The 71,936-nt window shown below is 43.3% G+C and overlaps 3 protein-coding genes and 1 long non-coding RNA gene across 6 annotated transcripts in view; 3 read left to right on the top strand and 1 right to left on the bottom strand.

Annotated features, from left to right (window-relative positions):
• LOC124216703 (uncharacterized) overlaps positions 1 to 2,714 on the top strand; it is a 15,781-nt gene extending 13,067 nt beyond the window's left edge. The window contains exon 8 of the mRNA XM_069135009.1: positions 1 to 2,714. This exon is cut by the window's left edge and continues 1,683 nt beyond it. Coding sequence (XP_068991110.1) covers positions 1 to 2,421 — 2,421 coding nt within the window. The 3' untranslated portion in view covers positions 2,422 to 2,714.
• An 803-nt stretch (positions 2,715 to 3,517) lies between these two features.
• Positions 3,518 to 8,906, top strand: LOC124216672 (L-threonine ammonia-lyase-like). Of its 2 annotated transcripts, none has more exons than XM_046621477.2 (6): positions 3,518 to 3,614; positions 6,107 to 6,226; positions 6,332 to 6,690; positions 6,770 to 6,932; positions 7,254 to 7,546; positions 8,094 to 8,906. In XM_046621477.2, the coding sequence occupies exons 1-6, from the start codon at positions 3,579 to 3,581 to the stop codon at positions 8,458 to 8,460; spliced, it is 1,338 nt and encodes a 445-aa protein (XP_046477433.1). In that variant the 5' UTR covers positions 3,518 to 3,578; the 3' UTR covers positions 8,461 to 8,906. The 2 variants fall into 2 exon arrangements, with proteins under 2 accessions (XP_046477433.1, XP_046477432.1); XM_046621476.2 differs by lacking the exon at positions 3,518 to 3,614 and adding an exon at positions 4,027 to 4,401.
• Positions 8,907 to 14,408: 5,502 nt separating this feature from the next.
• On the bottom strand, positions 14,409 to 67,739 carry LOC124216702 (uncharacterized). Of its 2 annotated transcripts, XM_046621548.1 has the most exons (7): positions 67,664 to 67,739; positions 50,128 to 50,288; positions 17,292 to 18,232; positions 16,841 to 17,043; positions 15,829 to 16,106; positions 15,431 to 15,494; positions 14,409 to 15,342 (listed from the first exon to the last, which is right to left on the bottom strand). In XM_046621548.1, exons 3-7 carry the CDS (start codon positions 18,176 to 18,178, stop codon positions 14,975 to 14,977), a joined length of 1,800 nt encoding a protein of 599 aa, XP_046477504.1. In that variant the 5' UTR covers positions 18,179 to 18,232; positions 50,128 to 50,288; positions 67,664 to 67,739; the 3' UTR covers positions 14,409 to 14,974. The 2 variants fall into 2 exon arrangements, with proteins under 2 accessions (XP_046477504.1, XP_046477502.1); XM_046621546.1 differs by lacking the exons at positions 50,128 to 50,288; positions 67,664 to 67,739 and adding an exon at positions 18,797 to 18,884.
• On the top strand, positions 28,774 to 29,878 carry LOC138190762 (uncharacterized). The gene is made up of 2 exons (XR_011176845.1): positions 28,774 to 29,075; positions 29,545 to 29,878. It is a non-coding gene; the product is annotated as an uncharacterized lncRNA (long non-coding RNA).
• Positions 67,740 to 71,936: the final 4,197 nt, after the last annotated feature.

Here is a 71,936-nt window from a genome sequence, read left to right as displayed (position 1 = left end):
TCGAAAAAGTCCGCTCATTGTCACAAAGAATGCGACAGTTCTCACGGTCTGCAAGAATGCTGTCACCAAGTCGCTTCAAATCCAATTCCCTGCGGCGTGGAGCGCAGCGTGATTTGTATCACCTTACCGGATATGCTGAGCATCACTATAGAGTCACCGAATTCAATCGACTCTAAAATCGCAGTTACGGAAGCGAATGCTTCTTCGACGGCCGAGGAAAGGGTTTCAGCGAGGGTCAGAGACGAAGAAACACAGACCAAGGGTCAGAGCAAGTCTCCGCGCGTGGCAGCCGAGGATCTAAAAATGGACCACATTCTGCCTGCTGAATCGTCACCGACTGTCGCGACGCGGTCGGCGTCTTGCCAGAGCGATGGAAGGACTTTCAGGATCGAGAATATCTTCGAAGATCCGAAGAGCTGCGTCAAGGTGAATGACCATGGCGTGGCAGCTGAACTGATGCCGGATTTGACCGAGCACGTTACTCCGAAGACATCGCTGAAGCTGACGAATTCCGTCGGAACATCTTTCGGTCCCGAAACAAGCGAGAGGAGCACCGAAGTCGAGGGTGTCAATTTCTTCGACGCAAAAATTGCTCGGCAGTCGAGGCGAGACACTTGTTGGCGAAAGCTCAGGGCTGAAGACCTCAAGTTCTTTGATACCACGTCGAGGAGGCCACCTTTACATTCTGTCTTGACACCGGTCAGTGACACCAAGTACAATTTCCTCAAACCCAGCGCAAAGCTCGAAGCTGAAGAGCTGAAGTCGCCACTCCTAGTCGCTAAAATGATTGCGAATAGCGGTATCGACGTCGATTCAAGCTTCTCTGACGATAGTCTAGACCCGGAAGAAACGAGCGGAAAGGGCACGTTGAGAATGGACGAAACTCTCTGCCCTCCGGACGTTGTAGCCCATACGAAAAAGGAGCCGTACGAGTCTCGTATCGAGGAAGACTTCGCTGAAGAGGTGATAGAGTTACCAAGGTCAATGGTATCGGTGGGCAACACGTCTCGGGTTCACGATTACGAGGCCCTTGTCTTGGGCAGAAACTGCTTCATCCCGATTGTCGAAGACTCGGGTGACACGAGTCGGATCGACACTCCGGAGAGCGAAGAGGGCTGCAGAGGTAACCTGAAGAAGAGGGTCTCGTTTTCGAACTCGAAACCGTCCGGTCGGCCCCGTGGGAGTGACATACGCAGGCCGAAACCGATAATAAAGAACGCACTTTCGTCGGACAGTGATGGCCTGACGGACAAGAAACCGAATGCCTCGACGCCGCAGGACTGCAGCGCGAGCGAGGCCAGCTTCAGGGACGACATATCCTCGATTTCCGAAAGTTCGGAGACGGTCAGGTCCGCGCCACTCTATAACTCGGACCAAGAATCCGACGCTTTGCAGGCGAAGAGCCTTGACTTGGATATGAAGAGGGTCAGGTTCACGCCACTGGTGTTCGGCGAGCGTGGGGAGTCCGGGACCAGCGATTCGGATGGGTGCGAAAACGCGATGCTTAGTGACGAGGAGAGTCCCTGCTGCGACGCGCGGATGGAAGTGTTCGCTTCGTACCTCGACGAGGCCACCGCCTTCGTCCACAACATGAACACCATGAATGAGTTTTTCGGTGCGAACATGACGTTACACGACGATCGAGACGAGGACTTTATCGAGTACCAGGGCCGGCGGGTCAGTCTAAAGGACGACACGGACGAGTACCTGAAGCAGGAGGAATTCGACGTCCCGATAGATTCGTACAGAAACTGTCTAAGGGGTATTGAGAAACTGGAAAACTGTATAGAAAACGCGGTCCAGCACGACAAGTTCCTATTCGGCAAGTGTGGCCTCAGTTTGGAGTCTGCCGCTACTAGCTTCAATCTAGTAGACCCAGGCCAGGCTCCGTTCCACCATCCGGAAAACCTCAGCTCCAGCTTCGAAGAGCTTGCCTGTGTCACCGACGAAGAGGCGCCCGCTTCCAGTCCGAAAAAGCTCTCGAGTGACGTCGAGACCAGGATATTTCAGCAGCTGATGGAGGCGACGAGTCCCCGTCGCCTCGCCAGGTCGGCGAAGCCCTACTTTCGGCGATCCACGCGGGTCTCCGATCTCAGGGTGAAGAGTCCGAGGCCACGAAGAAGGCACCACGACCCAGAGGAACCAAAGGTCCTGCGGCGGCCCGGCGACCTTGAGGTTCCAAGGTGTTTTCTCACGGTTCCAGAAGCAGGGAGAGACTCTTCCGGTAGGGAATATCGCAGCGATGGTGGGACCAGCTCCAGCGATCCACTTGGTGCCAGTTCTGAATCCATCGACACCGTGGCCAGCGTTAGGAACGGGTTCAGGTACCCGGGAAGCCCGAGAGCGAAGCTGATGCAGCTGGTCAGTGAACGCCGACAGATTGTTCATCGTAGCAGAAGCGAGGCACCGAGTCCACGCTAAGATGCTTCGAGATCATTCCCTGCAAAGGCACAGAAAATGAGCCGGGGTTGTGAATTACGTTGTTTATTCAACGAAGAAAAGATTTGAGTGTGGCTCGCTCAAAACACGTTTCCTGCACAATCTGCGTTCCGGCGATAGGCGAGAATTTGTACAGAATAATGAGATTATCTGTTGCTGAGTTCAAATACTGCTCGATGTATAATCTATCTGCTATTCACAAATTTGTGCCTTACTTTTAGATTATCATATTATCTTATGTTTGTGTGTTTCTGACGAATAAAAATTATCTCTGTATGCTGCAATTTTGTCGAAAACTTTCCAATGTGATGATATTATATTTTAGGTTTCCTCAGATTATGAATTTATAGTACGCTACATTTGTACGAAATTAGTGTCACTCAATTTATCGGAGACATTGTTTTTCTTAGAGATAATTTACGATAATATCACAGTGGGGTCAGTAGTTCAATTTTTAACCACAAATTCAAACACTTCAAGACAACGATCATACACGGTTGTTGTGTAAGGTCCAGAGAAGTTATTTTGCTATAAAATGTGATAAATTCTATTTTTACCAAGCAATCTGTTTAAGATTAAATTAACAAACATGAACACAGTCAAGTTTGAGTCTTCAATGTAGCGCAACTCCGATTGTTACTACCGACCATATTTTGTTTAAGGAAATTTACCGAGTATTATGATTCACACAATGATGCAGCAATGATTATAGTCAAATTCGATCCAGAATGTGCATTCTGGCAATGAAATTTATTCACCCTCTTGAAAACCAGCAAATCTTTACGGTATTACAGATTTGTCGCTGTAAAATGTCAGCACGAAACAATTAGTAGGTGAATATTCGATGATCAAGTAAGAGCCACTTGAGCTTATATTTAAGATAGATTTAAGATCTACACATTTGGATGGGGTCAAAGCTGGATCACCTATACATGTGCGATGACCGAATTTCAACTAATCATTACAGCGAGACTTACAGAATAGTGCAATGTGGTTTCTTTCCAGTTTTTTCTGGCTAGATATCAGAGAGCGAGGTCATTGATTCGTAGTCGTTGGTTGGATTGCGTTTTTTTATTGAGTCACTGACTGAGGTCCGGCGAGAGTGACTGTTTCAATTTTACTCTGACCACTGTATAAGAATGGAGCACAGAAAAATTTGGCGCCAGGCTAATGCGGTAAGTGGACTTGACCCTTATAATCAGACGATTTCTAACGGTTTGCAAACAGCGTTTAGTGTAATAGAAATTTTCCGTGCTCGCTTATTATTCCACAAATAATTCTTCTCAGCGAATTTATCTCCATCCACGTGTTTGCAGTTGCTTACATATTCACGATCAATCGTTATTATAATTACTGGCAATCTCGTCTCCGTTCGATCAAGTCGCGACTTTTCACTGTAGTTGAAAAAAAACACGCGTTGAGCCCGAGAATTTTATGGCGGATTTTCGAAAAAAATGCTGCCACAGTAAACCGTGTTGCGAAATAATGGTTGATAAGGTCAAAGTCGATGCTGCGGTGGCGAGGCGTGTCGAGGCTATGTATACGTATATATATAATGAAAATGTTCCGTCCGAGAAACAGCCGACGACGATAAGTGACCGCCACGTGACGCAGCACGTGCTGTTGCCGAGTGGAGCAAGTAACCCGCCCCCATCCGTAAGTGCAGCAGTAGTAAAGTTTCTCGACAAGAGAAGACTCGAGCTTAAGGTCACAAGGTTCGCGATTATATTCGTCGGAGGCAATTTTCCATAAAACACGTATCCCGCGCAGTATCTCGTCTGAAGTTCAGGTTATTAGTTGTTCAATAACGTAATTAAAGTTTACCTACGAAGATTGAAAACAAGGTGCGAGATGAGGGATTTGAATAAGCTTCCAAGTCAGCCTCTTAACTTGTTTGCTTCAAATGGAGTTAACAAGAGTTACTCGAGCACTAGCAACATTTCCGTCTCCTCGATTTCTACGGTAAGTTATCTAATTCCCTTATAATCTTCATCAAACTCTACTGTAGGGCGAGGGTGTTACACGGGATAATTTAGGATTGAATTTTATGTTCAAGTTCCGTACCTTGTGAAAAATTGAAGTAAATAATTTCATCCATCACACACTCGTTTTGAACAATGCACTTTGATCGGTTGTCACATCTTCGAACGCGAATCAACATTACCAATAATGGGTTTTCGATTTATCGGTTTCACCAAAGTTTAACACAGTTAAAAAGTATAACACTGAGATTCATATTTCACAAAGTATGGTAAACAAAAAAAAAAATGAAATTACATTGAATAATAACGACAGTCCTGTGACAGTTTCAATGACTAACGTTCAGGCATTCGATACTTTTTGTGATTCACATCTATATTCCAAGGTTGACAACATTAACCGATTCTGCGAATTTATCATAGCAACATTAATCACAGAGTTGATCTTGAAGACCAACAACGTGAATCGTAGACTTTAAGGGGGGAAACCGGTTTATGAGGTCGAAATTTTGCTGTTTTTCATGATTTTTTTTAACCAGAAAGGAATAATCACAAAATGTTTAAACTTAGAGGATATTTTATTTATGTTTTCAAGTACACTTTGAAATTTTTTCAAATGATTTCCGCCGGAAATAGTGGAGTTACCGCGTGCAGTCCATGGGCGATTGCCATCCGAGCATTTGGCTTGCGTACATCCCTGACGTCGCAATTTTTACCTGTGATCGTCAGGATTTTTTTTTTCATTAAAAACATATTTTCTAAGAATATGAACCTAATTTTGATCAAACAAATTTAAAATTGCATGTTTTTGAGGTGTTTGAACACAATGTCATGTTTTTATACTATATTTTTTCATCTTGCACAAAAACATATATTTTTAATAACAATATAATCCCCGAATTAGGTTCATATCACGTGGAATTGAATAAAGAATATCTACACCAAATTTCAGAACGATTGATCAATAACTTTTTGAGCTAGAATGTACGCAAGTCGAAAAAAAGTCGTTTCGAGAAAAACGCGTTTGAAATAAAATGTAGCGAAAACAAGAAATTCAAGGCAATAATTAATTATAAAAAATGCTCATCGGTTAATCAGCTATTCCAGCATCATATAGCAATCCCTCTTCTTGCTCATATGCGTCATTCTATTATTCAATAGTACAGCGGTATTGAGGCAGGTAGCTGGAAAAGAAGGGTCTGGGCGACCGCTCCGTTATAATTACCGTGCGCTTCCTCACAGAACCGACGGGCGGTCACTTAAGTGCTCATTGCATTCGAACTAATGGGAATTTTGCTTTGAAATTTTGACCACATATTCTTGAATAGTTATACTAATGATTCATGCAATAAAAAAAGACGATTTTTCGATCGGTCTAAGCTGGGTTCCCCCCTTAAGCAAAGAGAGACGGGTGTAAGTACCGATTAACGGTTTTTTGACTCAGCATGAACCTTTGACCCAATATACGTGCGTTATCAGTAATGAGCGTTGAGTCATTGAGTCAATATGTGCGGTGACAAAAGTCTATCGACGTTCCATATTCTATCATAATAGGGAGATATGGCACAGCAGGAGTATTTATGTAAAATCAAGGAACTGAAGAATTACTACCTGAATATTGCTTGGACTTATCGCAGTAGTTCAATGGTTTTACGCCCGCATATACGTACAACGATTTGATTTTACAGGGAGATGAGTCAGTCTTTGACCCTTACTGCGTTGAAGGAAATCCGCAAAAAATCACCTTCGAAGACGTGACCTCAGCCGCGTTCAAAATCAAGTCGGGGATAATCAACACACCATGTGCGGTATGTAAATATCACTGTATATCGAGCAATCGGAAGTCTTCGATTCGCTTCCAATTGCACAAACATCATTTCTCATGACACTCACCCGAAACCTCCGTCGAACAGAGATCCCGGCTGTCGGACTCCATGGGCATGGAGCTGTACCTGAAGAAGGACTTCCTGCAAACCACGGGAAGCTTCAAGGAGCGAGGCGCTCGCTACGCTTTGCTGATGCTCTCCGACGAGCAGAAACATAACGGAGTGATATCGGCCTCCCTGGGCAACCATGCCTTGGCACTTTGCTACCATGGGGCAAAACTTGGAATACCGGTGACAGTCGTGATGCCGGCTGTGGCGCCGATCATGAAAATCGCGGCGTGCAAACAGCACGGCGCAACGGTCGTCGTCCAGGGTTCGGATATGGGTGAGGCCAAGCAGAACGCCATGCAGATCGGCAAGGAAAAGGGCCTCGTCTACATCAACGGGTAGGAACAATATTCCCGACTCAGTTTGGCGTCTATGTCCACTGTTACAAGTGTGATATGCGGTCTTTCCCTCCTCCAGCTACGACCATCCGCACATCATGGCCGGTCAAGGAACATTGGGATTGGAGGTCGTGGAGCAGGTTCCAGATATCGATGCCGTTGTCGTTCCCGTCGGAGGAGGAGGTCTCATCGCCGGTGTTGCACTGGCGATAAAAACCCTGCATCCGCATGTGAAAGTTATAGTAAGAATCGGAAGAATCAGAAGAATTAATTCCAACGTATCCTAAAATACTGTATAACAGAGTAGTTCCTTATTTGACATTTTTTTTTTTTTTATAACGAGCCACTCGAAATATATGTGATAAATACTAAAAGAAACTGGTGGAAGTAGGAAAATATTGTGACTTCTAAATATTTTCCTACTTTCTCTGGGTTTTACGGCAAATTTTTCGAGTGACACGTTAAAAAGAGAAAAAAAGTTAAAAAGTAATGAAACTGTATAATTCTTTCTCTCCAAAAGGCCTCTCAGAACCGTTTTTTCACTTTTCACCGATTTTTCCCAGGGCGTCGAGTCCCACAGGTGCGCAAGTTTCACGGCAGCCCGGGCAGCCGGACGTCCAACTTACACGCCAATCGAATCGACTCTAGCCGATGGTCTGGCCGTTCCTATGGTTGGCTACAACGCCTTCGTTACTGCCGATCCGCTGATTGACAAGCTAGTCGTCGTCAAGGAGGAGTGGATCGCCATAGCGATCTTGAAGTTGGTCGAAAATGAGAAGTGCATAGTCGAGGGTGCCGGAGCTACGGGATTGGCCGCCATTCTCGCAGGACAGCTCGACGAACTGAAAGGAAAAAGGTGAGGTGACACCATTTGAGTTCGCAACCAAAGATTCCAACATCTCTCAGGCAGCTCATTAGGAAAGTAACGGCTCAGTTCCTCCAACGAAGAGCTGAACGATGTTCCGATCGCCATCGTTTCAAATGCCACACCAACTTAGTAGTTTCGTAACTCATAAAACAATTTTGTACAATTTTACGAGCTCTTGGAATGTGATTTCTGGTAGTTCGAATGCATAATGTTCCTCACAGTACCTGTAAGACCGTTGTTCCTGGGACCCCGGTTTTCCCGTTTTCTGATACTCGATCCCGCAGGAAGATGGTAGGTATACGGCAAGGAGTAGCGATCCTTGAGAAACAACGAAGCATGGGGGTGGTGGTTCTTCGTCAGTCGTTCCATCCAGAGTTCGCGCGTCATTCCGTCGTCGTTTCCGGGCGTCGTTACGTAACGACCCGAAACGAAGTATAATCGTAAAAGTTAATTAACCGTTAAACGGGCCATCCCTTAGCCCGCACCTCTTCGAGGGCGTTGCCGCCTCACCTACATCGGTTAAAATCTGTTTTAGAGTGGTCCTCCCCCTCTGCGGTGGCAACATAGATACGACGATCCTGGGTAGGTGCCTGGAGCGTGGACTTGCCGCCGAGGGTCGCCTCCTCAAGTTCACAGTAACGGTGTCCGACCGTCCAGGAGGGATCTCCGAGCTCTGCAAGATGGTCGCCGACATCGGGGTGTCCATAAAAGACATCATGCACGAGCGGGCCTGGATCATGTCGGACATATTCAGCGTCGAGGTCAAGGTCGTATGCGAGACCAGGGACGCCCATCACGCCCGACAGCTACAGGAAATGCTCTACAAGAACTACAGGAGGGTTGTTTTTGGCAACAGTTCCGAATTTTCAAACGGTGACGATCAATCCTTCACAGGGTGCTAGATTGTAAACCAGTTATGACGCTACCGCATTAGATTAAATGCGTTCAATCCGCGTTCAAACCGAAATCAAGATTAACCGTCGATAGTTTTTGAATCGCCTTAGACTGAAACGACATTGAGGAGGTGTATTTTCGAAAAATGACTTAGCGATGCGGCTGAATTATTTCTCTCAACGTTGACTCTAGATGATATTTTCAACGCTTACTTTAACTAATCGTGGATAAAAGAAGGCAACTCGTTCAGTTGTGTGAACATTGTAATGTGTAACTTTTATTTATTCCTATTTCTGATCTTGTGGTTATGGGCCAAACGTTTCTGTATATATTATACACCTACCTATAGTTCGCATAGCTGTAACGAAAGATAAAATTGTTAAACAATAATTCTGGGTATTATACATGGGGTATCTGGGTAAAAGTTTTGTTAATAAAGAATGTTTGATTAGTATTGCGGTTTTATACTTAAAAATTGATAGCCTATACTCCCTGAGAATGTGAAAAGGGGGTTTCTTTCTGTGGTAAAAAACCTCGGCAGGGGGCCTGAGTTTAATCCTAGATCCAAGAAAATGGTGGCTGGAGAAAATTTCTCCGATAAAAATCCCCGCAGGATAAAATCACCTATGACAGAAAAAAAAAATAAAAAAATAAAAAAACAGATTAAATTAAATTGACGAGGAAAATATAAAATTCTGCAGTAAGAATTTTTCAGGGGAGATTTTTAAAGAGGATATTGTGGATGGTAAGCAAGAAAATTAATGCTGGCTAGCATCCAACCTTGGATCGTTTAATAAGTCGAAGACGATGATCGGGGTCCCCGAGTAAGGCGGGGGAGAATTGGCTGAGTCGTAATAAATGTCATGGCGACTTTTGGTCGGGACATTGAATTAAACGAGTTTCAGCTACCGGTTACATTTCCTGAGGGGCAACCTGCGGAGCGGGGAAACCAGAACCTTGGTGATTTCGGTCACGTCGAGCCTTCTGGGTGCTGCGCAGCCAGCGCTCGTCGCTCCGACTTGGAACAACCCGCACATCCTCTGACACGCTACATTTAACGTCGAACGAACTTCGTATCATAATTGGATGTATTAAATCCTGATGCCCGTGACAAGCTGGGATTAGTGCTTGCTCGATTGTGCCCCGACACCGCTGCCGACAAACTCGTCGCGTATCTCGCCAGCTTAATTCGTCGTTATACCAAACCCCAGCATAGCGGAACAACTGGCAGTCAAGCTCTGAATTTTTTACTTCCGTTTACTTCCTACGTTAACAAGGATCCCAGGTCAATCCCTCTATATCGTTTTTTTTTTTTTCTTTTGTCACATGTTATGGTCGACTAAAAACTGAGCGACCAAGAATAAATCAGGACATCAAAAGTGTGAAGAAAAAAGCTGAGGGTGTGCAAATAATTTGAAATCACAAATCGAATAGTGATACTTTTTTTAGCAATATCTTATGAATATGTAATTTAATTCGGTTGTTCACAATAATCAACATCGATCGAATCACCGCGTTCATCAAACTCTCACTGTCGGCCCAAGGAGCAAAAGCAGCGACTATTTTCTAGGTTGAGCTAGGACTTACGGGGGGAACCCAGTTTAGACCGATCGAAAAATCGTCTTTTTTTTTATTGCATGAATCGTTAGTATAACTATTCAAGAATATGTGGTCAAAATTTCAAAGCAAAATTCCCATTAGTTCGAATACAATGAGCACTTAAGTGACCGCCCGTCGGTTCTGTGAAGAAGCGCACGGTAATTATAACGGAGCGGTCGCCCAGACCCTTCTTTTCCAGCTACCTGCCTCAATACCGCTGTACTATTGAATAATAGAATGACGCATATGAGCAAGAAGAGGGATTGCTATATGATGCTGGAATAGCTGATTAACCGGTGAGCATTTTTTATAATTAATTATTGCCTTGAATTTCTCGTTTTCGCTACATTTTATTTCAAACGCGTTTTTCTCGAAACGACTTTTTTTCGACTTGCGTACATTCTAGCTCAAAAAGTTATTGATCAATCGTTCTGAAATTTGGTGTAGATATTCTTTATTCAATTCCACGTGATATGAACCTAATTCGGGGATTATATTGTTGTTAAAAATATATGTTTTTGTGCAAGATGAAAAAATATAGTATAAAAACATGACATTGTGTTCAAACACCTCAAAAACATGCAATTTTAAATTTGTTTGATCAAAATTAGGTTCATATTCTTAGAAAATATGTTTTTAATGAAAAAAAAAATCCTGACGATCACAGGTAAAAATTGCGACGTCAGGGATGTACGCAAGCCAAATGCTCGGATGGCAATCGCCCATGGACTGCACGCGGTAACTCCACTATTTCCGGCGGAAATCATTTGAAAAAATTTCAAAGTGTACTTGAAAACATAAATAAAATATCCTCTAAGTTTAAACATTTTGTGATTATTCCTTTCTGGTTAAAAAAAATCATGAAAAACAGCAAAATTTCGACCTCATAAACCGGTTTCCCCCCTTAAGCCTGAAAACGTGCCTCAATGTCAAGCACTTTTGTTGATACAAGGCTAGTATAAGCGTGCTTCCGGTTTCTTCCTGGGGATACACAGTTCCGTTAAACAAAGTCGATTGATAGATTTCCGGCTGCAATTACATCTTCGGATTACATGGCGTCCGAATTAATTGCGCAAAATTTTCTCCAGCTGATTTCAATTAATTATTTATAATAGTTGGAAAGAATCCAAAGTAAATGAAAATATTAAAAATAGTAATTAAGCTACTTCCACGTAAAAGCTGCCCCGAGAGTTGCATAAAGCTTATTGCAACTGCAGACGTCGTTGTTGTCGTCGCTCAATAAGTATAGCGAATAAGCTCCGCGCAGCATTAAGTTGGTGCTTAAATTCCACCCCCCGCCTTAACAGTTTTCCAAGCTGAAGATGTAAATCACGGGGATAATAAACCGGCGTTATACGATCCGATCAGCGTTGTCGCCTCGGTGTAATTAGGGCAGTAAAACCGTTCGAGCTTTACGGCGGAATTTTATGCAACAATCCAATCATGCGTCTACGTGCAGAGCGCCAGGATCGCCGTTCCATCCCTGCAACGTATAGTATAAATACACAAGAGTTCAGCGCTAACGGTCTGCAGTTTAGGTAAAAAAAAAAAAGGGGGGAGGTGAAGCCGAGATCAAAGAAGAAAAAAGAAAAAAAATGAATAAATAAATAAATAAAACTGATAATGAAAACAGGCATTGTGTATCCGTTTCGAAAAAACAAAAAAAAAAAAAAAATTAAACAAACACTCAAGCCATGCAACGAGGTTCTCTCCTCTCACGCGGATTGCCAGCGAAGCTGGGCCATGAATTTACAGCGTTTAATATCAGCGAAATGAAGCACGACTTGCTCTGGGGGTGCGGCTGCCGCCATTTTGCGGCATCGATAAATCGCTTTTATTGCCGGCGAGCAGAGAGCGTAGGCTGCTGGTAGGTTTTCGGGTTCGTCTGGAAGCTCGTCGGGTTAAATCCAGCTCCTGCGGAGAAGAGCCGTATAGCATGTATTGCAAAAAAAAAAGGGGCGAAACAAGTTTTTCGGCAAATTAAATCCCCGCGTATATGTTAATGTAAGCGTTAATATGAATATCGTCGGCTGCAAATCGTCGATCGATGCGGAAATGGCACGTGAAATGATATAAACAAAAAAAGAAGGAGAGGAAACCCGCGCGATAACGTTCCGCGAGTTTCTCATCCACTCCTGCAACCCCCCGTCGAAAGCTCCGTACATCGCAAGCTCGATTAAAGATTTACCGGAGCAACAAGTATCGCCGATCGGAGCGATACTTTATTATCCGTTCACGTCACGATTTCCAGACGCAGTTACACGTCACGGCAGCCAGTCGGATAGAGACGAGAACGAAATCTCCTTGGGGGGCTCCTCAGTCTCCCGGCTACTTCACCCACTGTCTAACCCTTCCGAATGAACGATTGCTTGCCAGTTTCTTATTCGCCTCGGACGAGAGACTCTAATTTATACCGATTCAGGGGAAAATATTTATCACCGAGAATTCGATCGAACGATTCCCTGGTGAAAATTTCTCTTCTCCTATTATTCTTCTTCTTCTTTTTCTTCCACTACTCAAATGGTCTACAGATTTTCGAACGAACCGGAACACTTCGATGTCAACTATTTTAGCCGTGCTCTTGTGCATTTCGCTGGGCCAATTTTTTGGAGTATAACGAAGTTTATAGAGAGTTACAGCATCGGTCCAAGCACCGAATAAATGGGTGTCCTAAATCGAAACAGCGTCTATTTTGTCTCGTTTCGGTGCAGAAAAGAGGCTGCCGCTCATTCTGACCTATCGGACGTCGCACAGGGCTGAAGTTCCGAATTTGAAAAGTTCCGAAAACGTCTAATTCCAAATTATTTGGTGGCGAAACTTGAAGTGAAGAAATCAAACTTTGAAGAAACACAAAGTTTCGAATGGCCGGAAAGCCGACGCGACGGGTCAAAGTTCCGAAATGCAAGATTCCGAAAAGTAAAGTTCCGGTACAGAATAATTCTGAAAAATAAAGTTTCGATAGAACAAGATTCCGAAAATTAAAATATACTCATGCAACATAGCTTACTCAAGGAGCGGGTGTAAAAGATGAGAAAAACCGAAAGTTAGAATGACCAGGATTCCGAACGTAAAATGTCTAAAATCCAAAACACAGAAAGATCAAAGCTGTGAAATTCCACTAAGCCAGAAATTCACAGAACTGAAAATCTTCGATCATTCGGAATTTCGATATTAAACTTTGACTTGTCGGTGTTACGCTCTTTCGGCTTTTTGTCCTTTCGGAATTTCGCCCTTTCAGAACTTTGATGGTTCGTCAAAATTAGACTTTTTTACTTCAAGTTTCACCACCAAGAAATTCGGAATTTGGCGATTTTGGAACTGTTCAAATTCGGAATTTCAACCCCGCCCCTTGGACGAGACGTGAGACGGGGGGTGTAGCTAAAAAGCTGTATAACTGCCGACCCGCAAGCTGTTTATAAATTTGAAACGTCGTCGGAGGGATGGTGAAAAGGGGGTCGGAGGGTGAGGACAGGAGTCTGAATTAATGACAGAAAAACGCAGCGGGAAAAGCCTAAGCCATAAAGACGTACGCGTTGCGCGGTGTTTTGCCGCATAGCATCAGCGACGAGGCGGAAAAGTTCGGTTAAGATATCCAGGGCGGCATGTCGTCAGTTTCTTGTTACAACATTTTGTAGAGAAAAAGCTGCAGCTAAGCGAGTGTAAGGTAGATGTATACATGTATACACGGTTAAAGTACGAATGGCTTCTGCATGGGGAAGGAGGAAGGGAAGAGGGATGCCTAACGGAAGTAACGGAAGAAGGGGATAAATCCGCGGGAGACGTTTTATGAAGACAATAAAGTCAAGAGAAGCAAGCAACCAAGCAACCAACCAGCCAACCGTCCGACCGAGGCTGGGGTCGATTTTAAGCCGTTGTAAATTGTTTTAGGAGAACGACGACGACGCGAAGGAGTGGGAAACGAAAGGTAAAGGAATTAGCGATATAAAGACGGAAGACGTATAAATGCCGGGGAAGAAAAATAACCAAAGAACGAACCTTCCCCGACAGCCCAAGCTTCTTCTTCTTCTTCTTCTTCTTTCTGCGGCCGAAGCAATTTTACGCCAACTTTTATTTCCAACCTACTTCCGCTCTTTCTATATACAAACGCGAGTCCCGGGCACGTGGGCGCCTTAAACCCTCCGTCAAATATGCGGGAATGTATTTTTTATTTATTTATTTTTTTTATCTAATTTTTTCGATTCATTCTTCTTCCTCTTCTCCCTTCTTCCATTCAATGCCAATGTCAAATACGCCTGATATACGTTGCTCGTAAAGTCGTAACGGCGGGTGAACGCGGTTACTTCCGGTCACCGGTCGGCTAAAAACGTGCACAACGAACCGTGAAAAGAGAAGCAAATTGGGATCAGCGTTTATTATAAAATGAAAAGGAAAAATACCAGAAAACACGATTATACATTCTTTTTCTAATTGATGTAGATATGTTGTTTTTTTCTTTTTTCTTCTCCGCACAGATTTCTCGGTTCAATTTCCGGCGTCAACGAGACCGGAAATGGTCGATATATAACGAACCCCTGGCGATCCGCATGAATCGTACAACGTCGGTGTAAGATCATCGGGGAGATGAAGAATGATGCATCGAGAAAAATTTATAGCTGTGGTTCTTTTCGTTTATCCTCGTTCGTAAAATTATATTTTTTGCAATCGTGGTTATTGATATGATTTTAATGCCTCATGTGACTTAAGCCCGTGGCAAACGAAACGAAAAAATTCAATGTCCCGACATCTTTTTTCATTTAAATGATCGTTATTATAAAATTTTTTAGTGCAAATTTAAAAAACGAAAAAACCTAAATTTTTCTCAATGCGTTAAAGACTGGAATTAATCAAGAGCAAATTCGTCAGATCACGAATCCCAGTCTCGACGATGATTTTTGGCTAATTATGTGTATTCACTAAACGGTTTCATTTGGAATTAATCGTGGCAAAAGGTGGCTGCGTTTCTTCTCTGGCTTGGCTTTCGCTCTTGGGTTCAGATTTCCCCCCGTCTGCGTTCCGCGCCGCTTTATCCTTTTCCTCGAGCCTTTTCAGCTCCACGGCTTCTTCCAGCATCCCCAAAGAGGTGGTCAGCTGATCCTCCGATCGCTTGATGGCCTGAGCCTCCTTCCCCACCTGGTGAAGCTGGGCCAACGGATCGAACCCAGATTCTTCTGGCAGCGTTTTCAGATCTTCGGGTTTCCTCTTCTCGACGGAGTTTCCGAAAGTCGTGTCGCCGCGTCCTGGTTGCGAAACTGACAGGCTATCCTCGAAGTTGTTCCGATCGTCTTCCTGACCTGAAAATTCATTAATCGTAAGATAAATTCCAGGTCCCTCAGGATTTTTGAGGTCAGGTTGACCCTCGGCCGTAACGGATTCGCTCACCCTTTTTCACAACTGGGTTACATTCGGCAGTTCCGTCCGGGCATTCTTCGGTTATAACTTGACCCTGGGGAAAAGTGATGTGGATGATCGGTTAATCGATGATAATTATGAAAGAGATGGGGCAGGGTTGAAGTTCTGAATTAGAAAAGTTCCGAAAGCGCCCAATTCCAAATTATTTGGTGGAGAAACTTGAAGTCAAGAAGTCAATCTTGAAAAAAATTCGGAATTTGGCGCTCCCGGAATTTTAACCCCGCCCCGGAAGAGATTACGATTAATCGATTCCCAAGTTCCTCTGAGAAATGACGACAAGTCGGAAGTAAATGTGTGATGATTGTACGGTAATCACTTTTGCTGAAAAGCTTTTCGGTGAATTACACTTTCGGCAAGGTTTAAATTACCTCCGGTGTTTCGCAGTCTTCGCACTCATCCGCGTAATCGGAGTCCTCGCCGAGGTTCCAGGACCCCGTTTGCGAAGGATACAGCATCGATGTTGGCTGTTCGTAAATTGGCCCTGAGACCGGGGCATAAATTGGCATCGGTGCCGGTGCGTAGACTGGATAATACTGAGCAGCTCCAACAACCGGATAGTACGTCGGGGTCGGAGGGTAAAAACCGGTGGCTGGATACACTGGGTAAGTTGGTACGTAGGGAGCGGGATGATAGCTGACGCAGTTTTCTGTGGAATGCGAAAAATCAAACTTAAGGGCAAGAAGTGTAGAATTAAAAGAGGCAATTGGGACGTACGACAGGATAAGGGTTCAAAAAGTGAAACTGACAAAGCTGAACAGGACAAACATGGATAAAAAGATCCCTGTGAACAAAAAAAAAGTCAAATTTTGCGTAATGAATTTCATTCATAAAACACCTAATTACTGTATTATCACTATCAGCGAAATCAGATAGTTCCTTCGATTATGATGAAAAATACATTTCTCTACAAATTATTGTCCAAAGACAGAATTTTAATCAAGCTTCTATTAAGTTGGTGAAAGAAATACGTTTTGTAAAATCCTTATAAATAACTGATGATAAACTTATTCAGCAGGATATATCCAAAATTAAACTCCAACCACTTGTGAAGTATTCAATTCACGGATAAAATTAGCCTTTTTGTATAATTATGAGGACATAGGTATATAATTATGAATATTTCCGCAAAGAAAGAAAATAAAATAGCGTCATTTCTCGGATGCTAGTTGATATAACGAGGTGATGCAGTTAAGTTCAATATTGTAATCTTCTTATTATATATATATATAATATATTATTGTAACTCGTAGATTGACTTCGGTAAAAATGTTGAATTTCTAATTTCAGTGTAATTTTCGTCCAAGATTTTTTTGACCTACAAAATGATCCTTAAGCTCTGTCTCCGGTAGTTTTGAAAAAAATTACGAATTACACACTCACCAGTAGCATTCCTGACGCACTCCGGCCGCACCTGACTATGAACGACTTGTTTACCATAGCAATGCGATCCGCAAGTCCGATGCTTCTTCTGTCCGCAGACGACGTATGGAGGCTGCCAAATGGTGCGACACGTCTTAGGCCGCACGACCACACAGCAGTGTGACTTGGTTTCGGTTGCAGAATTTCCAGTGGTACCCTGGAGCCTAGAGTTCATCGTGAGGTCATAATTAACGTTAATCTTTGTTGAAGCACTGTCAGTAAGACCATCACTCATACAATATCACAATACATTCTACGTAGACGCTGACTTTGCGATCGATGAATTGAGCATTGTCATTTGCTGGATGATTAGTACTTGATACACTCCAGACTCGATAGTTGAGCTGGCCAAAATGACAACGACTAGAACCTTAGGTGTCAATGACTTAGTGAACGTGATGAATACACTCACTGTGATGGGTTGGAGTTGAAGCCAGGAACGGTTTTGTCGGGCTCGTTTCGCTCCCGATGATAATTATCACCGTTCTTCGAAAGTTGGGGAGGCACGTTAATGACGTTCGTGTTGTTTACGTAATTGCTGATGTCGATACTGGTGGTCAAGTTGTGCGCCAATATCGGTTCGTCGAATTCCCTATCCCTGTCCCTCTCCCGCTCCTCGTTACCAGACAGTATAAGCGTCGTCGCCTTTTCGGTGATCTCGATCAGCCTGTCGTTCTGCTCCTTAACGGACCTCAGTTGATCTCTAATTTCCGCAATCTCCTTGCGGAGAGCAGTCACGTCAGCGTTCTCCGGTTGTACATTTGGAACCTCTGCACTGTCATTCAAAAGTTCGTAATTCTGTCCCACGGGTCTGTTATTAGTTGCAGGCTGGTTCCCGTCGTTTTCCGCGCCTTCTTTGACCTGACTAGGAGTACCGATCTGGACAATCTGAGGAGGAGTGCAGCCGATTCCGTAGCAGGTTTCACCGATCTGGATGCACCCGTTTCCTTGGCACTTGTGCCCGAAGAAGACGCAGCCAAATCCTGAGCAGGTTGGCTGTCCGTTTTGCGCGCATCCTGTTCCCGGACAGTTTGACTGCTGTTGCTGATTATTCGGCATGCAACTGCTCCCATAACACGTCTGATAACCTCCGCACAACGTCGGACCGCACTGTCGTTTTTTCCGCTTTGTCTCCTGCAGAAGGCACTCTATGTAAGCTCGATAGTCCGGCTGCGGTTCGCACTTCATTCTGATCTCATTATCGATCTTTAATCTCCCCTCGTTCACTTTCATAGCGTTCTCCACCGCTGGTAACGTCTTCGCGGATACTGAGGTAAGGTTTAAGGCATGATCATCCATCTTAGAGGACCCTGACACTCTAGAGATCAGGACCACCAGGACCAGCAGCAACTTCTGTGAAGCATGAATCTCGTTAAGTGTTCTCCTGTTTTAGAAAGTTCGCGACTTCATATGGTACGAAGTGATGTCAAATTATCCTTATAACATTCCGGCAGAAACTTGCAAACTTACTACGGATAAATTTCTGTACGTAGCCTGAGCTTGACGAAATATCCGATTCAAACCTACAACCGAACTATTCCCGTTCGAACAATGAGCGATAAATAATTCGTTTCAGCTCACGTAGTTTCTCGGGTTATCTTTGAACAGGTACAACGAACCTTACGTAATATTCATGCGATAATTGGGCAGTTTGTACTAGCCTGACAAGCATCACGTAATTCCGAAACGAACCTGGACAACTGTTGAATTATTTGCCGGATCGAAACTTTCCGCTGACTAATTTTACATAGTCAGACGAGAAAAAAAAAAAAAAAAAAATTCCCACGAAACCGTTCAACAAGCAGTTATAAAAATTTCTTCGAATTTGGATTGTCCGGATAAATTGGACGACTTCTATTCGTCTGCGCAGACTTTTCTCGGAGGATTTTTCGCGAAATTTTTTCATTCAACACCTACCTGCATCCTGGCAAATATTCCGCGCCTTTAATCTCTCTGGGCCGCTTGACACTCTCGGTGAAAACTACAATCAGTACTGGCAACTACCGAACCGGCCCCTCCCAATTCTCGATTAGATACCAGAACCGGGTTAAGGACGGTATCTTCGGTGATAATGAACGCGTCAAGACACTCTGGGAATCCATGTTTTCATCGAATCAGTCAGGATCTTTGATTCCGGCAGAGAGTGAGCCGGAGTTTCGATCGTAGGATTTCTTTTTCAACCCTTGATCGTCACTCCGCACTTGGACGATACGATCCAGTTCAAAGATTGACGAATTGGTTTATTGAGACACTGAAAAAGCAGCGAGCGTGGCTCGATAATTCAGAAAACGTCGGATCTTTGAAAATTTATCACGGATCTATGACGGTCAAACGTGACTTCCATGCCACTTTAAACTCCCGGCAAGTTCGTACATGGAATTTTTATCACCCTCGGCGAGATGCGATTCAAAATTATTGCTTTCGCTCACAGCGATCGGAATTGGTAGTCGGGAAGCGGGATTGAGCCGAATACCTATCTCGTCATACGAGAATGAATAAATAATTAATGAATAAATAAATTAATGAATAAACAAACAACTTCGAAAAGTGAATTCGATGAAATGACAGATTTCAAAATGATCCCTTTGAGGTTCAAAGTCGCAGATACAAGACGAATAATTAACTGCTATTATTAAAAATATCTGAATCCTGAAATAATTTGAAATATATTAACGAACTCTGAAGAAAGTTTTCACTGAACAATTTCATTTGAAAAACTGTTTACTTGGGCATAAAAATAGAAAAACTCTTTTTAAAAAGTGTAATGTTTCAAACATTTTGATTGAGACGTACGATTTTTTTCAACGGGAAAGAGGCTTGGTCGTTAAAGGTTTAAAATTAATAATATAATATCCAAGAATATCGACACGCCTTCGAGTAAGTGATACGGAAATATCAATCGCCTTTGTTTTGCTACGACTTGAAACTTACATTATATGTACTCAACGGAGTTCTGGTATTTGAAACTGGGGCAAAAATAAATGCTGAAATGGCAAATGGAAGTTATGGAGGAGCAGAGTATCGGAAATATCAAGACGTATGATATCCTTGCAAAAACTGCAGCAACTCGCTCGCTTCGGGAGTATAAATTAATCTCTGAATAGACCGTATTTGTCCAATAATAAAAATTACGTTGAAACGTTGAAACTCTTCAACAACCGCACAGCTAAGATACCTTTCGCTAAAAAAGTACAAACATATCGCTAGTATGTATCACCGGGTAAACAGGAATTGAAATTTCCGTGGGGGAATTTGAAAAATAAAACAGTAAAACCTTTCACGCCTCAGTTCCTCGATTCTATTCAACTAAAAAAATGGATCTAAATACGAGCAAATTAACTCTCTTTTCGTTACAGCTGGGCTAAAAGTATCGGAACGATGAAACAACGAATCAGGGGCGAGTATCGAGTCTTACGCAACGGTAGTAACATTATTGTACGTTATTATAATCCGATGGAGCGAGTTCCGAGAGAAATGTACATCGTACACAAACCTACCTCGGGATTATTAGTTGCGAATCAACGAGCGAACGAAACTGGAAAAGTTTCCCGCTCCGCGTGTAGCGTTGTAAATATACTAGAATGCACGGTGTGGCGGTGTGTCGTTGTAAGCGCCGCGGGAATAAAATAGTAAACTCTTTGGACTGTGTAGTAAGTTTTCGAGATTACGTTCAAGCCGGGAAACCCGCCACCAACCATTCGCTAAATTTATTTCCCAAAAGTTTCCTCGTTAAAAACATACTTCGCGCAAAACAATGCCGCAACCATCCGCTCGGCTGCGATTTTCCACCGCGAAAACTACGGCAAATCATTTTTCCCCCCTCCTCTCTCCCTCTCTCTCTCTCTCTCTAGCCTCTTTCGCTCCTTAAATTCCGTCTCTGAACTTGTCTCAATCCAACCGACGTCTTTTTTCTCACTTGGAGAAAATTTGCCTCGATTTTATCTAATTTTCATGGTGAAAAATTGGAATCACTCTAGTTTCCCGAATTTGAAAAAAATATTTTTTCGCAACACGGATTATTGAAAGGTGTGAAAAAGATAGAGAAATAAAGGGCGATAGTATGCACAGTTGAAATTCACGCTCTGAATTTACTATAACGTCTGAGCGTGCATTGTTTCTAATTGTAAGCCCGAGGAGTTGAGTTTCATGAGAGAACGCGGTATAATTTTGGTACCCGTAAATGCATTGACGTCGAGTAAACGGATTGTAACAGTTTCTCACTTACTTGGTGAAAACTTTCACCCGATGACGAGATGGACGCGAAGGAGAAAGAATCGATTGAATTTGGCATCGATTTTAATCAGCGAATTTTTCAAGCGAGACGATATAAACGAAAAACAGATTAGAAAAAAAAAAAAAATAAATAAATAAAAATAAAAACCGATGAAAATCTTCTTTAGAAGGAACGAAATTTGAAAGGATTGATGAATTTCTACGTTGTTTACAAAGTTCGACGATCAGGAGACTAGACTGGATAAATTGAGATATAGGAAAGCGGTAGGGTGATTAGATTTTTCCATTATCGTAAATATCTTCAACTGCCAATTTGCATTTACATGCGATATTATTTATTATTCGACCGTTGGCACGGATAGACGCTGCCTGCATTCCTTGGTTAGCTGCGTATCGAACGGTGCTAGAGCTTTCCTTCTCGAAGTGGATTGCCGCCCGTCTTATATCGTGTAGCTATGTTTGCGTAACCTAGAAAAGGAAGCTTGCGGAAAGTGCAGTTCGATCCGGATTCCGGCGGCCTTTATTCCTTCGGCGATAATAAAATTCTCCCACGACACGCCGGTTGAAAACTATTATTTCAAAGGCGTTTCGCGTATTCTCGCCTCTGATCTACAGGTGTTTTCATCCCCCCCGCCCTCTTTGCGTATTTCGTCTGGTTGGAAAAAAAGCCTGAAAATAAATTGCGAAACTTCCGTCCGCAGACTCTATTGGCCGGTTAGCAATTTGCGCCAGAAGGAAAATCCGGTCACGGCTGAATTTCTAAAATTACGCAAAAACTCGGCGCATGTTAAATTCATTTCACCGGGAGGAAATTATGTAAGCCGTCCGGGGATGATAACCACCACGACCCGCGACCTCGTAAAACTAGGAGATTACCCAAGTTCGGTAGTTTCGCCGAAACTGTAAACGCGAATGTTATATCCTTATATATATATATATAATATACATACCCATATACGTATTATATACATATATGCAGCTACAAGGTAAAAAAAAAAAAATTCCACACAAGTACATACGAGAGAAAAGAGGCTGGGAAATTTCTTAAAAAATTACTCACATCACGTTACGACGCTCCTGTTACACCGCTTATGGGGCACATTCCATGACGTCACGATCTAGATTCTACGTCGATGTCTCGGATCGGCTTTTTAATATTTCATATGAAAGTAGATGGCGAAAAACGCGATTGCAATTTTTTTCAGAATTTTTCGACTCAGCGTATCTGAAGTGTAATATAAAAAATTACAAAAAAAAACCTACTTTCTAAAATCTGTAGAAATTTAAAAAAAAATCTTACAAAATATAACAGCTTCATAAGTTCGAAAGATAAATTGAAGGGGAAAAAAAAATTATTATTGGATTGCATTTTCGACATAAGAGTGAACGAAAAAACTATAAATTATAATACGGGCCGAAAAATATCTATTCAGAGAGATATCATAATCAGCATTTATGTTCATTTTTACGTCAAAGATGCAACCCAATAATAATAATATATTTTTTGAAATTATTTTTTTACTCATCTTTCGAAGTTAGGAAACCTCCATCTTCTAATGGGTGTCAAAAAATTTCGTTTCATTTTATAAGATTTTTTTTAAGTTTTTTCCAATCTTAGAAAGTGGGCTTTTTTTCAAGTTTTTAAATCATACTTCTGTTACCGCCGGGGCGAAAAATTCTGAAAAAAATTCCGGTTGCGTTTTTCGTCATGTGCTTCCATACAAAAAATTATAAAGTCAATCTGAGGCAACGACGTAGAATCTTGATCGAGGTGTCATGGAATGCTCCATATATATATATATATATATATGCATAAAACGCTGACGACGTATAAATTTCTTTTTTCCTTCCTACTCACGCAACATATTTTCTCCGCCGAAAGTTACGCCGCGACGTACGTTCTTTGCCAAGAGTTTTCTTGATATTCATTTTTTTTAAACACCATTTTATTATTATTATTATTATTATTTGTTTTGTATCAAAGAGATTTTCCTCCATTCGCGTTTTAGCGCGAGATATGCTTTTTTTTATTATTACCTTCTCTTTCTTTTTAGTTTATTGTCTTGCTTTCCTCTCATCTTTCTCTTTCTTGTTTCTTTCTGTCTAATTTCTCTCGTTCCGTTTTCCCCGTATTTAAGAAATACCAGATACGCAATCTTCTACCTGCGTAACTTCGTTTTTATAAGATTAGGAAAAGTTTTAACCGCACCGCGTGTATATCTGTATGTGTATAGGTGTACATAGAACCCGGAACTTGTACGGGGAATTCCATGCAAAACCATCCAGCGTCTGACCCTCACCATTTTTTGATTTTGTTGAAAATTTTTTCCGCAATTTTCCTAACTCTGAAACATTATCCCGAATATTTCCAGATTTTTTATTCAACTAGTTAATTATTTAGAAATATTGAAAGCGATTTCGAAAAGGTTTTTTTGCAAAATTCTCAAAAACTCTCATCTTCTTTTCAAATATGTCAAGATCAGGTGCATGATGGACCAAATTCTTGTTTCTATATTTTTTTTTAGCACGTTTAAACAATGTCTTCGTTGATCAAAAAAATTAGTGCGATAAAAAAAAAAAAAAAAAAAATAAACATAGAAAAATAGATCGGTTCATCATGGGCCAGCTCTTGAAATGTTCGGAAATGAAAGTACAGTTCTTGAGAATTTTCTGGCAATTATAAAAAGGGTCCTTTTACAAAATCACTCTCAATATACATAAATAATTAACGAGTGAAATAAAAAAAAAGCGATAAAACTCATGTTTCTGTTTCAGAGCTGGGAGAATTGCAGAAAAAAATTTTCAACGAAATCAAAAATTGTGAGGGTCAGACGCAGGTTGGGTTCGGATGGAACTCCCCATACATACATAGAGGGCTCGTGCGGCTTTTTCAAGGAAAAAATGGGATCGTGCGTGAGTCGTTTGCTCCACCTGGTTCTGTCCGACACGCTTAAGGCACATCCGCTTGTGTATATATACGCATACACCTCGACGTGACAACGGAATGCTAACGTTCGCATTAATACAAACACCCTTGTAATTAGCGCCAGCTTGTAGCCCACCCCGTTCATATTACGGCGCTCGTTCATTGTCCGTTTCGCTGTTTTACTTTCTTTTTTTTTTCTCACCACCTTCCCTCTCCTTCTTTTGTACGTCCGGCATTTTTTTTTTTTTTTCTCACTTATCCCCGCCAACGACAGGGAACAATTTTCTTTTATCCCTCCGAATGATCTATATATATATAATACATAGAACATATACATATAAGTGAGGATCGCTTTTGGTTTCTTTTTTTTTTTTTTTTCTAATTCTCATTCGCATTTCATCGGCTGTATTAATTTTCATTTTTTCAATTCGAAAATGCTCAGGTTTGACAGGTTTCGAATTTATTCGCGCAACGTGGAGTTTTACTTTTCGTATATTGATTTGTGACGATTGAAAGGTTTTCACGATCGCGTCAAACTGTATCTCGTTACACGGTTGAAAACCTATTTTCGCAAGTATATTACAAAATTTTTACGATCTCGTGATTATTGTTCGTTGTGACGAAACTATGCCAGAGAAAAAAAAAAGTACAACACCAAGGTAAAGAAAGAAAGAAAGAAAGAAAGGAAGGAAGGAAGAAAGAAAAGAAACGAATACTCAGGACTATACATTTTGGTTGCGGAATATGCGGATTGCGGGATAATCCGTGGACTGGGATATGTCGTCACTCCGGATGAATACCTTTTCGAGAGATTTACTCTCGCGTACGAGGAAACGAGGGAGGAGCGAGCATAGAGGAAAAGGAATAAGAATACAGAGAAAGATAGTGAAAGAAGAAACGAGAGAAGAACAAGAGAAGAAGAAAAAATAAAAAATGATAATAAAGAAAAAATAAATATAAAGTAAAAAAAATCCACCCCGAGAAGAAAAGATGAAAAGTGGAACCAAGAAGCGAGCCAGGAACGTGACGCACTTTCTGCCACGGGTGGAGAGTGAACTGCGAGGTGGTGGTGGTGGTGGTGGTGGTGGTTGGTGGTGGTCGGGGTGACATGCGTGGAGGGTAGTTTCGTATACATGAGGGCGTAGTGAACACAAGATATCACCCACCCGTCCTGCATCCTCCAGCCTAGCCGAGACTTTGACTAAGGATTGCAGCGTGGAGGGGTGAAAAAAAGAAGAAAAAAAAAACGAAAAACAAAAAAAAAAAAACCAAAAAAAAAAGGAATGAAAATTCCCTCTCCCGAATAAGAAGGAAAAAAGGAAAGAGAAAAATCTAAGGAAATACACACGCCCGCCGGTTGTGTTGAAAATTTTCTCACGTACTTCCGAACCGGCGACGGCGGGTACCTACAACCCGAAAGTGGGAACACTGGATCTTTGCAGCGCATCGAAACACCCGCTTCTGGTTTAACGAGGTTTTAGCCCCTTTGCGAAAAAGAAAAGGAAGAAAATAAGAATAGGAATAAGGAAAAAGAAAAATTACATGGTGAAAAATGGTCGCTGTTAAAATTGCTCGCATTCTTTTTTTTTTTACCGTGCGGATTATTGTATAGTATAATTTTAAAAAATGTTGTATTTTTTTTTACATAGATCACAACTTATTTTACAAGGCGATACACGGTAGAGATTTCAACGAATACTTTACTTTTTTCGCATACAATTCTGACAAAAATTCGTGAGTTATCCCGACCAACCAACGCGAGGATACGTGTTTTTCCGAAAACCAGTTTTCAACGGCTGAATTTTCAAAATTTTTGGATCAACGTTTCATAAAATACCGTTCAAATATTGTTCTTTCATATGCTGAAAGCTTTCATAAAACGATTCTTTTATGATATGAAAAACAAAATTTGAGAATATGGTTTTTTTTTTTATTGAGACCGACGCGTCGATGAGAAACCATCACCACATGCTATAAGTCAGCGTGCATATTACCGGCTTTGAATGGATTGCGGTTCACCGATTGCACGGTATATATACATAAGCCATAATTGTTCCGGCGGCCCCGGAGAAGCATGGCTGGAGGGCCTACGGCAGGTCGGTCTGGCAAAGTGATCGATGCGCGAAAAGGGAGTTGGATGGATCCGGGGAACAATGCGCAAAATACGTTAATGCACCGGGACGAGAAGGCGCAGGCCATCAACCTGCAGAGGCATAAACCGACGGGGATGATCGATGCGATGGAAAATTGAGGCTCGCATGGCTCTCGCGCTCCGGATTCCAGACTCCGATCTGGATGGTGGACCTTTTTACGTTGTGGATACCACGAGTTTGACCAACCGTCCGGGAAACTTGACGCTAATGAACCTACGCGGTGCGAAGGCTGCGAAAATTGACTACAGACTTGGGGCAATCCTTGGTTTCCGATTAGCCGCGAGTCTGATCTCGCCAGATTTCTATTGAACGATCTAAGCTCGCCTGCGGCGTGAAATCGGCCGGAAGTTGGGTCGGTTCGGGACTACACTGACAATGAGAGAACTTTTTAGTTCCGGTTACCGCTCCTTAACTATTTTCATTTTTTATCACAAATGAAAAATATGGTTCTCGGTATAAAGTGAAAAGTAGTTTTGTATCTGTTACCAGAAAGTCTAGTATCCGTTACTGTTCTTTCTCATTACGATCACTGTTGCTATATTTTCTCGCAACTGTTGCGAAAATTCAATGCTCGCGCAAGAATAAATTGACGTTAAAGCCTTGTTTAACTAACAAAGTAGAGTAAACCTCAGAAACTGATTTTGCGTTGCAATAACCAAAGAAGGATCGACGATAGCGCAAAATGGTTAGGCTTAGCTCGTTTTTCGTAATCCCAACAGTATTCAAACAGTTCTTTTTAACGATATAACAAATGAAATTTTTCTCATTGTACGGGATCCCGGTATCGCCGCACAAACAAGGGGCTGCGATATATTGATTCACGAGTGTACACAACGATTTTTCTCGCCCGAAACTCTCGACCCCTAGACGTCATACCAGCGGGCTCCATAGATCTCTAGTATCGCGAGAGGCGGGAACTGTAACTCAGTGAGTCAAAATTATTAGTTTAATCGACGGGATTGACGACGGGACGAATCGAAACAGACACAAACGCATTCGTCAATCTGTAGATCCTGGCGCAAAGTTCGTCGATTGAACGATGGTGATAAAAGTGACGAAGAAAGGATGAAGAAGACCTACCCGCAAGTTTGTCAAATCCGTCGCAATTTATACAGGTTGCAGTTGATCGGGGTATGGTTGAAGTTCCAAATTTGAAAAGTTCCGAAAGGGCTCCGAAAGTTGAAGTTAAAGAAATGAAACTTTGACGAAAGATCAAAGTTTCAAATTATAACTTGAATTTACGAAATCTTGGTTTTCGGAACTTTGAGCGTCGGGTTTCGGACCATTCGAAACTTTGATGTTTCGTCAAAGTTTTATTGCTGTACTTCAAATTTCGCCACCAAAAAATCCAGAATTTTGCACTTTCGGAACATTTCAACCCTGCTCCAATTGATCGGATCCCAAGATCGCCTGCATCTGGTCCATCAAAGTAGTATCAAAGTCAACCACTCGAGATTCGAAAGGGTGATTTAGAGGATTGAGACGTCATGTTGAAACTGGTGTCAAATTACCCCGAATCCTCTTCGAGTCACGGACGAACGGATGCTGGCCGAGGCTTGCATCGCGTTAAGGAATAAGAAGAAGAAGAAGAAGAAGAAGAAGAAGAAGAAGAAGAAGAAGAAGAAGAAGAAGAAGAAGAAGAGGTCTCGGCGACAGGAACTTAACCACTGCTAAGTACCCTGTTCCAGTGGTGCATAAAGCCCGATCCAGGAATAAAAACGGGGACTTTGAAGGGACCTTCGGCGTTACCGGATGCCGGTGTCACCGCATTGCCAATGCGTCATCTTCATCCTGGGCCCCGCAGCCGTTAATATTAATTCCGTGTTTTGCCACTGATGTATTTTCGTTGACGTTGAAATATACCGACTCGAATCCCTCCCCCGGTATTGATTGCGGCAGCTCGACGCGACGCACTAAATCCCTTCAAGCTTCAGGTTCGTTAGCTCATTACTTTTTCCACATAATACACATCGGGCCAGATTAGTCGTGCACTTTCCTGTCGCCACCAAAGTTATCTCGTTCCGGTTACCAGTGCCCTGAATTTCCTTTCCACTGCAACAAAGTCTCGCGATCGTCCACGAACGGTGTTGCAAGAAAACATAACGCTGGTCATCCATTGTTTGCAGACCTTGTAAACAGACATCGGCACGACACGACACTCCTCGATCGAAAGATAGATATCGATTTATTACCACCTAGAAAACTGTTTACACATTTGTATTATCATTTCCGCCGATGTAGCAGAGAAATTTAGTAAAAACGAGTCGATATTTTATTTGTAATAGATGACGGAAGTTCGGTAAAAAAAAAAAAATTAATTGCAAAATGAAGAAACAAACGATAAACAAACACCTTGACGAATTTCATTCCGGGAACAAACGTCATACGTTTGCGGCACAATGGAAGTTAACAAAGCTAGTCGAGGTGTTTGCCATTTGAAAAACGTTGAAGGGCAGGATGTGCGAAGTTGTATTGAATACTGCAGGCAAAAGTTGGTGAATGTGTTGTGGGTATCGGCTTGAAACGATCGTCGGTTTGCACGAAGAGCGGATTGTTTGATGAGTGCTTATCGCGAGTTAATAACAGTTCCCACATCCGGTCAGGAAGGTATACAGGTACACAGGAACATATAGACATAATAGAAAATAGGATAGATAAATAGAATCGCGGTTCGACATCAACGCTCAGTCGTTACCCAGCTCTCGTTTTTGCAAGACAATTTTCATCCGTGCTACAATTGTTGCGCTTTGGACCTTTTCACACACGCCTGACTTCATCGATCTACTGTGTAGTTCGTTTATCATACCTTTCTTGTTCCGACACCTGAGGCGTCATGAAATTGTCCCTGATCGTGGTTTGCCTGGCCGCGTGTTTCCTACTTGAGGTAAGATGCGTGAAAAGAAACTAAAAACGTTTGAATTTTGATGAAGATTGGTACTCGTCGGTTTGTTGGATGGCTGATCGCCGATCTGAAGTCGGCAGAAAAAAAAATCTAAAAATATTCCGATTGTTGTAGAAATTAGTAGGCGAAGGTTTTTCGAGTCACCGATATCGAATCCAAGGTCAGACTTCTAAAATTTGTAACGGTGTTCAAATAGTATGCCAGAGCTTTAAAATCGTTGACCACGAATCTTGATTTGTAACTCAAAATTCGAATCGAATATTAATCTTTTTTTTTTCTCTATAAACGTGAAACCTACAGTGTGAGAACGGGAAGTTCGAAGCCTGGCTCATGTTAAGTCGAAAGCCGCTTGTTTCAAAGCTGGAAGGTCATTCCAGCTGCGCAATCGGTTCTCAAAAGACAAAAAAATCCAGTGGTAGACTAATTTTTTTATTTTTACGCGCGTCTTCAGGTCTCGGCAAAACCAGCACCGCAGTCTATGGACCAGATGCGAGAGATGTACGACACGCTTAAAGAGAAAGTTCAAGGTGCGATTGATCAGATGCAGGAGAAGGCGACTCGCGTTATCGAAACGGCCAAGGAAACGATGCAGAACACTTTCAACTCCGCTCAGCAGTCTGCTCAGAGCAAACTCACCGAATTTGGCGAAAATGTAACAGTGCCACAGTCCGTAAAGGCTTAAGTTGTGCAAAGATATAGCGGTATTTGTATAAAATACTGTAAAAAAAAAACAAAAAACAACTGATCAAATAAACAAATGAATAAATAAATAACAGTAGCAAGGATTTTGTAGCTGTTCATCCCCCCCTCCCCCACTGTGTCGAATTTCTATAAAATACTATTTACATTACTGTGAACTGTGCACGAAACATTGGAATGAAGTGATTGAATTATTGAAGTAATAATAATAATAATAATAATAATATTATTAATAATAATAATAATAATAATAATAATAATAATAATAATAATAATAATAATAACAACAACAACAACAACAACAACAATAATAAAAAGAGTATAAAAAAGAAATGCAGAGGTAAAAACTCCCGAGAGTCGAACCCCGGCCCTGAAAAAATATACCCATGCGATTACGGTCAACCCTTGGCAATACTTCATGTATTTACTGCATGTATACATATACGCAGAGGCGAGGGAAAGTAAAAGATGTACGAGGTCCGCGGTATTAGAAGGTCGGACAGGTGGTCAGTTATTTATGGGCCGGGTTTTAGATAAGAAATAAAAAATTGTAAAAAGGTAAGTAAACAGCACAGCGAAGGAAAATCGAATAAAACGATGAAAAAGCATAAATCGATGGGTTTGGGTTGGCGAGCATATTTTAAGCCCGGTCGGTATATGGAACGGGGTTCGCAAACTAGTTTATACGTAGGTACGTTATATACTTCGCTGCATACGGCGCGATACGAGGGGCTCTTTTCCGGAGGGGTGAAAAGGGGGTGGGTTGGCCGTGGTGGCGGTAACTTAGTCCTATGATTGACGGTTTCCGGTTCCGGTTTTCCCCAGACTGATATATCGCGACGTGCAGGAAGCTCGTGGGGTCCGGAGCTTTTTCCAAGGCTTGCGAAAACCGCTGCCATTCGTCGTTTCGAATCAAACATCTGCAAAGACGACCATCGGTTCTTATTATAATTTACATTAAGCTATGATTCATCTGTCTGTGTCTGCGCAATGCATTATACGTATAGCTAGGGTGGACCTCAAAAAAGTCATTATTGAATTTTGACCAGCTCGCCCCCCAAATCGGCTTCATAAAGTTCGAAAATAATTTCCACATTTTTTCAGATTTTTATCTCAACTCTTAACTTAACCTCCAAAGAGGGTGGATTCCATTCAACCTTTACAGGAGAACATCGAATCTGTCGAACGAATTTGGATGAAATTTGGTATTGTTGGTTTTCTTGGGTCGCTGATTACGAATCTGAACTCGAAATTACAAAATTCAAAATGGTGGATTCAATACAGCAATATCAAGTCACTTTTGGGTTTTTGGTCCACCATATTGGATCCGTCGTTTTGAACTTTTAAATTTTAAGTTTAGATTCGTAATCAGTGACCAAAAAAAAAAACCCTGTACCAAATTTCATGCAAATCCATTGGGTAGGTTTAATGTGCCTCTGAAAGGGTTGAATGGAATCCACCCCCTTTGGGGCACGGATTAGAATCAGGATAAGAATATGAAAAAAAGAGGGAATTATTTTTAAATAATTTGAAGCCGATTTGCGGGGCAAGCCGGTCGAAATTCAAAAATGACCTATTTATGGACCACCCTTAATTGTATACCTATAATTTGCGAAAACGGAATCGTTGCGCGACGCGTCTTATGCGAAATGGAAAAGTTTTTCACCTCTTCGCGTCGTCATCGATCCCTCGGGGTTCGAGCTTACAAGGCGACCGCACGACGACAACGTGTGCCGACGTTGAGGCAAGAGAGGGCTTCGCGACGCGTGCATTTTTAACGAGAAAGCACCCATTACTCCCTGCTGCCGCTTCTCCTGCTGCACCGTCTGCAGGGTGCAACGCTCGCCGAGACTCGGGCGGGGGTGAAAAGCTCGTTCGTTGTGCACGAGTCGGGCACTTGAGCCGTCTGAACTTGTACCTTGCACCTGCGAGCGGTTAATATCATTATTATTCAAATCATTAACTGGCGCGGATATTATCTTTTATAGTTTGATTGCCCCGCGCAGTGAGATTTCGATTTTTTCTTTCTTTCTTTTTTCTTTTTGTTCAAGAACATTTCTTTCGTCAGACATGAAAGATCAAAGCTCCACTCGCGGGAAAAAAACGAAGCTTACTTCGAGTAGTGATGGATGATAATGGAATGGATTAGAATTAGTGAAGAGTGGAATAGAGGATGGGAAATTAGCAAAATTCTGCTTTACTAACTTTGTTCGAAGCTTTTCTTCACTTCCGTTTGTTTGCGTGAGTAGAAATGTGGACGGCATTTTTCAAATCAAAAGTTGCACGGATGTTTCTACCTATTTTCAGGTTGCTTTAGGTCAAATCAAGTCTTCAAACTCAAATTATTCTAATTATAAGTGTTTTCAATTCCTTAAAAAAAAAAAAAATCCTAAAAATAGGTATGATTTTAAATCGTCCAAACTGTACCTCCACCCCCCTTAACCACTCTAATTACATGAATATCGTTTATCTCTGTACGCGATCTTGAAGGACAGACGCGTGTAATTTTTGCGTGAAAGAGAAAGAAAATTTACACAATTATCTACTGAATTAAAACGTAGGTACCTTTGTTCGAGAGGGATTGGCAAACGGCAAAAGGGAATTCTGAAGAATCGATTGAGCGCAAGCACACAAAAGTTCGAGAGTCGAGCCTGGAACAATGGTTGAGCACGAAGCGGCAACTCCTCGGTATTTACGGGAATAAGACGGGGGGCAGTAAACGTGGGAGCTTAATTCTTCCTGGGACGCGTTAACGACGTGGAAAGGACGTATAATACGCGTGTTGTGTGTGGGTGAGGTACCTGTGCAGGGTCGAAAGGCGGACGGCGTTTCAAACGAGGGGCTATACTATCGAGAGAAATGGGGCGCATCTATAATTCATGTAATCAATCGGTCGAACGGACGAATGAACGAACGAACGAACGAATGGTAGCTTCGTTTTACGATCGGCATCGCGCCGCGCACGAGGACGAACCGGAACACTATCCCTACTCTTCAATATTAAGGATGAACCGGACCCACAGTCCGGATAAAAAGTTGGGCAGAGAGAAAAAGCGTCAAAAAAATTACCGGAAATCTTGTTCGCGACAATGACGTTGAACACCAATCAATCAGCGTCCCTGTTACGCGATAGAAATGAATCTGAACAAATTTGGATAACACAAGCTAAGATATCGAAAATTTGACGTAAGGGTTGTTGTTGGAAATATGTTGGAAATAATGTACTGTGGAACGGAAAAATATCGTTTCTATACGTAATTTATGGAAACTTCCTTAGGAGATTGATCGCCGTGGTGTGAGGAACAAACCTCAACTCGTAATCAGCGAAAGCTGTATGATCGAGGTTTCGCAGACTTGACTTGCGGTGTGGAAAACGCATCGCCGAATAATTCACGGAATGCAACCGGGTGGTTAGCCGTTTAGCCGGCGAAGCTGATGTTGGGTATACAACGTTATGCTGTACCGGCCTACCAAAATGGTGCATTGCAGTGCTGGCCGGTTAAACGGATAATCAATATACAACGACATCAACTCGACTTTGAATTCACAACAATTTCCGTACCTCTGTAAGTGTGTAGGTATTCCTCGGCGATCCGCCTCTCGATATTTCATAATTCACTCCGCGAACGATGGCGGCATCGGGACGTTACACAGGATGGATGGAAAAATTTTACCCCAAGAAAGAAGCTGCCGTAAAATTTGGACTACAATTCACTGAGACTTGTTATATTAGAGTAAAAATTCACCCCTTGAAATACCATCAGTTTTCTTTCTTATTTTTTTTCTTTTATGTTTCTCATCAATCCGTTCATACCTATTCCACTAGCTCTTCTTACACACATCCCCGGATTCTTATCACATTTGGAATTCGAGGAACTTAAAAACTCCGCAGCAGCCACGCGTCGCATGAGCTGAAATTGGGCGGGAATGAATTAAGAGACGCGGATACTGAGTGAAGTAATTAGCAAGACCCCTAGAGGAGCTTTTGGTTAGAAGGACGGATGAATGGTCTTTCGATTCTCATTTCGCGTCTCTCTGCAGCAGTTCGGCCGCGGGCGATCGAACGTGCGGCAAATTTTGGTGCTAGTCGCCGGTTAATGGAGCCACTAATGTGATTATACACGGAGCGCCGATCTCTGGAAGATTTTCTCCCCCCTCCCCCCCTACCTCACTCTTTCTTTTTCCATCCCTCTCACAAGGAGATGCTATTTTTCAGCTCCCTCAATTCCTGCCGCTCGTCAACGGTCGTGCCTCCTTTGTCTCGACGTGTTCGACCTCCGATATATATGTACACCCTACGGCCACGCCACTCAATGTGATTAGCACAGCTCCTTTGAAACGTGCCCGGCGCCAACGGACATCCAAATTCATCTTCTAGATCCCATTGAGTCGGTGGATTGATTCTTCCTCAGGCCGTATTCTCAATACAACCTCCTGCGACTCAAACCAACGTTGTGATCGGAATCTAGACTTGGACTTCTCACGTAAAACGACAGAGTTGTGTTATTCAGTCAATCCAATTGTGGTATTACCAAATTTGAACGTTTAGTATAATCGTTGGTGAAAAAACCATGTCTGATTCACGAGGGCGAGAAGAGAAAAGGAGGTGGAGGAGGAGTAGGAGGAGGCGGAGGAGGAGGAGGATTGAATAGCGCGTAAGGGTGAATAGCACATTCTGGTATCAACGAGGAGGCAAAGACCCCTCTGTTGAAGGGGCTAATCGAGGGATGTCGGGGCGTGATTGTGTTGCAAATTCGGCGCTTTGCATCCGGCGAGGCTCTGGAGAGGGGTTTGAAATCGGGTGAGATCCGTTCAACGCTTCAAGTAATTCCGGCAAAGTGGGTACAGGTACGTAAGAGTCGAGAGGCGCAGGTGCCTGAACTGCACACATATCCGGCCCGGTTTTTCCGCGGTCGGAGAGTAGGTACGCGAAAAGAAATTCCCGAGTTGAGGAGAGCTGTTACAGGAGGAGGGTAAAGCGTGCGATATCCGGGGATAATTTGATGAGCGGTGATGATAACTCGAGGCGTATTAATCCCGGGAGGCCTTGCAGTCCTGCGCTTGCAGCGCCGGTTCATCCTCCTCCTCGAACCCGGGACGTCGGCTCTCATCATCGTAAACTTTATGCCACGTGCCGGTCGCTGCAGCCACGCCGACCCAAAGAGAGCCGTATTACCTACCCTGCCGGTATTACTTCCCCGCTTCCAGCTAGGAATTCATGAAGACATTTTACATCTACTTTTATGGTCCATCAGAAGTTGACGGTTCTGCCTGATGCATGCGCCCCGGAAGCAGCTCGGTTCGGAAACCGGGCACGTCTTGATTTTACAAGGTTTAGGCTTAAAATGAAGTCAACCAATTTCCGGACACTGATAAAGAGGGAGTATTTGGAGCCGATTCTTGACTACATGGCAACCCACGCGTTCACAGATGTCTGCTGGGTTGTCAATTGATAGTCAATAATGTAGAAGTTGACTTGATTTTACAGGATTTGGGCCTAAAATGAGACCAAACAATTCCTAGACACTGATGAAGAGGACGTATTTGGAGACAATTCTTGACCATAGCTTAGCAGTTGAGTGTAAATTGACTTGTAGTTATCAACGAATAGTCAAGCGGAACTTTGAAATTTCGATAATTACTAGATTTTATGAAACCCTATTACATTCACTATGCCGAGTTCCGTATGACATCTAATTTTGTTCTGATGTTGTCTTGACATTGACGTTTCTGAGGAAACTTGTCGATGTACGGTTGACCCGATTTTTGGCTGAGGTTCACAGTCATTATCGCATCTGATCGTTAGGCGAACAGTGATCGTTTTACCGCCCTTCCGCCACCTCTAAGTGCAAATTTTTCTCACCTACTGAAATTATGTGAGCTTCAATTGGTCGAACGACAATCTAAATTTGAACGAGTGTATTACTTGGAAAACAATTCTCCAAAACGAATTCCCATTGGTCACGCGTCGCGAATGGTCAAACTTTTTCCCAGGAATCCCAGGCCGGCTTATCGGCTACGTAAAAAGTGTATCACTAGACCGGATAGTTCGTACAGATTCGTAGCATCATGCCGAGACGGGTTCCCATCAGTAGATGCAATAAAAAAAAGTCTCTGATTTGTTTCCACCCGTAACCGGCTGCAGGGGATGAGCAACGAGAAAAAGGGCGACGAAGTGAGAGTTTCGAATGGCCCGAGGGATAATGGGAAACTGGGCTTTGGGGAGGAGTTGAAACGGAGGGAGAGGAAATTAGAGGTTGTTGTAACAGCGTCCTCTGCCTACGGCCGACTTTCGTCGGGTTCCTGGTCAGCCCTTGAACACACGTTAACACCCCGCTGCACAGAACTAGAAACAATCAGTCTTTTCGGGTAAGAATTACATGGTGATCTGAAAGACAAATAAAAAGATCATTCGGCGTGTTTGAATTGAAAACACACATTTTTTTTTTCTTATAGAAAATAAACACAATTACAGCACTTTGAGTTTGAGGGCTTTATTATTTATAGCTTCATGAATGTCTCTATCCCGCCCATAACGAAACGGGAATCGTACTCGCTATATAGCGTTCAGGGTGACACTCGGTGGCGCCGCGGCGGCGCTCGGCGAACATCCGCATTATAAATCTGTGCCTGCAGGATTAGCTTTCGCATAGCCTGCCGGAATTTACCGCAAAAACAGGAGGATTAAATCAAGAGGCTTGAGGGGGCGCGGATTACTTCTGGTATAACATATTGTTGGTATTACGAGAGAGAGAGACGGAGAAACGGAGGGAGTCGCTGTTTCCGGTCTAGCTGTAGGTAGGGAGAATCGGGACTCGAGGAAGACGCCGAGGACCTGCATTATCTAGTCGAGGTGTCGTGAGGCGGTAAGACTAGACGCGCGGAAACGGAAAGGAGAAGGTATACTCTCTGTACCGAGGCGCCACGTCCTGTTTACCACGTTTAATTCATCCCCACGGTGAAAGGGATGCGACGACACGGTATTACTCTCAGGTCTCACCGGGTGGTGGTTAAGACAAGGGTGGGCAAGTGGCGCGGGAAACGCTTTATCCGTCGATGCGCCCCTTCTCCGCTTCGCCGCACCGTCAACACCCTAGGCCGAAACGTCAGCGTATTCTGGGAACCGGGACGTGCCCTGACAACTCCTCCAGGGAGGCCGTGAAATGAACCGAAGGGAGTCGCCTTTGACTAGGCAAATGAGCACTTGAACAAGGGATGAAACCTCTTTCGCACCGAATGCTGCGATTTAGCGACGCTGACAATCTCGTCTGCACTTAATTCTACTTGTTTCGACCACCTTGAGGATGCATCGGGTCTATGATTCGATTCAAACCATTTTCGTATCGAAGAGACTGAGGCTAATCAGGTTCAATTGGGTCAATGGTATTTCCCATATTATTAATGTGAAAACAAAAAGATGATTAAAAAATCAATTTACGGATTTTAGGAACATTTTGATGACGTTTTTCTTCTTGTTCAATATCATTCGCCCAGTTTTCGTTAATCAGAGATCGTTCCGTTTGCAATTGAACTGTCTAAAAATTACCTAAACATTGAATGTTTATTGAACTCTTCAATGTATCTATAAATATAATGTATATAAAACCAATGTAGGTGGTTACATTACACGATAAACTGATGCTCTATCTTTGTCTTATCAGGTGATTTGTGCAGAATTGACTTACGAATAAATTGAGGTATCATTCATTGTAATTGGACGAGCTATAAGAATTTCACATTATAAAACAGGTGCTTGACGATATAATCTGTCGATAGATTATCATTCACTCAACTGTACCGATCCATATTAGTGTTTATCATTTCTTTTTTTTTTTTTTATACCAACCGAATGGTTCTTTGATCAAACTTATCGAAATTCAGATCAGTTGTTGATTTCGGATCTCTGATTCTCAATCCTTCAATTCTGAATGTTATTTTTTTACTAGACTGAACATCTGTTACATCTTTAACTGTATCTATTGGTTTGGAATTGCAGATCAAGAAAATGCCTGACATCTTAATTTGAGATTCTGTTCGATCAGAAAATTTTTCGTAATGGAATGAACTCTGATGAGTTTCATTGGCGAAACTGATTGAGGTATATATTGATCAAAAATAGACTTTTCCACACGAAGATCGATCAGCGATGTTGTTCGTCTTTTTTTCCCACAGGGATAGAGTGGCAAATTACCTTCGGCACATTATATCTATCATCATCATCGTGACGAGGGCTATTAGTCCCAATCCATCGAGTCGTTTGCCCCTGAAATATGGCTGTAGTGTAGCGTTGATGGGTGAATCAGCAGGTCAAAAACTAGCCACACGCGATGCAAAGTGTTAGCAGAATGGAAGCCAAACGAGTGAAAATAAAAAAATAGAATAACAACAGCAACGCTCAATCGGCAACATCGCTGTGATTATAAATAATTTGTGATTCCGGTTTCGCGGCGCTGGGCCGATTTTCATGAAACAAGAAAATACGAAATTGTTATGGAAGTTTTCCTTCTATCGGTCGGGAGTTTAGCCGACGGAGATAAAACGAATGTGATGTACCGTCTATTAAAACTGCGTACAGTTGTCAGTCACTCTGGTCCCCCTTCTGATACGTATTGTTCGATTAAATTGACGGAAAACTCTCGGCCGATATGACGTCTGGCTTCGGGATTGATGCTGATGAAATTTGTTCCCATTTCTGGCTTGCAGTGCGTCGGATTTTAGACTGTAAAATCCAGATTCTACGCTCCGCAGCTCCGCGCCGAAATGGCAGACTCGACGGCAGAGAACTTATAGAGCCCGGAGATAAGGAGAAAAATCGTATTTCCGGATAGACGTATTCCTGCTGTTGTCAGTGCCCGATATTAATGCACTGCTGGGTGTTTCAAATTTTCCTCTCCACGATTCGCGGATCCCGGCATATTTTCCGAGGTTAAAGACTAGAGAAGAGAAGGAAAATTCGGATGCTTATAAATTCATCGGTGTAACAGCTGAGGTGTTGAAGATTATTCCTGTCAATAAAAACAAGCAAAGAGATAAATATTATGGAGATTAAACTGTAAAGATTGAAAACGAAACTCATGAATGACAAACTTCATCCCGTTTCGGAACGATTTTGTTCAATTTTCCTTTCAACTCTGAGATTAATTATCCGATGATTGGGTAATGAGATACGCGAGACTTAGAATGGAAGTAGGGTAAATACTGGTTTGTTATACTCTGCAACAGCCGACGCAGTGCCAATCTCGTAATAATTTGCATAATCTCATCCCGTAACCTGGTATAATTTTGAGCTTGGCTTAATGAAATCTTATCCGATCAGTAATTATTGTTCGAAACATACATATATAATATATATATATACACATATATGTGTGTGCACACGCTATACTGTCAGTTATACACATATATGGGCGTGTAGGCGTGTACCGACACACAGGCGGCGATAGGCTGACAGAAACAACGAGGTAACTGCGTTATCCCAACGGACGACGATGTTACCGCCGGCAGCAGCATGCAATTACGTCGGCTCGAGTGAAAATGACGACCCAGGGGTTCCCCCGGCTGGCCTCATAACGCCGGAAGAGTTGCGGCCCACCGGCGTTAATGCCTTTCGCGATCAAAAGCTTCCCCTACCGAACCCACGCTGCAACATTGAGTATTTTTCTACGTTTTTTCGCTCACCCGAAATGCAAGCATTGATCGCTCGCCGAATCAGTTTCACTAAAATGATACTTCGATTATTATGCTCAGAGTCTCATATTCAACGTGTATGTGTGAAAAGAATCTTGGAAATTTGGATCTTCAGAAAAAAAAAAACATAATTTTTTGTGTCAACATTTCGAACCGCGGTTTGTATTCTCCTCGGGACATTGTTTACTGCGTCATTTACACAAAACACTATTTTACAATAGTGCTCAAGTGAGACGGATAGTAACCAGAAAGAAAGTCAACTTACTTCGTACAAATTTCAACTCGCCTACCAGTGAAGATTCCATTTTGTATTGATTCATAGATCATTTCTACGTATCTCGTATTCAACTTCGATGTTTCGCTTATTTTCAGTCTTCCCGCGGCACATCCCATGCAGATCAGTGTTGCGATTTGCAAGGTGTCTGTCTGCTGTCTGATTGATCAGTTTCAATCTGTCGTTGTACTTTGGAAAACTGTCGATCGCGTATCTTTATCACGGATGAATTATCACGTCTGATCGATCAGCCGGCGATAACGCGAAACCGAACTACCAGTCCGTCGTCGGTTGGAATCTGGCCACCGGTGGCCGATTTGAAGCCGATAATCCGATGCAATCTTCGACCAGGATATCGAATTTCACGTTGCACTCGAACTGAAACGGCGCTGTGACGATCTAACGGTGGATTTCAACGGGATCAGTAAATTGACATACCTATGTTAACGATTCCGGAAGTTTCGATGGATCGATCATCTGGCGAAACAGCTTTGTAACCCCTCTTTTTTCCATCATCGGGCGTCGTGCCATTGTTAAAAATTTCTTTATGGAACTTCTTACACTGTATCAAATTTACTACACGATTTAGTAAACTCAAATTACTTTGTGTTTTTCTTATAAATTTGAGTAAAATAAAACATTTTTATCGTGAATTTAAGGCAAGTATACGGTAATTTACATCACGAAACTAAATTCGCAAATTTACAAACTGATTTTGTAATTTGACAACGCTATTATACAGTACATGTTTAGTAAATTCACAATGATTTTTGACAGACGAGGCCGGGTGACAACGAGGGTTGCTGTTGTTATCGACGTGTGGTAATCCGCGAAGCGAAGTGACGTTATCGACTGTCAGTATCGGCGCCGATCAATCGCTGGACCACCAGCGCGGTGCCAGGATCTTCGGACGACTTTATCTCGTACTGGATCAGGACGCGCAGCTGCAGTCACCGCTCTGTTGTTCTCTGGTTTAACGGGCTTTCGCCGTAAAATTATACGGGGTTCGACGCGGATGAGAACCCGCGCTTTCGAGACACGCCAGGGACGGTCTGATGGACGGGCCTTGGTTAGTCGGACCGTCTCTCGGGCAAGGGTATCATTAGGCCAGGCCCCGGCTGTAATGACTTAATACCGCGCGACTGCACGAGGTGTATCTTAAACTCGAAATTAGAAGCGCCGGGTCGGTCCAACGGGCCGCAGGCGATCGACGATTCAAAGGCGGTTCTCGTTCGTCGGGGCTCGTTAGTCCTCGTCGACGTCTTTTCCCTGCTTGTAGGAGGCGTCCGCGTGCCTGGCGTGTATGGATTTTTTAATTACTCAATACAGCCGATCGCCGATCGCGTCGGTTGATCTAATAATTGACGATTTATTGCCGGGTCGATCTTGATCAGCCAGCACCTCGAATGTACAATTTTCCTCATCTGAAACTACTTGCTATGAATTTTAGTCCCCGGCACAAGCCTGCCTTTATTATATCGTCGTCCTGCAGCTCTTCATAGACGCTTGATCTATCGACTAATTACCATCAACCGCAGCCCTCGATCAAGCAGGTGTTTCACCCCACACCTCTGCCCACTGGCACTAGTAATCACGATCCAGTTCATTTCCATTTTTGGCTCTCATCTGTTTTTTTCTCACTACGGGGTATAATTACTCACTCTCGACCATTCCGGCCGCGTGATGCACACACGAGCTTTCACCGAAGCTCCGCACCAAGTCTGTACAAGATTCGATGGGCCGAAGTTTTCCCGGAAAATTTCCTGCTCACAGCTGCAGCGACTCAGCCTCGAACTTCTCGTCGGTATGATTCGTGCTTTTCAATTCCTCTAGCATGCAGCTGAAGACAAGAACGGGCTGATGATGAGTTCATCAAGACGTCTGGGAGCCGGGCTGCGATTAAAGTAATTGCTCCATATAATACACACACCGCCGGTTCTGTCCACCGCACACTATTCGTCGCGAGTTTGAGCTTGAGCATGAGGAGGTGCAGGTAGTGGCTGGAAGCTGGTTCAGAGACTTGTGTAACCCGTGAAACACGTCGTTTATGCGGAAACTGCAGTAATCACTGTCGCCATCTGCCACGTGTGTGTATGCACACCGTTCGAGACGTGGCGGGATGAGGGAGCTCTTTAATTACAACGCCGTCAGGCTTTTCCAGCACCGAACGTAGAGCCAGAGAGTGGCGTCATCCAAGTTTCCCCAAAGTTACCACATGAAGACTCGACTGCTCCGTAGAATTACACCGAGTCGTCGTCAAAGGCGGAATCAATCCCGAGAATACGAACCACCGGTTCACTTGCGCACACTGGCAGACCGAAATGACCGGTTGTCTGAAGAAAGAATGAAAGAAAGAAAAATAACGAAGTAAAGAAAAGGAGATTATAACGCGACAAGGATCGTTGCTTTCCATCAACACTGCACGAAGCAATTGTCTCTCCGTGGAATAAGTCAATTAGGTCGTTGGCAGCTGCGCCGCATTTTCTAACTCGAGTTAGTCGCTTCGCTTTCTTCGTTTTTTGCCTCGTGGTCCTGCCACTCCATCCGCCTCTGGAGCTCTCGGTAATGGACCCGGCTTATTCCTATCCGCATTAATGTTACCAGCTATAACGAACATCCAGTATTATACCTTCGAAGATCAGTAGACACATCTCATACGTGAGTATCAGATTGTTGACTTTCTTTGACAAATTGATAAAAGATTCAACATGCCTTTGCGAAAGATTGTCTCAGAACATCTCATGTGGCCTCAGGTGCTCGACGACCGCGATACCGGCTTTGCGTCTTCCGTGAATTTGCCTGACACCGTGAAGTGGATAGGATAGGCATCCATGGTGAACCTACGTCACGGGATAGAGCGGTATAAAACATCGTGGAATTTGCCCTTGGTGTTTTAGGATCGGAAGAAGATGAGGGAGTACGATGTAAAGGTGGTCGTTAGGCTCGACAAACGAGTCCTCGAGTGTAGTTCGGAGAGGTGTAGGTATTCTATTACATCGAAGGTTACGACACCTCCGATATCCCTTTTCTTCTCTCCCTCATCTTCTTTCACTTCTTTTTATGCCAGAGTGATAATAGGCTTAGGATTCGCCTGGAGGATTGGCCATTTGGTGAAATCGAGACTAGCTAGCTGAGTTCTAAGCGTTAGTGGGATCGGCGATTCGTTTGACAAAAAATTGAAAGAGATGAAGTATAATCTCTGGCGCAAATTACACTCATTAGCACTTTCTTTAATGCAGCTCAGAGAGCTCCGAGCTCCAAGAAACCTCGAGTTGCACTCGAGTGTTTGAATTTTAATATATCTCTTACGTAGACACGGTACGGCTCGCAGCAGTGTCTCGCTTCTTTTACTTCATCCATCCACCTCCCCGCAACCAACCACGACGGAATAGAATTTCCAGTTCCTTTTGACGAAAACCTTTTTGCACCGCGGGCGAGTTGCGTAATGTATTTAAACGACGAGGGACCGAGTCTTGGAATTCTGATAATAACATCAGCCCTCCACCATGGCGTCGTTAGCGCCAACCTTGCAGCCCGTACTTATAATTACTTATCCCACGCTTTGACGCAATTACCAGCGTCGAATACACCGCTCTTTCCCTTACCGTCCCGATCATCCGCGCACCGCGTCTAGTTAGATCACAGTTGGTAGAAATTTACAGTTTACGGTTTACATCTCGCCTCTAACTCCCTTTCAAAACCGCAATTCGAGACACTGAGAACACTCAACTCTGTGCAACAAAGACTGACTCTCTCTATCTTTCTCTCCTTCTCGATGCAGTTGAGGTACATCAATTCCGGATTGTATCCTTTGGGGAGTTGTTACACAAATCCGTTCTCCGCGAGTCAAACGATCTAGAACGGAACTCTGTTTTGTGAAATAAAAAAAAAAATCATCAGACAACCCCCAAAACAATCTTAATAAACAGTAGTATAACAACGAGAAGGAACAGAACCATAGACCTGGACTTATATGGCAGCTCGTTAGGTGTTATTGAGCCAATCTAACACTCCGGATCCAAAGGACGAGTCGGTTGTTGGCCGAAGCATTTGTCAGACTGCTAACTGGGTCTGCAGAAGGTTGTTCGACTTTCGCGATTTTCGATTCCACGCCACTCCATACGTACCTGCATCGTTGGTTCTTGGCCTTGTTTATCACACCTCTAGGTCTTTTAGTTTCGGTACTGATCTTACCTTCTATTGGCGGAGTTGTTAAAAGGTCCGTCCGGATTGTCAGTGTTGATCTCAAAGCGGTTCAAACCCAAACCGCGACATTGTTCCACCAATTTACAGACCTAGATACCCAAATACAGATTTTGATCAGTCGATACAGCGAATATGGGAAGTAATTGGCGTATCTAAATTCCAAATATACAAGCTTGCGGTTTTGTCAGCAAATTGCCTGGCCTTAATTGCATGGCAAAATTTTCGCTTCGCCGAAATTCAGGTCCAGGATTTCGACCAGCGGTTGATCAGTGTGCAGTCTGACTGGTGTTCAACAAGTCTCATAGAGACGTCTCGGCGATAATTACTTTATTACTCACGGCCAATTTACAGAATGGAAAAAGGGACCGACAAAGACAAGGAAGGAAAAGAAAGAAAGGAAGCCGGCCACCCTAGAGCGTATTTTTTATCGTTCTGACCAAATTAGCCGTGTCGTTTGCCTGCTTCAAGACTATATGGCAAAGGATGAACCACGGCTGCCGGCGAGGTGGCTTATCTTCATTTTTTTTTTTTCAAAGCAAAAACTGAAAGGAAAAGAAAAAAAATGTACACCAAATTTTTTTCCCTCACTTTTTGTTACCCCTCCGAGGCTTATACTCTCGTGCTCATCGGACGAATGATAATTCGGTAAAGGGACAAAGGACTCACATTGTACGGTGGCCGCGTGGTCCAAAGAACCGACACGAGATCGGTGAATGTGAGGGCGAGGAAAGGTAGGAAAGTTAAAAAAAAAAGAACGATCCAAAAGTGAGGAGCAGAAGGCGGCACAATTTTGTTGCTTCATTTTTTTTAGCAGGTGAAGCCATCAATTTTCTTGATCTTATAATACTGTCATAATTATAATACACACACAGGCATACCTCAATCGCTATATAACCGCACGGTGCCGGATTTTCGAACCGGTTGAACAAAACGGTCGGTAAAGTCTTTTTAAAGTCTTTGGAGAAAGGTGGTGGTGGTGATTTCTGTCATGATGAGCAGAAAAAAAAAATCCGGAAAGTACTGAAAAACCTCGATAAAGAAAGCTAGGCCTTTTCATGATGTCTCGAAATTCCACAGGCGAACTAAGGTCACCTTTCGTCACACGAGATCTTTCAACACACGCCTTACACACACTTTGCTTCGTGGTATTTAAGGAGAAGGGGGAAGGGTGCGGGTTATTAAACAAGGGAGAAATCGAGCAGAAAATAGGAAATAATGTGACAGGACTGGAGTTCCCGGAGGTAGGGGAAATTTGAAACTAGCGAAGTGGCAAAAAGGACAAAGCAGTGAAAAGGAACGAGTTCGGGGGAGGGAGAGAAGGAGAGATGGAAAAGCGTGTTCTTCAGAAAATTGACGCAACTCTTTTGGAGTTCCGAAATGATCAAGTTCTGCAACCTTCTTGTGAGAAAAAACGGACCACGGTTCTAAACTCGGGATTTCTGAATGGTTAGAAAAACTTCAGTGGGAACTTTAAGTATACAGATTAGGGCGTTGACGAATTTTTGGCCCTCCCTCCCCTCCTTTCAAACCTACGTCAAATAATTCAAAAACAATTGCCTAATTTTTTTAGATTTTTACCTCAACTCTAAGATAGTCCGCATTGCGATCAAAGTATCTTACGGAAATAACGTAGGGAAAACTTTTTTTCTCAGTATATGTTTTATTGTAAAAGTAATAACGTTCCAGAAGACCTGTAACTGCAAGGTTTTAGTGTTAGTATCTGAAAAAAAATTCACATCGTCATACTAGGCTAAATAAATAAAAGTCAGATTTCGAGGGTGTCCAGATTGACTGGTGTGATGTGAATTTTTTCCAAATAATAGCACTAAAAGCCACTAAAACCTTGCAGTTACAGATGTTTTGGAACATTATTACTTTTAGAGTAAAATATATATTGAGAAATAAAGTTTTTCCCGTGTTGTTTCCATAAAAAATTTCGAACACAAAGCGGACTATCTTAGAGCTGAGGTAATAATCTGAAAAAATGAGGCAGTTTGAGTTGATTTAGGGGTGGGGCGGTAAAAATTTGTCAACACCCTAAATGAGGACCACCCTAATACGCATAGTAAAATAAATTACATCCTCCAAACCCGAGGCAGATTTCCGGACTGCAATTCATCGGGCAGTTGATAGCTTCTTGTTTCCAGAGCATGGCTGTCCAAAACGGAATATCGTTAAAAAATCTCTGGTTAACAAGGGGGGAGAACGTTAGTCGAGTTTCTGTTGTCAGAAAGCCTGACCACTTACACCCCTTAGATTTTTATCGGGTTTCGGGCCGTTCTATTGTCTCTGGTTATTTTTGAGAGCCACGTAGCAACCGTCCGAGAGATGGAACCGCGATTGTGATGATGTACGAAGCTTATTACAACACGGCCGTGTCGGGCCCGAAAAGACTGCAGTCCCAGCGGTTTGAACCAAACCTGGGAGTTCTGACGGGAGCAGGTGCTGCCCAAGAAAGGGGAACAAGGAGGGGCGGTCCTCTGATAGAGTCATTACAAGGCAGGTGAGTTTGGGCCCGTTCCCTCCCGGCATCCCGCGGGCCTTGCGGAGCGATCATTTTCACCGCATACCGCACGCCTGGCCCGCGCCTCAAATGAACGGGTTCGAATAAATACAAGCGCGGCCTGGAAGCGAGAGACGGTAAGCTTTGCTTTGTAAGTGAAATGAAATCTGTACCATTAAACCCGTTCCTTTTGAAACGCGTGGTGTGTTTTTGCACCGAGTACCGCTCACTTTTCTTTTTTCTTTTTCTCTCTTCTTTTTCTCCCTTTCATTCCTTTTCTCAGATATCTTCTTTTTTCCACGAATGTAATCCGAGGACGAGACGGGCGCGGATTTAGCTCCTGAAAATAAACCGAAATTCATCTCCCTTGGCGGAACGGGCGAGGACTCCTCGCAATTCATTAATAATTTTAATATCAGCCACTGCGAAGCTGCAGCAGCAGTCGAGAAAACCGGGCGAACCGGCGACCCTTGAGCTCCGGTTCTTCTGTCTCAACTTAATCAACTCTTTGTTTGAGATTCAGCCGTGATTATCTTCCCCTCATTAATTTCACCAACTTTCGCCTCGCCTCGACTCTCTTCTGCCCCACAACTCGACTCCTTCTCCACCCTCCGCGTCTTCGACTTTGGAGTAGAAACTTGCCGACTGTTTCGACGATTTCTATAGAGAAATTGCACCGGCGACTACCGTCCTCCAACTCTACGGGTAAAAAGAGCTGTTTTTTCCAATTCCCTGCCATTTATCCGAGAGCAGCAGCCTGCAGTTGACTGGGATCACGGGTAAACTGTTGCATATACGTATAAGACCCGGAGCTGTCGACTCGAGCAATTTATCAGCACCGTGCGGCTCGAATTCATCATCCGATGCGAACTGGCTCACTCGGAGAAGAAGTGGGGATGAATAAAAAACAAAGGTTAAAACACACATTGTGTTATTCTGCCTCTTCGGATTGTGCAAACTGTAAGCGAATCTCGAAATTGCCGTAGCTACGCGGAGTATAATGAAGAGTGCGGATGTGCAGGGGATAATTTTAATCCGCTGGAATATCGGAGCGTGAAACGTAGTCGAGAGCAATGGAAAGAACGAAAGTCACGAGTGGGCTGCTCGGCGCTCGATCGAATAACGTTGTTTGAAAGAAATAATTAGATTCCGTGCGTTGAGTCTTGTAGTGGTGCTTTCCGCGTCGCTTGGATTGGCTTCGTTTCATTCCCGGTTTTGCCGCAATTAGCCTCATCCGTGCAGGGTAGTCGGGGCTTGAAAATCGGGGTATACATACCGAGACCGGGAAGATCTCGTAAATAAAACGACAGAAATAGATAGTCGAGCGAAGAGGAGAAGGGGCGATAAACAGGGCCGAGGGCATGAGGGCGACGGATTCCGAGGTCGAGCGGGTCTGTCAGGGGCAATTATCATATCTGGTGAGTTCAAAGGGAGCGAGGAGCCGGGCGCTATGAGAATAAAACTAGAGAACGGGGGGAGTGATAAATGCTGATGCTGCAGGACTCTGCAATCGCCTTCGCAGCGAGCTTTCCGTATTTGAGCTGGCATTAGATCAAAGAATCCGGGCTACTCCGGACTCGCCTCTGCGAACATCAAATGAACGAATTTTTCAATTGTTCAACTCGAGAAAGCAGCCGGACTATGAACGATGAAGCATTTTTTATGCTGGCAGGTCGACTGGAAACCTTGATTCCCTCTACCATTACCGGCCTTATCTTATCGCGGCAGGGCGTCGACACTCTGCTCCGAGAATCGGGAAATCCAAATCGAGCCAAGACAGAGGAGCGGAATGCTGTTCCTATCTGCAACACGTCATGCTTTCACCTTCAATTTACAACCAACTCTGCATTCATGTTCAGAAGAAAGTTTTCAATCTGTACAACCGAAGACCGGAAACTTCGTACAATTTGTATGCTCGAAAAGTCGTTTTAATTCAGGTGTCATCGACTGGTCATAGCGTTTTTGGTCAAAGAATCTACTAGTTCGTTTTTTGTTTTTGTTTTTTTACAACAGTCAAAGTTGGCTCAGACTCAATATCCTTTTGAAGCGACCCTGTTCTAAGCCCAAGTGTAAAAGTATTGAGGTTCGGATCTCTGTGAGCCAGAAGCGAGAGGACCATCGCTGCGTGAAATGGAACTTCTAGCGCAGGTGTCAAAGGAGCGGGAGTGCTGTCAGTCACTCGGGGTATCAGAGGGGAAAAAAGAAAAAAAAAAAAAGATACCTGCATGGATTACGGGCCGTGAGGTGATGCGGATAGCGAATTTTTCCTTCCATCCATAAAATAAAGCCAGCGGGGTTGCAGGGGAGGTGGCACGTGGTTGAGAGCCTGAGAGTATTCGAGAGTTTTGACAACCTGCCACAGCCCATCGAAGATCCTTCACACCCCCTTTTCACACAAGTCCTGGTATGCTGCAGGATCCTTTCGCCTCCCAGAGACCGGAGTTCAGGCCAAAACTCAGCTGGGTAGGCGGCGACGCCTTCCAAAGTGGCGCAAAGTGCTTTAGAAACAATGATTGTCAGGGACAAGCTTTTTGGCGGAGTGCGGGGTGCTGGATATGGATCAACCAGGCCACGGAGCGGCGAATCTTCGCATCTTACGGCCGAATCAATACGGCTGCGGTGCATCCGTGGGCTCGTTTTGGGATCCTCTTCCTCGTCACCGGGAACGAGGATTCGACTCGCGTACCTTACATCCCGGGAAACGTACGAGGTGGAAAATCTTTCAGACGATTAACCAAAAAGGACCTAGACACTCCGCTGACGGAGTGTCTACCATCGCACCGGGTGAACACCGTCGGCGACACCGTCGGCTGAGCTCCAAGGGCTTTAGGATTCTCCGGAGGAAATTGAAAAATCCAGTGAAAAGCCCGATCGGGCTCACCGCGCTGCCCCGGGCGGTGGTGGTGTTGGTGTCTGCGCGGCGTGGCTCGCCCGGAGTATTTAATTTAACTTTTTCCTCGCCGCGGCCCCGCCGAATTCTCCATCTTTTTTATCTCTCAACTCGCTTCAGCCACATTTCCAATTTCCCCAAACCATCACCGAGACCAGGGTAGGTTCTCTTTGCCGGCTGTCCCGCATCACGATCGGCTAAGTTCCGCTCGAGGAAGACGACCCGGACAGAGGAACTGAGAATTCGAGACTCGATCCGTTATCGATATCCCTTTTCCGTGGAATGGACTCCATTCCACCCTCAAAAGATGTTCCAGATATGACGTTGGGCTCCAGACGGAGTTCGCGATTCTTTCAGCAACGTGTTTCTCTGGCTTGCATCGCGTGCTTCGAATCTGCGCGGCAATGACAATGAAGAACCAATTCCACCTTCCGAGTACCGCGACACTGTTCCTTTCAGAGATGCCCATCAGACGCCCGATTCTCCGTTTTTACGACTGCACTCGATCCGCTCGTTCTTAGAAACCTCGCGGGGATCAAGACATTCCCTAGTTCTACCTGCCCGTACTGATCCGCCCTTCAATTACTTCTACCTGATACTTGTTCGAAGCTTCGATACTGTCCGTCCGACTACCACGACGGCCAACTCGATACACGGTGAAGCGGCCTCTAAGTATGATTACAGGGCCCACGGCTCCGGACCGAACACTCCGCAGTGACTATCATCTCTCCTAGCTCTTGTACTTAGACTACACCTACATGTTACGAGTGGATACCTTGTTCAGTCGTCTGCTGCTCCTGCTCCACTCATTGCGACCCGAAATCCAGCGCGCTGAATCAATAACTTCACCGCAATCCCGCCGGCCAGGAAGATCGTTGTGTTATACTGACGTCTTCACATCGTTACAGGAACCGATCGTGTCTGCTCAGCATTGCTCTGAAAAAAAAAAAGAAAACTACTTCAGTTCCATGTAGGAAAAGTCCACAGCAAAAGAACTTGCTGATGCTGAAATCGTACGTTTAGATAAAACCACATAATTGCGAGTTATACTGACATTTCGAACGGTACAATCAATTAAGCTTCATAGCAATCGAGTTGCTTTGTTAAAATTCGTTCTTCTGGGCGGAAGTTGAATTTTTTCAATTTACGTCTGCTCGTTTATGTTAGAATGATTCTGACCACTAATTTCTGAACGAGTGACTACCCAAGTACCAAAATGCTCTTGGGCCGTTTCACAGGCTCTGCAGGAGTGGATTGATAGTGGAAACAACATTCCCTTCAATATTATTCACTCCTGATGGAGCTCCGAGCTCTGATTCAGCGGAAGAGTGGTTCTACCGTCGGAGCGTTGATACTTTGAAAAGATATGGGTTGTATATCGAATGGGAGGAGAAGGTACACTGCAAGAGGCACAACCGCGGTGTTTCCAGCTCATCGAAGATTCATGCCTCGGTATTCGTTCGAATATGTAATCCTACCCACACAACGAAATATAACCAGCATTTTTCCCTGTAACCTGTCCGCCGAGTAATTACATACAACCAACGCCAGGCGGGCGAACATATGTAAAACAAACATATCCAGCAACGGTTTAAGTACGGGTTTCCGTCTCGAAGACCCAGCTCAGCTTCGTCTCCCTTTCTCTCTATCTCTTTTTCGCCTCTGTGACCTGCAGCCGGCTCTGAGTTAATGAAGATCGCCTATCGGCTTTTTCTCATGCCCGCGAGTTTGGAGGTTCGATTTTTTATCGTCAAACGCCTCTTGTCACCCCTTTGAGCCAGGCTAGGTGCGTGAGCGGCTCACAAGGAAGATATCCCGGGTCGATCTCTGCAATTTGATTTCTTTTGCCATATGTTATAGTAGACTAAAAACTAAGTGACACGTATTTTTTTTCATCTGATATTAAACACTTCAAGGGATTAAACCACCCTCCAAAGTCAGGCCTGTCAAAGAGCGATTTGCCAGTTTCACCAACAAAAACATTATATTTATTAACTAGTCCAATTGAAAAAGTTTTCTCATAACGATATAAAAAATGTACTTAATTTCAGTTAAAAAAATAACTGCCCCAATCGCCCCTTGATATACCTTACTGTGGAAGGTGGTTTCACCCCCCTAAAAGTGTTGATTTGCAGATAAAAGAAATACGTGTCGCTCAGTCTTCTATAACATATTATAAAAGAAATCAAATCGAAGAGATCGGCCGTTGCGTATTAATATATACATATATACATATACATATATATACACATAAGAAATTGGCCGAGGTATTTGGCCGGGCTCTTAATCAATGGGAATTCAAGATGCATCGCAGTCCATATCTCATTGCCGCACAGGTTTTATCCAGGTTCGAAGAATCCCGGGCTTGCTCGACGTGTCGAGATTTTGAAAATGACGTATCGGGGTCGCCCAAAGCCGGGACGAGATCAAGATGATAGATGGAGTCTCCGTACGTAGCCCTGCAACTGTGTGAAGCCATGTGCTCCCGGATCCCAAGCTCACCCCGTTGGGTATACCTCGTATAAAGTATACGCGGCTATACGCAGGAGCTCCAAATCTGTCCCCCCACTCAGAGGTCCTTCCCATTTTCAAGATGCAGAAAACCAGGGGCCGTGAAACGAACAACTTGGTCATAAAAATCCACCGAACTAGAGACCAGTTGATGGTTGGGGTTATGGACAGAACCGTGCAGTACTTCAACATCTTGGTTTAAAAAAAACATATTGCATATGAACCTCAAGCTGATGGTAGACCGTAAACATTTTCATGGTCCATTTTGGTCCAGAATGCCGATTTGGCTCAGAAAACTGTTCCGTTATCTACGGCTCTGCGAACTAGCTGCTCTATCCGGTAACCCTAACTAGTCGGAATGAGCCTGATAGTAACCGCGAGTCTGCATACCGGGAAACCGAGCCGGGGGCTTCTGCTCGACTTTACGTGATCCACATCCTGGGCGGCGTGGCAAACATGCCCACGGTTACATGCTTATTGTATATATTTAGATGAAAGCTTGAAGGGAGAGAGCCACGCATCGGAAACTGGCTGACGGAATCAAACGACGCGTCAGTTTAATGTTACCCTAGTGGTAATGCAAGCGGTTACATTTGCCGTTTGACAGGATACAATGGATGGTTTCTACTCGAGTAAGAGACTACGAGCAAATTGAGCCACCACCCCTGTCTCCAGTCGCGGAGTAAAACGATTTTCAACTCTGTTTGAACTGCATGCTTTAGATAAGTAGCCGAAGAAAAAGTAGGACGGTGGTAAAGAAATGATATTATAGTAGTATGAACAAAAAACAAAATACATTGAATCTACCAGCAAGCTACCAGATATATTTTTCACATCTGGTTTGAAGTATGATTATTATTATTATTTTTGTTATTTCTCGTTCTCATTCTGCTTCTCCATTGAAACCCCAGATTTTTTAAGAATTTCAGTGAATTGTGCAGCAGTTGTTTCAAAGATGTATAATAATTTCTTTGCAAAGAAGTGAGAAGATCCACGTGCCTTGCGTGCATATAACCCCAAGTACTGCAATAATTCGTCAATAAATCGCAATTCGTATCTCGGCAGGAAAGATCGGATTCCCGAAAACGTTGGAGTTTACATATAAATAGTTCCCTCGTGCAATATAGGACTGGCATAAAGCCACGTTGCGTTATGCATCGATATAGCAGGTACGTTTATCCGCTGGAGGAGACATAACCGTTGCCACAAATCAATATAACCGCAAACATGGTATGTATTTACAAAGGTGCAGTGCATATTCACTGCTCATTCCGAAGCCCGAATGAGAGAAGGACTGAAACGGACAGAGAAAGAGACAGAGAAAGAGAGAGAGAGAAAATAATGAGGATTGAATTCTAAAATTGCAGCCTTTCAAAATTCATGAGTACGATTTATACGTATTGTATTCAACGGCGTTCCTCAAATGATGGGGAGGGAGGATGGAAGGGCAAGGGCGTGCCGGGCTTTCACCGTCGTACCAGATTAATTACACGCTGTTACGTCAGCCGGTGTTTGTCTCGTGTAAATAAACACACGCCTCGACGCACCTATCGCCGGCTACAAGGTGGAGGACCCCGGTCTCCCAGTCCCGAGGCCGAGATTACCATTCAATAGAAACGGATCCAAAGGACTCCTCGGGGCCGTTATACGGCAAATGACATACCATATTACATCCAGAGCCTCGGACCGGCTTTTCAAGCACGACGTCGAGGGAAAATACGTTGCGTTATTTCTGTCAGGTTCCGTTTGTCAGTGAACGCTTCAGCTGTGACAGTAAAATTCCGGACGATGAAAAATTCGTGGAACGCACCTCATCGGCACCTCATTCATGTCCATGATCTGGCACCGCGATGAAAGAAGTATTACAGGGCCCGTATCATCATTCAAGTATGAATAACCTCGTGACAATAATTAGCTGGCCTCTACCGTGGAGAACGTAGAGAGCGCACCAATGTCCCGGCACAAATGACCCAGAGGGTCAGTAGATTATCGTGGAAAGCAAACGAGGGGGCGTGTATCGGGTTTTCATTGAACAAGCTCCTCCGGAACCTATCTCTTCGGTTAAAAGTGGTTCGGACGTAGATTCGATCGGCGGTCCGTCGGGGTGTCGGCCTACTGCTGGACGTGTGGTGCCTCTTACGAGCGCGTAGACGGCTAACAGGGTTTATCCGGAGCACTGATCAGTCGTTAGCACGTCGACGGCGATGCAGTTGCTCGTGCCATGGACCGGGAGTCGAGTGTCAAAAGGGTCGCCGGTACAGAGCGGTCAGAGACTTGTGGCGAGATAGCAGAGCAGCCTACAGTGGACGAAGCTCATGCCATGCAGCTGCAGTTCGCTATAGGGACTTATATTCAAATGGCGGAGACTAGCGGGGTGGAATGAAAAGAGGTAGATTTTAACGTTCGGCTGCACCCTCAGACCGAGATGTTTTTCAAACGAGACATGCCGGTTGTGTGATGTATAGTGATGATGTGGCGGCCATTAGAGAACACCCTCGTTCGAACCAACGCAGAAGCTCCTTTCTCTACCTCCTTACCGGCAGACATGCAACTCAGCGCTTTGCACTCTTGCAAGAAGTGTTGAACCGAGAAATATATCGAGGATTCCGGGTGGAAATAGGAGAACGGCGAAAAACTCCAATGCGAACTGAACGATTACTCCTCTTACGAACTAAACGAGCTGCTCGGCTTTCCTCGAGGGGTGAAGATGTTACAAGAATACCATAGAACTTTACCGCCTTGCTTACAATCTACAGAGGTCATGCAGAATTTGTTGTTATTCTGTTCCGTCGAATGGCTATCCAAGCGGATGCTGCAGCTATAATGGTCTGAAAAAAAAACGATCAGTTTTTGAATATTAATCCCCCCTCACGTCGACTCTCTCCATCTCTCTCTCTCTCTCTTATTCTCCCTGGAATGTAACTCTTGAAAATCCTTGCCAACGCGACGATGGAGAGATACAACACGTGGGAAATACACCGAGTAGGACGACCACGAATACGTAAATCATCCACGCTTTTGAAATTTCACTTTCCATAACAAGTGGAAACCCTTAGCGTTATCAGAAGCCAAAATCTTGTCCCGAAATTTGGCGTTATCTAAGATCATGGACATCGCTATGACATATTCATCGTTCGTCGCGTCATATATTCCTTGAACTGTCCAGAGCATGGAAAATAAAATGTGGAATAAAAAGTATGGCAGTGGAATAGCGAAAGTCAATACTGGAAGGCAATCGCCGCTTTGTGAAAAGGGTGAAAATCTTGGCTTCGTGTATAACGGGGATGTATAGGTATATCCTGGAAGCAAGATTGGCGGAATGTTTGGCGAGCACTCGTTCTCCAGAGCTGCATTATCCAACCGTTGAATTTTGGATGCAGAAAAGTTTAGAGCGGAGGTGACGGGGGTCATCATAGCTCGCGCAATAGTCGGGTAGTTCGACTGGAAGAGCCAATCGTATACCGTGAGTAAGAAGAGAGGCGGGAGCGGAAGTTCTTTCGCCGGTCGAATGACGGGGCTGAATATTTATCAAGCGCACGTCCCTCGCTCCTTTTTGTACTCAGACTCTCTTCTGCACGGGCATAGACGACGCCGTCGACGTCGACGTCAACGCGGTATCGCGCACCTAGCATAAAACATCCCATTATCTATCGTGAAAGCCTCTTCCCGTCTCTTCTCCCGGGACGCCATAACAGTAGCCCCTCTTCGCTGAATGAAACTATACAAACTACGGGTACCAGACGAGGCGAAATGGGGTGAGATACACGAGCCCATTCTTTTCCGGTTGCTTCCTGCGCCTGAGTTACCTTCCAGTCAGTCTCCTACTACACCCTGAGTCGAGGAAAAGGGAGAGGTGCGAAGAAGATGGGAGAGATTGATTAAACGGTTCGAGACTTTGGCGTTTTCCTTTTACCGCTCAACAGCCACCCGCCAACACTGCCACTGACTCGTCTCCAGCCCTTCCACCATTTTCACCCCTCCTCCTTTACCCCCTAAAGTCGGTGGTCTTGTAATCACTGTTGTCACAGGTGGGCTGCATCGGACCTCCCGTTAAGCGACCTTTAATTACGGAAGCTCATATAGTCGCCAGCTTCTCATGTCCTGCTGCTTAATGGCCTCAGCATGGCACTTTGGTCGGTGTCTTTCCCCAAATCGAGCAGAAAACGGGCGTCGTTTCGTCCTCGGAGATCATAATTGAATTGCTCGTTCACGGCTTGACTGCTGTTTCCTTCCTCTTTGAACCATTTCGTGTTCAACATTATTCTAAGTAAAGTGAGACGTCAATTTTTTAACTCAACTCCGTGACTACAGTTTTTCGAAAACGCTAAGTCGACAGGGCTTCACCTTTGAGTCAGCTTTCGGATGACCTTGACCTCAGGTTTCACGTCCAACCACAACGCGAGATCAAGGATTAGCTTCTATTTATCAAGGAAAGCGTCGGGTTAATCCAGACCGAACCCAACAGCCGGAGGTTTCCGATCCAATGATCTGGGCGGGTTCGGCCCTGGGGAAAACGGCAACACTTAGGCGCAATTTCAACGTATCGAATGATACCGAAAGCACAAGGATGGTTAATCAGCGATAATTGCCATGCGTTTCAACGGCAAATTCTTCCAACAGCTTGCCAGATTAAACGCAATCGTATAGTGACACCCAATTTAGATGACGTATCAGAGGAAACGTCGATTTTATTTCCTCGCTGCTAATAAGTGAATCGCCCTAACGACGAGTTTTGTTCAAAACTCCGTCGCACGTGAGTATCGGATGGTAATCCAGTTAACCGGCTTAGGGAGTTGGCTAATTGTCGGCGGATCGTAATCCGGGACTCTATCAGAGGCAGACAAGCATCATACCTCTCCTAGTATCAGCGCTGGAATCCGAGCATCGATATCTTCTCTGAATCGGATTTTCATCTTTCGGTAGGTACCAATTGGACCTACGGATAGTTTCGCGGATCGCGTAGATGAGCTTGCGGATGAAGTCCTGCGGGCAAAATGCATAAGCGGACCGGCAAGCCGGGGCAGAATTAAGACGCGGCGGCTGATGGAAACCCGGCTAGCATCCCGGATTCCGCGGTCGCAATCAAATATTCAACGAAGACTGAGCTGCAAAGTGGTAGAATCCCCGTTCACCACCCCGCGGGAATCGAGCATAGAGCCTAAGTCCAAAGAGGCCTGCAGGCGTCCCTTCCGCGCTTCGTCAGAGCCGATGCCACGGATGGCTTATGAGCTGCAGGCTAAGGTTGAGCCGTGGAGTGATGAAATATAGAGAGGAGTCCTCGTATTCGAAAGGCGCAAGTTTAGTTTCGTTTTTCCCCTCTGCTTTGACCCGAGAAAAATAATCGCACTCCACTCGATGCATTAGTAGCTATGCCACTTCACAACGCTTTCCCCATGAGAAATTCATCGAAGTAATCGGTTTTGCTCGACGTTGGACTCTGCGTAGGTGTTCAGGTGCTACTATAAACTGAAGTCGGCTCCCAATGTCTTTCCAATTTCAATGACATCGTTATTGACTCCGATAGATTCTGAGCGCTATCGTCGTCTAGTTCCTTGGATTATACCGAGCTGGGTTGAATTGTCTTTTGCTACTTCGACTTCGAAACGTCTTCACCATTTCTGGAACTTTTTAACACGAGAATTCAATGTCCAAGCTGCTGCCACCATTTCTCACCTTCTTCAATCTTTCCCAAATTCTTTTATGACCAGTACATTTCACTGCCAAATCGCCTCTTGACATGCCTTACTTTGGAAGGTGGTTGATCCTCCGCAAAGTATTCAAGAGTACGTGATTCAAAAAAAAAAAATATGTGTCGCTTAGTTTTTACTCTACTATAACATATTATAAAAGAAAGGAAATTGGAGAGATCAACCTGGGATACCTTCTTCGTCAGAAACGGATATCGCTTCGATCACACTTGGCATGGACAATTTGAGATCCGTTTACTTTTCCGCATACTATCCAGCCTCGGTTTGCGGAACGATGATGAAGCCTCGCGCGGTATGGCGCCCTGAGAATTCGGATCGATGAAGCGAGAGCGCAAACCACGTACACCGACGTTCCACAACGCGTCATTCTCGGAGATTACAATTCGATCTATGCGCGCCGTGGCGGCACATACCTAGATAAATGCCGTGTAGTGTTAACTCGATGAGATTACCGAGTCCGGCTCTTATCATCCGGTTCGTGGCAAAACTCCAGCTGGTGAGTTTTCCAAAAGTAACGAGCCTCGAGTTGAGGTTGAGAAAAACGCTGTTGTTACGTCCTCCAGACCTTATATTCCATTCCGACACTCAATTATAGTCACTTTACACCCTGCATCCTCTCCTTCGTTCTCTCAAGGTTTTTTTTATTTATTTTCATATCTTTGACAAGGTTTTCGGCGGTTTTCCGTGTCCATCGTGCGAATCTGGGTGTTTCTACTGTGACTGCCAAACTACTGCTTTCTCGTCCTTCCTCTCTTACTCTTGTAAGTTCGAAAACATAATTGTGATAAACAAGGATGATCATTATTATTATCATCTTCACCGAGTCAGCAGGTTTATCTCTATACTGCAACTAGCAAGTCTTCTACATTTTCTAACCTCATATACTCCCATCCTAGCTTTCTCACGAGTCAGTTCTCATTCTATCTCTGCATTCCTGTCCAAGCCGACTCCTTTGCATCAACCACTGTCATAATTCAATTATTTGATCTTTAACAATAAGCCAACTATACCACTTAAATCGTGTACCTCCTTTAAAACCGATTCCTTTCTTCTATTATCATTTCCTGCAATGGGAGTAGTAGCACGTAAGTTCATAATCGACGTGTACGAACCCTAAAGCAGTCAAAAAATGCCTTGGCTAAGCGTAGAATGGGTTCAGGTAGTCGCTCATCGAAAACTACGCGCTCTACCCAGTAACACTGCATTGCCGGAGAATGGAAAAGATTTGTTTGTTTCACATTAGATTTTTATGATTTCATGATACTGTACGAGACTGTCGAGATTCTTCACGATCGAGGCATTGGGTTTGGACGATTTGACGACATTGCCGCATCACCACCGGTAATATTGGACGACCGGTTGAGACTGCAGAGCTGAATTTCCCCAGAGCCAGACAATGAGAAAACGCGTCATAGCTCTGGGGGTTAAGCTCGCGTTGACATCTGGCGTTTCGTATAATAGAAAACGACGAGCTGCTCGCGAGAATCCGGAATGAAAATTAGCGTAAAAATTATTCGTCACAGATAGCTGCCGGCCATGGATTCATTCACCCGGAGTTTTTGGGACCATTGTGAAGCCTTGGCCGGGGGCTGTTTCGCCCTACGGGTTACCTAGCCGACGGTTCTTCCATCGTCGTAGAATCGCGTCACGGTTAAGAAGACGCAGCAATGCGGTACTAATTTTTGTCGGGTGGACGGAACAGGGAGAAAAAAAGGGGGAAAAAAGAAAAACGTAGACGAAGAAAAGGGAGAAGGAACTGTATTTGTACGATTCGCATGGACGGTTTCCATGCATTGTGGGCGCTCCGAGCAGGTATTGCGAGGTAAAATGTCACCACCACTTCGGTGAGATAAAGAGAGGGTAGGTACCTACGCGTTATGGAAAAAGAGAGAAAGAGATAGAGGGAGAGGGAGCTGCGCACCGGGCTGTCTGAGAATAAGAAGAGGAGCTCAGCCGAAGAGATAGATATCGCGTAATAAAATTGGAAAGAATTAATCCAATTCGAAAGACGGCGAGCCGGCCTTGAGGGAGGCTGCTGCACAAAGGTCAGAGGCGGGTAATTCAATATGATTCAACAAACAGTTTAATGGGGATTACGCTGGGTGAAACCGGGCGGAAGAACCGCTTCGGGCACCCTTGTAAATATAACCAGGCAACTCGAACGCCAACGACGCCGACGTCGACGACGAAGATGCGAAACGAGGATCAGGTACGCGGGCATTCGAACCTATCAGAGACTCGAACCCTTGGTTTCGACCTCCAGAGATGAACGAACGTGGAAGGGGGGAGGAGGGCGCGTATTCGATTATGTAAATCTGAAACCTTGGCTATTCATTAAACTTCAGTTAATACGATCCTGAAAACGGCTCTAATTCCATCTCCAAGATTTATTCCTACAGCGACGGGTATGAGCGAACTCTCCAGCAAATTTCAGTCGGAAATCTTATCCTTCCAGGTTCGACGAACTTTAGGGTGCCGACACCCGGCCAAGAACGAAAGCATGGTCGATTTTTTAATCAAGTTTACCTGGATGTTACGCAAACAAATCATTATGCGACGCAAACTTCGATTTACTACTCGAGTACTTAGAAATACTTGATGTTTTGAAATATTGGTACGTCAATGTCTACTGTTTGAACGTTAAAAACAACATTTTACATTATTAATTCGTGAACCGTCGACCCAATCTGACTAAAAAAAAAAAAAAAAAAATGTACTTTTCAGAAAACACGTCGTTTCCACTCAAGTATGTTAATTTCTAGGGAATAAAATTAGTACGGAAAATATCGTTTCTTTACTGCACTTTGGGAAAAATTTGAAGAAACTATGTCGTTATTTTGTACCCAACTTAATGTCGGTTGAAAATGAAAAGCATTTTAACTCTCACCCTGAACTGATTCGTTTGTGAAATAAACCTATGCGTTGTTACCTATGTACTACATAATTACGTGAAATGTGAATTTTGTCATGTTTAAACAGTAAACATTAACGATGAATCACTTAAGACCGCGAGAATTTACAGTATTCGAAAAGAAAGAAACCGATACTTGTCCCGTCAATAAATTTATCCATCAGTCTCAAACTCTGCGCTCATTTTTATTGGCGCTAAATTTTGAGTCACGGTTTCGAAATGGGGGAAAAAAAACTCCTTTAGATGAAGACAAAGGTTCGGAGATAACGGTTGTTCGACTCGTTGGGAGTCGGCCAGAATCGACGGAGGCTCGATTCGGGCTGAATTTGAATTCAAACTCGGTTCTGCACGTGCCAGGGTATCCCTTTCGTTTTTTAATTACGCCCCTTGCCCTTGGAGCAATAAATATGGGAGGAAGAGGGTTTCGGGTTTTAAGGGGTTCTCGCAGTGTTCGTACCGAATTCAAAGCTGACAGAGGGGCAACGGCTGATTACATTACCCGTTGTGCTCTTTTTTTAATTTCCCTGAATTATTCCCACCCGATTCCCCGATTCGCTGATAAATTTCGCAGGTTGAAATTTTTCCGCTGGTGTAGAGAAGAAAGAAAAAAACGAAGAAAAAAAAAAAAAAAAAAAAATGCACGAGAAGAGAAAGATCGATCCTGCCTCGGTCCAAGGATCCGCAGCTTATAGATATAGAGAGGCAAGCACGCGCCGCTGTCCGGATCCGCGACGTGTCGAGAAACCGGATGCGGAAAGAGTATTCATAAATCTAGTAACATCAATCTGGCGAAGAATAGAGAGGAGTAGGATAAGAAAAAAAAATAAAAAAATTGCAGCCGAGAAGGGGAAAAGGAAGAGAATAAAGCACGCCACGGGAAGCCGCAGAAACTCTGAAAGAACCGGGTGATTCAGGGTTGCGTGAAGCCTGTGCAAGTAGCTTATACAGCTAGCCGCGAGCTTTGGCATGACAAAACAGAAAACTAGCGTTGCGTGGAAACGGCCAAGAACTCGGTTATTTATTTAGTTTACCTCTTTGCTTTTTCTTATTCTTCTTCCCCCCCTCCCCGACGCGCCACCTCACCGTTGTTTCTTACCGCCAGCTTTTCTTCGCCGAGGAGACAATCTCCAGCAACTCGAGTTAATCAAGAAAAATAAGCAGTACTTTCGAGTTCCGGCGAAGCAAATGCGAAAGTGCGGAAAGACACTGTCGTTGGTTTCGGCAGAAGGCAAATGCAAAGGCAAAGGCAAAGGCAAAAGCAAAGGCAACGTCTATGGCAGAGGCAAAGGAGGGAAGAGTCTTATTAAGGAGAGATAATATTCCGTATAATAAGTTAGTGCTTTGCGGCCGCCGGGGTAGCTAGCAAGCGTAGTAGTCGAGGCGGCGTTATCTTTCCTCTTTCCTGTATTGGTATTTACACTCGCTGTGGGAATACCGCAAGTATTAAAGGCGGGCGAATGAGTATATACATGTAGACACATACGTAACACACGGACACGTATATACAGGGACGCATACGATGTATGTATATATACAGTTTGGCATCTTCGCAGCGAATGAACTTCGCTCGCAATGTATAAAATAGCCACTCCAGTTTCGCTCGTTTCTTAGAGACTGAAATCTCCGACTCGTTTCTCTTTTTTCACCACTTTCTAAACATTCTGGAACCCTCAAGTTACCTGCGCCCTCTTACCTGCTGTAAGATCAATCGCGGAGCTGCGATGGAATAGGATACTTTACTGAATTAGTCGGATTTTAACGAGCAGAAATACGTCGAGAGAACGTGCAAAACTGCAGCGTTTATCAATTTCATTTCAACCCATTCAACAGTATCGTACGATATTTTATGAACGTGTAAATTCAAAAACCATAAATATGTTAACTTTACATGAAACATGATTAAAATAATAAAATCCAACGGTTGTAAGGAGTTACTTTCAGCAGAAGATTCATACAGAATCAAAATGTAATCCAAGTGGAATGGCAAAGAGTAAGAATTCCGTGTTATTATCAACAAGATAATAATATAAAATTAACATTTTATAAATGTCAGGTCCCGCGTTGCAACAGTTATTACGTTTAGGATTTTAATATTTCAGGTTCGTTGAATCAACATTATTTTTGTTGTTGTATCGATTGTAAAACCTGTTATCAACATGTCAAAAAATGAACACAATTTTCCAGTAAACGCGCAACATTAACCGGTATTACGGTTGGATTGGCAGAAATATTTTTGGAGACATTTTGGGACAAGTAAAACATGTTTTCAACCGTGCGGATGTTGTTCGGAACGCTGAAATTTTCACAGTGTGGTTAGAAATAGAAGAAACTACGTGTAGGAAACACTTTCGAGCTGAACGACGAATTACGTTTCGTAAAATGTATATATTGTACAAAGAAGAGATTTAAGAAACGGAAGAAATGAAAAATAAAGGAGCCAAAATGATAGAAGAAGGGAAAAAAAAATATATAAATGAAAATAAAGTAGCGAGGCATTTGTATTCGTCTACGATCACGGAAGACGTTCGAATGGGTATATACCGGTAAAGATTGAGAGGAGTTGGAAAGCCCGCGGCGATGAGGAGGAAGCCCAGGAGCAGGAACGAGTGTGTCGTGTAAAGGGGAGAAGAGCCAGGGGTCGGTGTGCGGATCGGATCCACTCGACCGTGACAGGAGTGACACGAAGCGACGTCTCTTTAAGAGTACAAAGGAGGTCGAGGGAGGCAGCAGCATCAGCTAGCCGGAGGGATCCCATTCCCGAGTTCCCTAGTTCCCGAGTTCCCGAGTTCCCCGTGTGTCCCGCAAGCCGAGATCGGATCGAAAAATAGGAGCGTAAACAGTTGTGACATATGCCGGTTTATGTAAACAGGGATTAGCGACTCGAGCATTAGAGGTATACACAGACGCAGCGAATGCGAAACGTTGCACACGCAACCGTTGACAAGAGGGACAAAAAGTAAGCAGAGGGACACAAAAAATGATGAAGAGAAAAGAAAGCCAAAAAGAAAAAAAAAAAGGAAAAAGTAGAGAGGAGAAAAACGCAAACAGGGATTTGCGAAAATCTAACCGCTGCGCCTGCAACTCCACATGACTGGGACACTGGGCTGGACCCCGCATTGTTCACCGATCCCGGCGATATCGGGCCCAGCGATCTGGAATGGTTTCACGGTCCGTGCTGATCCCCCTTCTTCGGGATCGGTCTCCGGAGAACCAAGAGTGACAGAGACTCGGATTCCCCGCCTTGTCTACGAGCCAACTCGCCGGCTTGGACGGTATCTCACGACGTTTTTTTAAATCCAATTTCACCGACCACACCTTCCGCCGACTCTTCAATACAGACTTAATGTACCCACCAGTTCATGACTGAGCGTATAATGTCCCGGTGCGAGTTCAATTTCCGACGGTGTTAATCTACGATACTAATTTCTTCCGACCAGATTACTTTCTGGACCACAACACTGGCTATGGGAGGTCTCACTCGTCATTTCACTTCGTTGACTCCTTCGACTTACTTTCCTTACTCTTCCGCACCACGTCCTGGAACCTGAGCGTTCGATCATTCGTGTCAGGAATCGCTTCTTCGGAACCGGTAATAACCTTGGGGCCTTGCTTCTGTTACCCGGGAAAGAAATATCTCAGTCATCATTGTCCGTTTCTGATGTTCCTCATGCGTCCGAAGCACTTCCACTTCCAAGAAAAGTGCCCCAAATGTACCTCACCAATATTCCTCATTCTCTGATACGTAGTAGTACATGATAAAACATCATACATGTGTTTCAATCATCTGCCAACTCGGCCGTTTCAGGGTTGAAAACTACCCCTTAAGTAGATTTCTTGTAATATCTCGATGAGGACGTAAAATTTTTTCATCAAACTGAATTCGACCCCGATCATTCGCTATCAACAGACGATAATACATCCTGTCTTTCTATTGTCACAAGCTTACTGGCATCCGGTGAAGAGAATGCCGAAGATACATTCACAATCGCTGAATGTCGGGGCAAATTTTTGAAACATACACACCTAAGAAGACCCAGAGTTGTTGATGCGGCTCTAATCGGTAGGCTTTAGAGCTGATGGCGACGATACCATCTATGCACTGGTAGCCACCTCGGGGTGACTAGACTCTCCACAGGAGGTCCAATCCAGTCCCGGTATTATGGCTGGCTTGGCGAACGTCCAGTTACGACACCTCGCCAGGTAGTCGATCCGTCACGACTCCCGCAGCCGATTGTCCTCGGGCACCGTGCCTTCGCCTTGGATCGCCAACGCCAAACCCATCCCATGAATAATCAGGGCCAGCAGTCATTGTCCACCCCTGGGAAAAGAGCTCCGTCGACACTTGGAAGCTTTCGAAAATACTCGAGGTTAGCACAGCGAGGAGTCTCAAATTCCTAGACACAATGCGGTGAAAATATGCACAGGAGGAAGGTTTGTTTTTGAATTGTTTTTTTTTTTTTTTTTTTTAAACTGCCACTCGTAAAATTTGTATCAAATAGTAGAAAAAAAAAAAAAAATACTTATCGCGAAACTTGGATAACGTAGTAAAATATTTAGAGGTTTATGAGCAATGATTAAGTGGACCACGATACAAAAAAATAAATATAAACTAATATACATACAAGTTCGAAAAGTGTATACATAAAAATGAATAAAAAATATAAAAATAATTGATAGCGACTTCTAAATATTCTCCTACCTCCTCCAGGTTTTAAGACAATTTTTTTTTTTGTCAGCATTCGACACAAATTTTCGAGTGCGACGTTGAAAAAAAAAAAAGAAAAAAACAGTTTAAAAAATGAACCACCCTAATGCACAGTCTTACGCTATTTGTATCATATAAATTTGTCGACCACTCGAGTATGTCAATCAGAGTTTAAATTCTGCCCGATATAACCTGACTACTCGGGGGCGCAAAGAGCCGTCAGATGCAGATAACACCGGAAATGAAATTCGGTTTACGTATCGAGTGCAGGTCGAGATAGCCGGCGAAATTATAATCCCGAATCGAGCCTCCGGCCTGTAGGTTGTTCCTGCAGGTATACCGACCGGCTTTGTTTTGTTATTCCAAGGCAAACATTAACCCGTTCTATTTAGCTAATCGTAATAGATCGTGCGGTCGACTGGACCGGACATTGGCCCCCTGTACGAATTAATTAACCTTACACGTATACACGTATGTTTGTTGCATGGGGGGCTGATCGTGAGCAACAACGAGACCCTTGTCCTAACACGGAAAGGCAATTCGTAGCGACGAAGAACAAATCTAAATTAACACCCACCTAAAACTGTGGGCCGGGTGAAACACCGGGCATAAATATTTTTCGGATCGTTATTTACCGGGGAGAAACCTGCGCAGCCGAAGAAAACAACCCAGAGAATAGAGAGAGAGAGAGAGAGAGAAAGAGAGAGAGAAAGAGAGAGAGAGAACTAAAAAAAGTAAAAAACAGAGTTATACGCAGAGCCGTTACTATTGGCCGGATTCCAAAAATCCATCCGATGAAATTGACTATAGTTTTACCTCTTCGTTTCTGCGGACAGTCTTCCATAGGTTGGAATTTTTGCGAAAGCTCGAGAAAAAAAAAAAAAAAAAAGGAAAAATAAAGAACGAACGAAGATAAAGAAACACGCGAGAGCCCCCAAAGTGAGTAGAGGGTGTTTTACCCTCGCATGAATGTAAAGGCTGTAGGTCAGCCCTCTGTTTAGCATATTTGAATATTGATAGACGCCTCACATCCCCGTGCACTTGGACCCAAAATCGCCCTCGAGTTTCGGCTTACCTCCGAACCGCGGCCACCTCAGGAATCAATCTTCGATGAGCCGAAGACCCTGCGTAAAAGCCGGTCAGTGACTCGTTTCGGTTTTCAGCAATATTGCCGGTCACCCTGCATTATTATTGGCGAAATTACACCGGTTGACAAAAATTCACGTTTTGTGTGAAACGTGAAAACTTTTCACCGATTATGGTAGGAACGACGTTCAGTGTAATGGAATTGATATTCGAATATTTTACATACGAGCAGTTTTATTCCAATTCGATTTTTTTAGTTTCTTTAAAAATACTGTTTTTATCAACAACAATTACGTTATACGTAATGTTACAGTTATCTGGTCAACTAAATTTTCTAACAAGGACGGTGCTTACTAAGTTTTAAATATCTATAATCTACCTTCATTCTAGAAGTATATATTTTTTTTTTTTTTGATTCGACCAGGTTTAGTTTTTGTGTTACAGCTTTTTGTGTTACGGTAAAATTTAATGTCTGTCGTTTCGACTTATCTTCCTTGATTCAGGGTGTTTTGTCATTTATTGTAACCAATCAACTGGTACTTGCAGTGAATAAAATACCCTGAATCAAAAAAGGTAAATTAAAACGATAAGCATTCAATTTTACTTGTAGCAGCTGTAACACAAAAAATAGACCTGATCGAATCAAAATAAATATAGTTTTATAACGAGGATAGATTATATGTATTTAAAAATAAGTAAGCACCATCCTTGTTGCGAAGTTTTGTCGACCACTGTTATTATTGCAAAACTGTCGTTACTGTTGTTGTTGTTGTTGTTGTTATATATTCGTAAACAGTAATCTGGACCGGTGATTGCAGCACGGAAAATATAGCGTAATTAATCCAATTATCGTCGATAATCGATCCTCGCACTGACCCGCCTAATCGTTAATACCGAAATAATTATATTTAATCCCTGATTATCGTTCATCTATGCAGATGTACAAACGGCGTAGACGGATCACTGATCGTTATAATATTGCACGTGTGAAAATTTGATAAAGCAACGATCGTTTACTTGGCGGGTAAACATCGAATACCGGTGTTCAAAGTGTGGGAAAAATCAGTCACTGCAATCGGCATGAAATTAATTTTCACTCCACTGTGAATTATTGATAGTTTGGGCAAATATTTCGACAAATTTTCATCGCACGATATCAATTCGCACTTTTGTCGCGTCTGGGGAATTGATTTCGCGAAAGTTTGCTCAGCGAATGGAGAACCGCGGGAATGGTGAATTAAAGAGAGAGAGGGAGGGAGAGAGAGCGTGAGAGTGTCGTAGAATGGAATCGGCTGTATGTACCGGAGTGTTGCTCTGTCACGAGTAAAATCTACAACACAACTCTCTATGCAGTCTCGCCCCGTGTTATAGATTAAAGATCGATACTCACGGCACAATGGAAGAATATAGACGCGCACCCCCCGTGCCGATGTGATGCAGTCTGCACCCCCTGTAGCAGTGACATGTCCCACCTTCACCCTCCCGCCCTTCGACTCCCGAATTTATGCCTGCGCATACCGGGTGATCGCTATAAATCAGTCACGGGCTGCACCGATTTATTAAATTTCAGTTCTACGCGTTGCAGCGATGCCCATTGAGCTGAAAATAATAAATGCATCGATTAATTGAGTTGAGACAAATAATCGAACATGACTTGGTTGAATCGGTGAAAAATTAATCGATCAATCGATTATTTCGTATTTTCTGAAACGGTGTGTTTGAAACGAAAATTTCGTAAATTTTACTACGTAGTCCTAATGGCGGAATAAATTTTTGATAATTTCGAGTTTCTTTCAAAATATTTTTCAATTTCGGGTGACAATATTCATTCGCCTTTCACTTATTAAATCGAATAGGTGTATCAGTATGCAAGACATCGTTCGTATTGCATCGTTCATGGGAGTGAAAAAACAAAAACGATTTTGAAAAAAAGTCGATTATACTCGATTAATCGGAAAAAGATTATCGATTCAATAATTCTTAATGCATTGCTGGAGAGACAGTGATTCGCTTGAAAATCAAACAAACGATTGTTCCAATGCATCTGCATTGATTTTGAGTAATTTTTATTCGTTTTCACCTTGTCGTGTTGATTTTCGGTCAGTGACCAATTTTTCCTCTGTTTTTTGGTGATTTTCAACCGTCATTTGGAATTTGTATCAATTTTAGGATCGTACAACTATGAGAAATCATTAAAATTCACTTGGTTTAATCGAAATTAATGAAAGCACACGACAAAGTACAAGCCAATGTACAATGTTAACGAATTACAACAATTTCGCGTACAATTAATTCTTGATACGTAATTCGATTGTGATTCGCAATAATTTACAATTATATTATATAGTTATCTCGATTGAATCCTCATTATTTCAAAGAATATTCCAGTCATCGATGTATCTACAATTCACAATCCGATTTCCAACAGTTGAATTAATAACTATACCTTGATTTAGTGTGTTCGGCAGTAGTTTTCTTTTTATTTCTTGTTTACATATTTATCAATTCTCCGCGCATAATTCCTACGAATTTAAATCTAATAAAATCAAACTTCTTTCTTTCTGTGGCAAATCAGCGACATTTCTCTAATACCTATAGATATAAAAAATTTACATTCAAACGGAATTGATTTGCTTCGCGGAAAGAGAAATGAAATTTTTCTTAGGCAGTGGATGGTTTTTCCTTTTTTCTTTTAATGTATTTCTTTTTTTTTTTTTTTCTCTTACCCCACGAGGATGAGCGATTCGTGCGGGCGTGTAAAAATCTAGACGGTGAATCGGTAATTTTGGTTTGCCGAGCGTGATCACCCGGTAGAATCGTACGTGAGGTGGAGTTTGTATGAGCCAGGGATGCGGAGTAAGGTAGGTTTAGCTGCCCCTCCCACTTCGGCGGGGGTTTATTCTATTATACCTCGACACAATCGGTAAATTATTACAATTACTGCTTTATATACGTTATACAGGCGCGTACGTACACACGTATATATACAGAGCCGTAGAATCCTGAAACACAGCTGCCGAGTCAGCTGACAAATTTCACCAATTCCCGGGGCGTTCTCCATTTATGCTCGTTTATTTCCAACGCAAACAATCTCGTATTTTCGGACTTGTTAACTATGTGTCAAATTTACTTTTTCACTAGGGTGCGAAACTGAAAGTGAAAAAAAATTTTAAAAAATTTTACAGGCAAATGGACGAGCTCGAAAAACGCCGCGACCCAAAAATAGAACAAGGAAAAAAAATTAATGTGGTTCTCACTCCTTTCGTAGAAAAATAAAATATTCACAGATGTGAAGCGATAAATAGAGTTTCTGTTTAAACCTTACAGACGCATATTCGGTATTCTCGATAAACAAAAAAAAAAAAAAAAAAGAGAAAAATTCTCTCAACTAGTAACGTGTTTTGTGTGTCTCTTTAATCCTCCAACCACCAAATATAAATATTCTACAACGATTCTACAAAATGCGAGCTCGTATTTTTCGACTTTTGGAAACTTTAAACATGGTAAAAATTAAATCGTTCTTCTTACTGTGTGCTTGATTTTTCATTCGCGTAAATGTTTGTTCACCACTTCAGCTGTGACAGAATCACAAAGCCCGGCTGAGTTAATCACTCTAAAAATTATTTTTCATTATTTACGGTATCAAACCTTGACGATGCGAATGAAATTTTTTCTTTCACTTTGTTTGTTTCACAAGAAGAGGTGAAAAAATAAAAGAATACAATCAAATAAAAACGGGTGGCGAATACATTTTGCGACGTCAAAAAATTAAGAGCGTGCTAATTGTAAATTGATTTGAATCGATGTTTGAAAGAAGGTGTCAGTTTGTCGTGGGAGGAAAGAAAAATCTAAATACACTATTTTTCATCGATTGATTAAAAGTAAAATAACATCGTTTCAATTCAGAGCAGACTGACAACGAGAAACACGATGTTTCATAATATTTCTTCGTACAAAGTATTTATAGAATTATGGTACTGTAACGATTCTGCAGATGCTGTAATAAAATAACAAATAAACAAATAAACAAATCAATGAGTTAATAGTTGAATCCACTGCTTCCGTTTACCTCATCACTTGCTTTCTTTTAGAGCTGTTCAATGAAGCCCGCTTAAATGCTGCAAATTAATTTTCCGAGAAATTGTCAATATTCCAAGCTAAGGAAAATTGCTATTGTTCCGAATAACTTCAGAGAGAAAAAGGAGAAAATGAAGATGTAAAAGCTGAGAGAAAAAAAAAAGAAAAAGAGAGGATAACCAAAAAAAAAAAAAGAAATAATAATAATTTCAAGAATAATATACGAATTCCGCAAATCCGCAGGAGTTTTAACGGCAGCGAAGCGAACGATGGGACTGTAATCGCATTGAAGGTACGTCAATGGGTCCTTTATGTCGGCGGTACGGTACTTTATAAATCGCAGTTAATCCCGCGGGCGTGAAGAAAATTTCAAACATGTCAAATGTATATATGTGTCGGTAAGCTTGAATAAAACGAAATAATACTGGTGTATTAGATTTTTACAAATTTTCTATCTTTACACCGTTTTCCCACTCTTTTCTTTACAATTTCTCAAATTTTTTTTTTTCTTCTCTTTTCTCTCCTTCCTCCTCACCTCCTCGGAGAGGAGATATTTTTGTCGCGCCTGTAAATATCATCCCGTCGCTTCGCGAACAACCTCCCTTCTCGACAATGGATGTGTCCTAAACGCTCCTCTTTCACCGGTGGTGTGTAAATTCGCCAGAGCCACAACCAAAGAGCTGCGTGATGGATTAGCCGACCTTAAACGACGCCTCCCCTGATGCATCCCCCGGGATCCCCGTTTCTTCGATTTTGAATATAATTTTCACTTGTAAAATCGTTGATTGAACGCTTTAGGATCCCATTGTAAGGGAGGAAATATGACGGCTGAAACGGACGCCCCCTTACAGTTGCTGTCTTCCTTTCTTCACTCCTCCCCCTCCCATCTCTCTGTCACACCCCTCGCGCTAATCGCTACTCTCCTGCACACCCATTGTCGAGACACTCTCGTAATTCAATCGGTTCTGCCCTTTATTCTACAGATATTGAAAATCCGTTCTTGTAAAATTTCAAATGTGAAAGAATAAATGGATTGATTTGAAATAAAAAAATTAATCTATCGTACCGCAAATGAAATCGATGAAAGTTGAAAGATTTTAAAACGAGGAAAAGCTTATCTCGGTAATAATTCCGTAGTAGAGAAAAATATGCAAGTGAAACTGGATGAAACTTTCGTAGAAAGTATTATACGTGTCTGTAGACTTTGTAGAATATACAGATCGTGTAAAAAGCAGTCGCCTGACGTTGAAAGCGATCGAGAGCATACGTGTATATACGTCGACGGTAAGTTGCAGGGGTAAATGGAGCGTGTCTGACAATATGGAAAATAAGGAAAACTATCGGTAGGTATGTGGAACTGTCGCCTTTTCGCGAGACGCGCGAATGCAGGTGGCGGGTGTCGGAGGAAAGCGCCGCGAGAATTGAGAGGGGTGATATGGAAGTAGCTTCTCCTGCGCACGGCGAGTGGCGAAAGTCCGTTTTACCCGTTTTGGAAAAGTTGAGGGAACTGTATATGCGAAGAAGAGAACGGGGACGAAGAGCGGGGGATAAAATAGAAGAGGTGAGTATCCGGGGAGAGGCGAAGA

This window comes from Neodiprion pinetum, chromosome 4 (assembly GCF_021155775.2).
Source record: "Neodiprion pinetum isolate iyNeoPine1 chromosome 4, iyNeoPine1.2, whole genome shotgun sequence".
Lineage (NCBI taxonomy): Eukaryota > Metazoa > Arthropoda > Insecta > Hymenoptera > Diprionidae > Neodiprion > Neodiprion pinetum.
The sequence above is the reverse complement of the archived record's forward strand: the minus strand, read 5'-3'. Positions and strand labels throughout refer to the sequence as shown.

Coding starts and splice junctions, on each gene's coding strand:
- LOC124216702 (XM_046621546.1), bottom strand. Junction 16,107..16,840: donor GTGCGTCAGGAATGCTACTG/GTGAGTGTGTAA, acceptor CGCATTCCACAG/AAAACTGCGTCAGCTATCAT. Junction 15,343..15,430: donor TAACCCAGTTGTGAAAAAGG/GTGAGCGAATCC, acceptor ATGAATTTTCAG/GTCAGGAAGACGATCGGAAC.
- LOC124216672 (XM_046621476.2), top strand. CDS start 4,291: ATGAGGGATTTGAATAAGCTTCCAAGTCAGCCTCTTAACTTGTTTGCT. Junction 4,402..6,106: donor CCGTCTCCTCGATTTCTACG/GTAAGTTATCTA, acceptor TTGATTTTACAG/GGAGATGAGTCAGTCTTTGA. Junction 7,547..8,093: donor GACGAACTGAAAGGAAAAAG/GTGAGGTGACAC, acceptor AATCTGTTTTAG/AGTGGTCCTCCCCCTCTGCG.